General features: G+C 33.2%; 1 long non-coding RNA gene across 1 annotated transcript; it reads right to left on the bottom strand.

The window, feature by feature from the left end:
* Positions 1-53569: 53569 nt before the first annotated feature.
* Positions 53570-59902, bottom strand: LOC140449783 (uncharacterized). Its single transcript, XR_011951882.1, has 2 exons — positions 59533-59902; positions 53570-53843 (listed from the first exon to the last, which is right to left on the bottom strand). It is a non-coding gene; the product is annotated as an uncharacterized lncRNA (long non-coding RNA).
* Positions 59903-72089: the final 12187 nt, after the last annotated feature.

Here is a 72089-nt window from a genome sequence, read left to right as displayed (position 1 = left end):
AAAATGTTTATCCTCAGTTTATTTTAGAATTATATGAGATATAATCAATATATATATATATATATATATATATATATATATATATATATATATATATATATATATATATGTATATATATATATATATATAAACTTTGTGTTATAAAATTGTTAAATAAAAATGTTTAAAAACATAAAACCTGTATGTTACGATTAATTGCAAAAAGTTAAAAACAAACAAATTTAAAATATATTACAAATTAGTTGAAAATTTGTTAAAACCCTTGGAAAATTAAAACATACAAGTAAAGAATACAATTTCAAAAACTAAAACAAACCTAAAATATACTACAAAGTAAACCTACAAATACACCTAAAATATACTACTACAAAGAACAAGGTTTGTGGCACAGGCATTACAACTTTGGGTTGTATAGAACCTTTGTGGAACCTGACATAAAATTAATTAAGGTAGCATACCTTACATGGATAGAGCATTTCATCAGGCAAGAGGTAGGTGCAACAGTCGGAAAGGTTTTTAACAGAAGAGGTCTGATGGGACAATAAACCAGAAGAAGACCCAAGACTTAGGTATCAAGACAATTTAGAGGATGATTTAAAATCTATTGGAGTTAGAATCTAGAGAAGAGTTGGTAGACACAGGGGTGAATGGAGGATTGTCCCAAAGAATTATTTGCACATGCACAGGGTTTTACATTACAGCCCTGTTAAAGCTGGAAACATATATTCTTGTGATGCATTGATGTTGACTAATGATAATGGTAAAACAAACTAAAATATATTACAAAATGGTTCAAATGTGCTCATAACCCTTAGAGAATATGAAGAAGTATTATTGCTGCAAACTTCGTGTTGTAAAATAAAAACAAATTGTTAAATAAATGTGTTTATAATTAGTATATTTCTTAATGATATGTAGGTATTTATGTTACAATTAGTTACAAAATCAAAAAGAATAACACAAAGATCAAGACAAAACAAAAAATCTGAAACATATTACAAAGCGGCTAAAACATTGTTATAAAAGTTATAAAATTGTTAAATAAAAATGTTTATATTCAGTTTATTCCATAATTGAGATATAATTTTATAAAGGATATGTTTATAGAATATTAAATAAAACTATTGCCTTTTTAATTTTCACAGGTTGATTTCCTTTTCCTTCTGAAAAATATACACCATAATAAACATAATACATCAATCATTAATCTTTACCTTTAAAATTAAATGTATTTATAGTCTGGGGCTCCCCAAGATGAATCTTTGAAATGAGTTGCAAAATCTTCCACTCATTGAACACCTAAAAATTTAGCATTTATGAAATTTGATAGTAACAAAAATTAATTTTCTTACCTACATGTCTTCATTGTTCTGCTGTTTTTTTTAGGGCCACCATCTACTGTATTTACCATGATAGCAAATTCCTCTCACAATTGGGCTACTTTCTTAGCCTTCCTTGACTATTTTGCCAGTAAGCACTATTTATTTTTATAAAGTCTAACATCACTTCCAATTGTTTCCTGGTTGTCTTCTTTTTAATTGAAGCCATTAGTTTATTTTATTATAATTATAAACAAATAGTAAATTGTTTCCACAAATTACATACAATAACATAACCTAACTAAGAGCAAAAACGGACGTAATTTTAGGCAGCTTAAAAATTACATTTACATATAGATAAATTACATATCAAGATAGGCAACCCGTTATACGTAGTTCTTATATCATACCGATTTGGAAATTTTTACATAAATGTGTTAAAATCGGAGTTTACACCATGTAATTATTTCACATAAATGATACATCATAGCCCTCATTGTGCGACAGTTCTCGATCTGAACATATAATCAATCAAATGAGTTTTATAAAGCTGTCACCAAAATGCGTTGATCAGACCTGAAACATAACAATACTCACATCCAGTAATGGATTGGAAACAGCAGTTGGAAGTTATTTAAAGACTCCCGTCAGAGTCATTGAAGAGCTTATGCAGAGGCCAATCATAAAGCAGAATAACATTCCCAGACATAATATAGATATTCGGTGAGATGAGTTGCCAAATATTGTACTTGAGGCAGAGCAGTTTGACCAAGATATATCCGAACATACGTGGAAAACCATTGCTAATTATCAATGGATTCCTCATTTAACCACGGGACTAGTCACTATATTCATTGCTATGTTGATTGTCATTATGTGGAAGGTAGTCAGATATACTCGAATTTCTAAGAGATCCAGAAAACAAAGACAACAAGGTTCTTGCATCCAACCTCATCCAGCGCCTCGAAGACATACGGTATCACAACCAAATTTAAGTTAAACTTTAGAGAAAGCCCCTCCTAGATCAGTTTCACTTAATGAGCTTAGATTTAAATTAGATAGTTTAGCTGAATCATAAATTCTCGGATGAGATAATAATTCAAAAACCGAGTGAATTAGTGTTATGATTATTGTTATATTATTATTATTTTATATGTGTTTAGATATTTTCTATTGGTCGTCTGTTTCTTTTATATAGTGGCCAATATGTTCAATCACAAATTACTCCCTTAATTTGTAATCTCACATTATTTTTAACTTCTTAACCTTTTATAGTTTCACCGTGTATAATTGAAACATTGTGAAACATATCGTGTAATATTTTAATAACTAGAGTCCATTCATGTGCAAACCTGCACTTAATAAATTTCCGAATAATATATTTTCCAATTAAACTTCCTAAGTGTTGCAATAACGGCCTAAATTAAATTGTATTTTTTTTTTTTTTTTTTTTTTTATTAACATTTAAGATTTTTACAATCTGTTTTGCAGTGAAAACAATAAGTAAAATTTTTTGTCTTTACATGACAGAGAGATGTAAGGTCCAGTGACCAAATCATCACGACACAAATTGGCTTTTTACCGGTAGGATGCGCACATACACTGATACGCGAGCACTAAAAGCGGCACTGATCACAATGGCTGGGTGCTGTTGAAGGCGTAACTCCCACTGCTGTAGGCTCTGTCAGGATAGGTGAGGTAGGTCCAAGGGGTCATGTCGCTTCAATCTCTTCGCTTGTTGGTTGTTGAGAAGATTGTGTGCCAGGGTATTAGGATGCACCCGCAACCTGTTTTGATATTGTTCAGAAGTTTTTTTGCACTCTTCAGAGACTGTTAGTACCTGAAGATCTCTATGTATTGCATCATTCTGGATATACCAAGGTGCATTAGCGATTGTTCTCAGAGTTTTGGATTGGAATCTTTGTATTATCATAATATTAGATTTGCTAGCTGAACCCCAGAGCTGTGAGCCTTATGTCCAAATGGGTTTTATTATTGTATTGTATATCAGCAGCTTGTTGTCAATCGATAGGTGAGAGTTTTTTCCCAACATCCAGTAAAGTTTTCTGTATAAAATTCCCAATTGAAGCCTTTTCGTCCATATATATTTGGTCCAAGTTAGACGTTTGTCAAGGTGAATACCTAAGTATTTTACGTCATGCTTTTGGGGCAAAGGATGTTCATTGAGGTTAACTTGTGGACATGTACCTCTTCTTAGAGTGAATGTAAGTTGTGTAGATTTTGAGGGGTTTACTCTAATTCTCCAGAGTTTAAGCCATTCATTTGTTTTGTTCAGATGTAGTTGCAGTCTCTCTGATGCTATTGTTGGGTTGCTATGAGAGGACAAGAAAGCAGTATCATCTGCGAATGTTGCAAGCGTTAGATTATTGCTTATTGGCAAGTCAGCCGTATATATCAGGTACAGAATCGGTCCGAGCACACTACCCTGAGGTACACCAGATAGGATGGGGTAGAGTTTTGTATAGGCTTCACTATATTTTACCAGATATCTCCTTTCTGTAAGGTATGATTGAAGCAGTTTAAAGTAAGGGTAAGATAAATTTTTCTTTAATTTGTACAGAAGTCCTGTATGCCACACCTTGTCAAAAGCTTGAGAGGCGTCTAAAAAGGCTGCAGTACAATATTGCTTGTTCTCGAGACTACTTCTTATTGTTGTGTATAGTCTGTGAACTTGTTCTATTGTACCATGTTGGTTACGAAAACCGAATTGATGGTCAGGTATGAGACACTTTTCGTCCAATATTGGTTTGATTTTTCGTAGTAGAAGTTTTTCGAAGACCTTAAAGATGACTGGGAGTAGACTAATCGGTCGGTATGAGTTGACATCTTTTGGATCTTTACCAGTTTTTTGAATGAGTATAATCTGTGCCACTTTCCATTGCAGAGGGAAGTAATGCAGACTAAGCATAGCATTGAAGATCATAGTGATTATTCTGTAATAGTCATTGGTTAGTTCCTGGAGGATCTTACCCGTTATGAGGTCGAATCCCGGAGCCTTATTGGGTTGTATTTCATTCTTTATTATCTGTTTTACTTCTTTAATATTAAACTTGGTGATTGGTAGATCCATTTGATATGGAGCCTCAAGAAAAGAATTAAATGGTTCTTCTTGTTCTAATGGCACTACTCTGTTAAATGGACTAAATACTGTAGAAAGATGTTCAGCGAATGTTTCAGATTTTTCTGTGTCTGTTCTTGCCCATTTACCTTTGACATTTTTTAGAGGAGGTATGGCGTCTTGTGGACCTTTTACCTTTCTCGTCGCCTTCCATAGAGAATAATTGGTGTCTTTGGACGGAGTCAAATTTTTTAAGTAAGTTTGGATCCCCCTGTTTTTCTCTTCTCTTAATAGATTTTTAAGTCTTCTGGTAATTCTGTTTAAATTTTGTTTGTCAATAGGAGCGTGTGTGTTTTGCCACTTTTTCCTAAGTTTTCTTTTCTCATCGATCAGGTTTTTTGCACTTTGCGAACAGTTTATGCTTTCCTTCCATGTTGTTTGTTCAGGAGTAGAAATCCAACCTGCCTTTTGTATCGAGGTAGTAAGTTGTTGTACCGCATTTTCAATTTGTAATTCTGTTTTAAGTGGCAAGTTCGTTGGTATTTGTTCTGCTAGTGCGCTTCGGAATATTTTCCAATTTGTTTGATTATTGGTTAGGACTGGAGGCTTATTTCTGAGTATGATTTTGGAGTCTAGGTCAATTAGAATGGGAGAATGATCTGAAGAGAGGTCCCAGCATGATTCTATTGCTAAATAGTTAAGAGAGATACCTTTAATCACACAGAAGTCTAAGAGATCTGGTGTTTTATTTGGATCTGTAGGCCAATAAGTTGGTTCTCCTGTAGATATGTGTTGTAGGTTGTTTCCTGTTATTGACTTCAGCAGTTGTCTACCCCTAGTTGTAATTACCCTAGAGCCCCAGTGATGATGTTTACAGTTAAAATCTCCTCCTGCTATGAATTTGTGTCCAAGAGAACTGAAATAGGTGCTAAAGTTGTTTTCGTTGATTGGTTGACCAGGAGGACAGTAGACCGCAGATAAGGTAAGGTTGCCTAGCCAGTCTTTGATGACAATGCTAGTTGATTGCAGGTACTTTTCACTGAGCTTATTTAACTCATGGTGTTTTATATTAGATTTGATAATAATAGCTGTGCCACCGTGTGCCTTATCATTTGGATGTTTTGTGTAGTGGACAATGTACTTGGGAATTTTGATATAGTTTTTGTCTGTTAGATGAGCTTCTGATACAAGCATAACATCAATTTTCTTCTCGTCGAGGAAAATTTTTATTTCTTGGATGTGGTTCGTTAGGCCATTTGAGTTCCAGACGGCTATTTTAAGTCTGTGTTGCATTAGTGCATTTTGGAAATCATAGTCATAAGAAGGTTAAGCATAGTGTCCATTCTCTCTACTAGTTTTGTCATCAGGTTTTCAAGGTTGGCAATTTCCGTTGAATGGTTTGAGCCGACATTAGTTTGTTTATTTGTGATTTCATCCGCTTGACTATTTCCTGAAGTTTTTTGAGCGTAAGAAACACCAGGGGTTACTCTTTGACTATTGGTTTCATGGGTGTCTGTTCTGTGGGTCTCTTGATTCTTTCTGAGTTGGGGGAATTTTTCTTTTTGTATTTGTTTGTATACGCTGCAGCCCTTATAGTTGGCCGGATGGTTTCCCATACAAAGTACACATTTTACGTTATTGCTGCGTTCTTTTCGTGGACAGTGTAAAGTAAGATGATTACTTGCACACTTTACGCATCTTGGAGGCATATGGCAGAATTTTTGTGTGTGACCGTAGCGTTGACATTTGGTACATTGGGGAACCTGACGTTTGGGATATGGTGGTTCGAAGGACACAATCATGTTCTGGAGTGCTCTCACATCATATATGTCTTTATTATTTGGCTTAGTTTTTAATTCTATATAAAAGAGCGGAAGCGCTATTTTGGATCCATTCTTATATATATTAGCTATGTTGGTTACTTCGTGTCCCATTAATCCTAGCTCATGGACTAAAGCGTCTTTATCTGCTGTCTGATGCATATTACGAAGCACAACTCGGAATGTTCTTTCTTCCTTTGTTTGGTAGGTGTAATAATGTGTATTTTTCTCATTGAGTGCTTTGGTTATGTTTCGGTAATATTCAGAAGTTGAGGGCTGGATCTTTACTTGGTTGTTATAGAGACATTTGATGGAATATCCCAGAGGGTATATTGTTTCTAACAATTGTCGAAGAGGTTGTATATCACCTACATCTGAAACGAATATGGGTGGGGGTTGAATACTTTCTTTAACTGCATCAGTTCTGGTTTGGTTGGTCTCATCAGGTACTTCATCTAAGCTAGCAAATCTATTAGACGTTGGTGTGGGTGCTTTGAGCCAGTAATCGCTCATTATTGTTTGTTTTAGTTGTTTATCACCTCCAGGGCTGTCATTTCTTGCTCGTTTGTGGGCTTGAACAGTTTTCCATTCTTGATCTCTGTTTTCTTGGCTATCTTGTGGATTAGCGATGTATATTTATGACGGTAGATAAGAAGAAGAAGAAGCATGATTAGAAAGAAAAGAGTTACCTGGTTGTTCATGTTTGGATTCTCAGTTGACTCTGTCTCTTGGAGTACTATATTGGTTGAGCAATTTTCATTCCTTTGTTGTTCGCTAGACAAGGTTCTGTTGCTCGATGGTTGTTGCATGGTAGTTATTTGCAGATTAGCAATGTGTTTTTCTGAAGTTGAACTTCTCGGCGGAGATCTGCTCACTTTGTTTGAATTTAAGAACGGATTGTCTATGTCCATCCTGTATCACGATTAAATATTTTATACATCACGAACAATTATTTATGATACGCCTATGACTTTTATTTGCCGGTATTTGGCGTTTGGAAATAGCACTTGTTTTATTTTGTTTGCGTTTTTACAACACTGATAATTAATATTAGTAATTAACGATATAGTTTCCAATAAGAACTGGTTACTATAATAATAGATATTTTTGTACTAGAAAAACAAATTTATGCGACCGTCTCCAGCAAAAGTTGGAACGAGACTCATCAAATTGTATTGTAAGCTCATAGTTTAAAGTTTGTTAGTGTGATAGAAGCAATAACCTCTATGCTGAGGTATACATTATTTGTGAAATTATAAATTGGGGATTTGAGCTCATTTGAGCGAAGTCGATTGTAGAATGTTACCTAACATCTATAGTGTAATTATCAGTAGCTGTCAATAAAACTATAATTTTTACTCTACGACTTCAACATTTTATTGTATTACCATCGTCGATAGAGAAGAATCGGACAAAGGGGCATTTAAAAAAAAATCGATCCTAATATTTATATCGAATCTGTCCATTGATATATACCTCAGCACAGATTTTATTGCTTCTATCATACTAACAAACTTTGATCTATGAGCTTACAATACAATTTAATCTAGGCCATTATTGCAACACTTGGGAAGTTCAATTGGAAAATATATTATTCCGCAATTTATTAAGTGCAAGTTTTCAGGTGAATGAATTCAAATTATTAAAATATTACACGATATGTTTTACAATGTTTCAATTATACACGGTGAAACTATAAAAGGTTAATAAGTTAAGAATAATGTGAGATTACAAATTAAGGTATTAATTTGTGATTGAACACAGTAAAATTCTCCTGTTAGTGATTCCATAGTAAATTATGACGAAAAAAATTAGAAAAAAAATTATTATCCAATTTTAATTTTCATTGAATATTCTTATTCCTTTATTCAGACCCCCTTATGTTCTATAACCCAAAAAAATTTCCCAACGAATTTTAGTATCCGTTAGACTAAAATTGTTGAAATATCATTTAAACAAAAAATTTAGATATACTTTAAGCAAGTATGTAATTTACTTCCAAGTATAAAGACTTATAGCCCAAAGTCTAAATAATAATCAAAGCTAAGCAAGTATATAAAATAATATGTAAATAACCAAAATCAGGGATATATAAAAAACAGAGATTACATTTCAAATAAATGAATAGAAACTGAAAATTCTAATGAGTCAATCTCAAAATAAAATAATAAATTTTCTGGATAACTTAAAGCATGTTTACAATTTCTTTAAATTATTTCCCTTTGAAAATTACTTTCACGCCGCCTATGTCTACCTTCTTCTTCAAGTGCCATCTCCGCGGCGGAGGTCGGCAATCATCATAGCTATTCGGACTTTTGAGACGGCTGCTCTGAAAAGTTCATTTGATGTACATCCGTACCACTCTCTCAGGTTGCGCAGTCATGACATTCTACGCCTCCCTATGCTTCTCCTTCCTTGGATCTTTCCCTGCATAATCAGTTGGAGCAAGGTGTATTTCTCTCCACGTGTAATATGTCCGAGATATTCTAATTTTCTTGTTTTTATTGAAGTTAAAATTTCCATTTCTTTGTTCATCCTTCCCAGAACCTCTTTGTTTGTGACGTGTTCTGTCCATGATATTTTCAGAATTCTTCTGTACACCCACAGCTCAAATGATTCCAGTTTTTTCATTGATGTCGCATTCAAGGTCCAAGATTCCATTCCATAAAATAAAGTCGAAAAAACATAGCACCTCGCCAACCTAACTCTTAGTTCCAGTTTTAAATCCCTGGTACATAGAACTCTTCCCATTTTGTTGAAATTTGCTCTAGCCTTTTCTATTCTTATTTTTATCTCCTGATTGTACTCATTTGTGAAGTTAATCATATGTCTATATATTTTGTTAAAACCCTTAAAAATAACCCAACAGCAACAAGCGATTTGTTAAGCTTTTTTTTTAATAATGAAATATTTCGCCAAATGTTCCCTGTTCTTTTTATCTATCATTTGCTAAATAGAAACCTTTCCTAGTAACAAAGGAATCAGTGCCTATTGTAAAGTACCCGGCCTACCTTCTAGGAAAATCAGAGGAGTTGGTTTTCGGTGAAAGTATAATTCCTGTCGGGAGAGAGTGGTTAGAGTACAAAAATGACCACACTAGCCTTGCCATCTAATTATTATTTTTGCGTGGCTCTCTTCGGCCAATACTCCCACTCCTTTTTTATCCGTAGCTTGTCTAAGAACAGAATTCCAATTAATTTTCGAGTTGGTTCCTGTGGCAAGCGGTTTGTCTGCATCAAACACAGTGATTCCCATATTAACTATTTTCTCTTTTGTCAAACAGTCGTCTTTCTATTCGAAGGAACGAAGTCACTTCTGTTTGCCGATTATTCGTCTCTTCATTCGTCTCTAAGATTATTCATCTCTACGTTCTTTCGTTTCTTTATTTATCTCTACTACTTACTACTACCTGTGCTGTTCCTGTCCGGCTGCTTCTCTTTTCGTCTGCCTAAATCAATTTGAGAGATTGCGGATTGAAGATCGTAATTCATTACCGTACCTGCAGTCCCAAGTACCTGTTGTGAGGACAACGTGTCAAGTGCTTTTATTAAGAGCGTTCTATAAACGAACGTCACTACCTGTGCCTACTTGTTGCCTTTTTTATTGTGAGTACCTATGATTTTAATGTCTTTAACAAAATGAGCGCCATCTTCAAAAGTCACAACATATCCCTGGATACAAAAATGAGACATTTGAGATGCTATGTTTTCTCTGTGTTGTTGTACGGGGCGGAGGCTTGGACGCTTACAGACACCACTATTAAAAAACTTGAAGCATTTGAGATGTGGCTTTATAGAAGAATGCTGAGAATATCATGGACAGCAAGGATCACGAACAACGAAGTTCTAGAAAAAATGAAGAAGGAACCAGAGATTGTGTTTACGATCAAACGCATAAAATTGCAATATCTGGGACACGTTATGAGAAATCAGCACCGTTACTCCCTGCTGCAGTCTATATTGCAAGGTAAAGTCAAAGGTAAGCGAGGACCAGGTAGAAGGAGAATATCATGGCTGCGGAATTTAAGAACATGGTTTAAGAAAACCTCAACGGAGCTGTTTCGAGCCGCAGCGAGCAAGGTCATGATTGCCAATATGATTTCCAACATCCGAAACGGATAGGAACCAGAAGAAGAAGAAGAAGATGATTTTAATTGACTAAAGCCCATCTTCGCTATCTAAATCGTAAGAAGTCGATTTACAACATTCAGTTTAGTGACTTTGCTATTTATGGTTAACTCTAAGCGAATGAACTATCACGGGTATAAACTTACTTATATACATAATATAATATATACGTATAAATTACAAACCATTGGTTTTATATTAATGTAGGTTATATTTATGATAAATATGTTATGCAGAGATTTGAGGTGATTACGTTCAAAAAATTTATTAAATGTTTACGTATTCTCAAGGCATAATAATAACTAATTTGGCGAATATTGACAATTATAATATTCCTTGGTTTTTTTTTCTATTCTTGATATACTACATTATTCAGAATTATTTTTCCAAAAAGATATTTTTTGTTGTATTCGATAATAATTTATGCAATCATTTATCTCGTGCCATTTAACTGTGCAGTAAAAATTCTTATAGTGCAGTTTCTTTAACTACCATACCTCAATATAACTTTGTTGACGAACTATTTGCCTTTTATTTTTTTGTTATGATATAAATTTATATTTTTGTGCATAGTGTATCTCTTTCAGGCATTTTTATTGATTTATATTATTATTTGTTTTATCATATAACTAGTGTATATGTGTCGAAATATAAAGTGTGTACCGCACAATCATAATACTTTTTCTCTCACTGTTTACTTTATTCTCGCGTGATTATCTTAACTGTACCTGACCTTTCTGGTTATCTTATTCTATATGTCTTAAGGTTTCCCTGTTCCCCTAAAAATAGGGTGGTGCCCAAATATTTCCCTTCTCTTATCTTCGAACATCTTTTCTATTTATCTTCTAACTTCTCGTCCCTGTATCTTCAGTACTTCTCTAGCTGATTCTTTATATTTGAGCTGTAATAAGAGCTTCGACGAAGATACCTCTACCAGACTGAATCTGTCATTAAAGAGGGGACAAACTGAGTACCTACACTAAGATAATAAGAACAATAAATGTAAGTAAAAGCATGCAGATAATAGGCTGCAAATTCAATTAATGATAAACAGAGACAAAAATAAATACTAACTGCACTAATACGTTTATTTGATTAATCATAACACAAATCCTAAAAGAGTAAACAAGTAAGTTAATAAAGAAAGAGAGATAGGTAATGATACACAAGACAAATGCCATTTCCACCAAATGCATAAAAAATGCAAAAAAAATAATGCATAAATATAAAAGCACAAAAAACAGAAGATAACAAATGAAAGTATCTAAACTACAAAAAACTTCAAAGCGTCATAATCCTACACCAGATTTTTAAAAGTAGATATGCATAGAATTATGTTAACTTTAAATAAACATTGGATTTTTATTTTATTCCAAGAGAACTGAAGTGTTTTTCTTGGGAGTTTTTTTTTAAACCGAAATTAAAAACTTGAATTTTGACTAGAGCATGAAATTTGAAATGCGTGAATTAAAACTTTATAAGTTTTTAAATCGTTACAATGTTATTGAAAATCAAGATATTCCAAGACACAGTAGAATATTTTGCAGTCAGCTGTGCAATCTAAGAGAGTAATTTTCAATTCAAAGAAGACAAAAGCAAGATGTAACAAAAGTATAGTCAATTAAGATGATGTTTTTAAATCCGATTTCTATAAATCACCACCATTCTGATTTTGTAATGCTAATTTTATCTCTGTATGTAATTCTAAGTATGTAGTCATCTTTTTGATTCCTGGTTGTATTGCTCATCCAATGCTATGGAAAGAATCTCCATCTTCTCTTTCTCGTTCTACGCTCATGTTTTACGTGTTTTTCTACTTGCTCTGGCATCTACTATTAATTGTTATTTTCGCGAATCTGCTAACTTTTGTTGGAATCTGTTTACATAAACTGCCAAAGGGCTGTTAAAAGTCTATAACTGTATAAAAAAGTATATGGCAGTGTATAACTTAGTTGTAGTCACTATTCCATTGTGTTAATAAGTAAATTGGTTCCTTTGTTGATTTCCCTATTGTAAAGCAAATTCTAATTTACTGACGTAAATTAAAATATTAAAATAAAGTATACATGCCCAACATTTACAAACATTTAAAAACATGATGCATCCGCACCCCAACACCACTCCTTGCCCGTCCCTGTGCATACGAGGGGCGACTCATACATTAATTTAACTTGAATCTTTCTATAAATATGTAAAGCGCGTTCCTGCGAAATATAATAAAAACCGCCCTGAATTCTGCATTTAAACACAAAAAAAATCGTAAACGTGTTCTGTGCAGTACAACACAGACCGGTGAAGATAATCCCCGATCTGATACGTTCTAAATATAACAGGGGGAATCCGAAGTAACACGCTAGCAGGATGGTTGGGATTTCAACAGTTCGTCAACCCTGCAAGACAGATATTGCAGTAAAGGGATTTATGTCGAGGTGCTTGTGGAAATAATAATAAATGATTTTTTGGAATTTCGTCGATTGGGAATAGAAATGCAATTTTGTCTAAAAGGGGGATAAAACAAATTGGTAGACTGTGTTTAGTATATTTCAGCGTTACTGAAGTATATTTGTAGCAACATACAAATAATATTATACATGCTGATATTTTAGTCTTTTGTGTAGAGACGATTGTTATTAACCCTTTAAAACTTAAGTTTTTTTATTTATTGAATGTACTTCTATAAGGACACAGTTGGTCACAGTAAAACCTTAATACAAAAAAACTTACAATGAAGCAGAAACTTCTTTTTATACAATGGTATAAAATTTTATTATTAAAATTTTAAAGGTTATCCTAAATGGATTTATAAACTTTCAGAATGTTTTCGATCCTATCAGATCATCATCAGTGAAAAACGTCTATAAAGTACCACATAATGTGGTCAGATGACCCTTGAATTACATAATCTGAGTAAAGAACATCTCGAAAAAGGCAACCTTATGCCTGAGTAACAACTAACTCTGATAGGATAGAAAACGTTGTGAAAATTTATAAATCCATTTTGCATAATTTTTAAGAAATTTCAATAATAAAATTTTATACCATTTTGCAAAAAGAAAAGTTTTTACTTCATTGTAAGTTTTTTTAAACTATGGTAAACAGTCAAGCACTGGGAATTTCCCTTTTAAATTTTACTTAATACAAAAGTTATAAACTGAAATGTATTGAATTATCACAAAAAGAAAAAGAAAATTATATTATTTGTTGTCATACATATAAAAAGATATCCTTTCCTTAAACATATACAAAGATAATTGATGGATTCGACCGTTACTTGATGGAAATTCATTTTATGTAACAATAAAACACTGAAAACTTTGTTTTCAAAACTTCCACAAAATTTATTTGAAATTTTTATCACTACAGCTGTTTCGACTGATTACCTTTCTCAAGTGATCTGTTTTTGGCATGGGTTTACACTTTATAGTCTCTAATGAAATAGGTTGAGAAGGGGAGAACTGTTTGTCTCAAGCTGGTCATTCAGAATTATATCTGTGTTTTTTAATTTGTTGATTTCCATAGCTTCTAACAAAGATAGCTTAAGGCCTTTATTTTGAATGTGGAGAATTTTAAATTCGTTTTCTGTCGTCTTTCAGCCATCTGGTCTGGCTGAAAATACTAATACAAGAAGCGAGATATCATAGCTGTTTATCTTAAGGTATGTCACTCAGAATTAAATTATAGATTAAATAATATGAAATCATAATTTTTTCAATAGATTTATAAATTTAACAGATACTAAATTTAGTAATAGCGAGATACAACTTTTAGAGAAAGGGTTTAAACACAACTTGCCCCAACATAATAATCAGAAAACTTTAGAATATTTAGGTGTAGAATGTGAAGTAGCATTAAACAAAACTGCTAACAATATCGAAAAAAGTATAATTGCAAAATCTATTACAGATGTGTGTAGTGAAACCAAAAATTTCTCTTACAAAGAGAATAAAACAGCCATTTCAATTAAAAATAAATCAATAGAAAACAGCATAGTGTTTACAAAATCAGACAAAGGTAACAATACTAGTGCTATAGATAAAATAGAATATAATAACAAAACAATAGAATTTTTAAATAATCAAAACATTGAAACGGTACACAAAGATCCAACAAAAAAGTATCAAAAACAAATTAAGCTAGCGTTAGAAAATTCAAAATAAATAGTAAATCCAATAGAACAGAAATACCTCAGTATCATGAACCCACAGCCTCCTAAATTATACTCTTTTATTAAACTACACAAACCAGATCACCCAATAAGACCTGTAGTTTCTTTTTATACAGCTCCGTCATATAAACTTAAAAAAAACTGTTACAGATTATTTTAGAACACACTAAATTTTCACCTAAATTTACCATAAAAAATACAATAGAACTAGTTAATAAAATACAACATTTTCAGTTACCTGACAACTCCAGATTAATTTCATTTGACGTAAAAAATCTTTTTCCTAGTATCCCTCCTACAGAAACTTTTATTCTAGTAAAAAACCTTTTAGACAAAAATAGTACAAATCCAATCATTACATCTGAAATTTTACATCTTCTGGAAGTTTGCATAAACCAGGACTAGGACTACTTTGAATTTAACAATGAATTATATACAAATAACAGTGCAGTACTTATAATGGGCAATCCTCTAAGCCCACTGCTATCAGATATTTTTATGGATCATCTAGAGACAAAGATTTCAAAACATCCCATATTCAAACAGTTTTTATATTGGTGGAGATACGTAGACGACGTACTGGTATGTTTTACAGGAACTAACAGGCAACTCGACCAATTTTTATCGTATATTAATTCTCTTCATAGTCATATTGAATTTACAATAAAAACAGAACAAAATCAATCCATAAATTTTTTAGATTTAAAAATTAACAGACTTAAAAACAAACATGACTTCTCCATATTTCATAAACCTACCCATACTGCACAATTCATCATCCCATCCCACACAACATAAACTGGCAGCCTATCATAGTATGTTACATAGATTAACATAAATTCCGATGTCAAAATACAATTTTGAGAAAGAATTAAATATCATTAAGCAAATATCAGTAAACAATGGATACAACGAACAAACAATTAATAAAATGTTAAATCAAAAACTACACAAGACAGCCCTGAACTTAGTATTTCCACCACCAGAGAAAAAACCCAGTACCTTCTACTCGACTACATATACAGGCAAAATATCAACAAAAATAGCCAAACACATAAAAAAGAAAGGAATAACACCAGCTTTCAGAACAAATAACAACCTAGGGAAATATATTAAAAACAACAAGAGCCAACATAAAAAACACTTACACAGTGGTGTGTACAAACTTAAATGTGGCGACTGCCCAAAAACTTACATTGATCAAACGGGTAGAAATTTTAATAAACGAATAGCAGAACATAAAAGGGCTTTCAATAATAGAAAAACAGATTCGACATACGCACTTCACCTTCTAGATCATAATCATTCTTTTAATGACGAATTTAAAATTCTCCACATTCAAAATAAAGGCCTTAAGCTATCTTTGTTAGAATCTATGGAAATCAACAAATTAAAAAACACAGATATAATTATGAATGACCAGCTTGAGACAAACAGTTCTCCCCTCCTCAACCAATTTCATTAGAGACTATAAAGTGTAAACTCATGCCAAAAACAGATCACTCGAGAAAGGCAATCAGCCGAAACAGCTGTAGTGATAAGAATTTAAAATAAATTTTGTGGAAGTTTTGAAAACAAAGTTTTCAGTGTTTTATTGTTACATATACAAAGATCTACTTTACACTTTTGAGACAGTGAAATATTTTTTGGATCATTTTTTCATCTTGCATCTACTAGTATATTTGTTAATTACTATTTAAATGGGAATAAGCCACAATTGTGGCTTATTCCCATTTAAATAGTAATTACTTTAAAATGCCACAAAAAATAGCTTCAGAATTATATTATATTTGTTGTTATCAAAAATAGGTAAATGCATCATGCCTAGTGTCAGTGAAAGGATTTTATTCACGTCGAATTTAGACAGAATGATTCATTCTGTCTAAAGAATTCTCATCCGCTACATTCATTTTTCTTTGAGGGACGTCCTCGTGTTGGTGGTTCTATGCGCTGTTTCAAATATTCTGCTTTAGTTCCAGAGATTGAGAAATTTCCAGAGATTGAGAATATGCAGTTTAAGTATTCCGAACCATTCAGCTCGAACTTTATACTCTAACCAGGATTTAGCAAGTGTCATGTCAATCCTATGTGTAATCACACAGATATTCCAGTTTCTACAGGGAACGTGCGATCTATATCATCATCATCATCAGTAACCTATATGTGTCCACTGTTGGACATAGGTCTCCCTCAGCTGTTTCCATCTGTCTCTGTCTTCTTCGGCTTGCATCCAGTTATTGCTAACACGCTTTAGGTCGTCAGTACATCTAGTTGGTGGGCGTTCTCTGCTCCGTAGCACTTTTTGTCTTGGTCTTCACTCGACAATACGTTTTGTTCATCGGTTTTTTGATATCTGGCGACGTGTCCTGCCCAATTTTATTTAAGCGACGCGATTTTTTTGATGACGTCTGTTGTTTTTATTCTACAACGTATTTTTTTATTTTAGATTCGATCTCTCAGAGAGACACTCAACATCTGGCGCTCCATAGCTCCCTTAGTCACGCGAATCTTATTTACTACCTTTTTTGTGAGTGTTAATGTTTCCGCTCCATAAGTGAGTACAGGTAACACACATTGGTCAAAGATTTTCCTTTTGAGGCATATGGGTAGGTCTGATTTAAATACATACTTTAATTTACCAAACGCTGCCCAGGCTAATCCTATGGGACGTGGAAGCTCATATGTCTGGTTATCTCTACCCAACTGAAATTCATGACTCAAGTACTTATACGATGCAGTTTGCACAATATCCCTTGCATTAACAGCAATATTTCGATTTAGCACCAGATTATTCATTATTTGCATCTTATTCATAATAATCTTTAGTCCGACCTTCAAAGCAGCGTGATATAAGGTTTCAACCATTATTATTGCATCATCCATACGATCGGCTATAAGAACGATGTTATCTGCAAATCTCAAATGACTGAGCTTGTCTCCATTTATGTTGATACCATGCTTGTTCAGATGTGCCTTTTTACAAGTATTTATGTTCCAAAAGCATTGAGAGACGATGTCTTCTTGTCATACGTCTTGCTTTATACACAATTTATTTGTTTCTTGTTTAAATAGTCTTTAGCTTCTTCTTAGAGTGCCGTCTCCCTACGGAGGTTGGCAATCATAATGGCTATTTTTATTTTTGAAATTGCTGCTCTAAACAAATCAATCGATCTGCATTGATACCAATCACGTAGATTCTCCAACCATGAGTTCTGCTTTCGGGCAACAGATCTTCTTTCTTGAATCTTTCCCTGTATTATGAGTTTCAAAATTTCATATTTTGGTCCCCTTATCACGTGGCCTAGGAATTCCAGTTTTCTGGTTTGAATAGTTCTGTTTCTTTACCAACCCTCTCCAGTACTTTTTTATTTGTAATTCTATCATTTCATGATATTTTTAATATTCTGCGGTATAATCAGAGTTCGAAAACCTCGATTCTTTTTAAATTGCGTTTTTTTAATGTCCAAGTCTCAGCTCCATATAATAATATTAAAAATATATAACAGCGAATAGTACGTAGTCTGATCTCCCAATTTAGATTTTTGCACGTTAGGAGTGGCTTCATTTGTATAAATGCTGATCTGGCAATCTCTATTTGCCTGTTTATTTCTGCATTATGATCATTGGTTTCATTGATCAAAGTTCCCAAGTACTGATATCTTTCTACTTGTTCTATCACGTTACCATTGATTGTCAATAGGTGATGTATATTTTGTGGTCTTTTTATAATTAGCATGTACTTCGTTTTTTTAGCGTTTATAGTAATTCCCATCTCAGCACTATTCATACTTTCGATGCTTTCGATAAGATGTTGTAGATCTTCTATACTGTGTCGTCTGCATATCATAAAGTTGTTAATTAATTTCCCGTTCACGGTAACTCTTTGATATTATTGAGCGTGTTTTGGAAAATTTCTTCAGAATATAAGTTAAACAAGAGTGGCGATAAAACACATCCCTGTCTAACTCCTCTACAGATCTTCATTTCTTCTGAGTGTTGCTCATCAATTTGACCTATGGCACTTTGGTTCCAATATAATGTTTGCACATTTTATGATTTTACTGTCAATGCGCTTGTTCATAAGTATTGATATTAGTTTTTCATGTCTTACTTTATCAAAAGCTTTTTCGTAGTCAACAAAGCACAAGTATAGATCAACGTTTACATCCCGACATCGCTGAATCAATATGTTGATGGCAAATAGTCCTTCTCGAGTATCCATTCCATTTCGGAACCCGAACTGCGTTTCGCTAATATCCTCCTCTAGCCTTTCGTATATTCTCTTATGTATTACTTTCAGCAGTACTTTTAAAGTATGACTCATGAGGCTCAGTGTTCGATAATCAGAGCACTCTTTTGCTGCTTGTTTTTTAGGTATGGTTATAAATGCTGACTTCAGCCACTCTTGTGGTAATATTCGCGTATCGTACACCGTGTTCAATAAATCTGCCAATACTTTCAAGTTATCTTCTTCCACTGGTTTTAACAGTTCTACTGGTATTTTATCTAATCCAGCTGCCCTATAGTCTTTAGAATTTTTGATAGAATATTTGGTTTCATCTATCGTGATCTTCTGTCTCTCTAAAGGATTTAATTCTTTTATTTTCTGCATTTTACCTCTTTCATCTTGGAAATGTTCTCTAACGTACTCCTCTCATCGTCTTAATTTCTCTGGTAAATCTATTAGTAATACTCTTTTTTTTGTCTTTTATGTGTCCTTGCTGTCTATTTCTAACCATTCCAGTCACTTCTCTTATTTTTTTGTGCATATTTCCCAATATCATATTTTGTTTCTAGTTCTTCTACCCCTTTACATTGTTTCATCAAATAGATTTCCTTAGCTGTTTTGATTTCTTCCTTAATTATTCCTTATTATCCCTTAATCGTTATTATTCCTTATTATTATTAATCCCTATTATTAATCCTTATTATTCCTTATTTTCTTAAATATTTCTTAATTATTCGTTGTATTTCTTTATACTTCTATAGATCTTTTCCTTTATATTTCCTTCTTTTTTCCATCTGTAATATTATTTCTTCTGTCATCCACTGTTTTTGAGCCTCAGGCCAATGTTGTATCAAACTTTCTTGTGCTGGATTCAGCAATTTGTTTTTTTTTATATTATACCACTTTTTATTTACATCCAAAATTTGTTTGTTGTCAGTTAGTGTTTTTTGCATATTAACATTCACATTATTTTTTAATTCGTTTTTTATTTTTTCTTTTTTTAGCATTCTTACATTAATTTTTGGTTGTTTTCTGAGTTCAATTATTTTTAATTTTATTTTCACGTCAGCAACTAACGGATTGTGGTCTGAGTTAACATTTGCTCCAGGAAAAGTTTTAACTGAGGTTATAGAGTTTTTCTTTTAGATATTATAGTCTTAGGCTAGCTGTGGCATTTTGGTAGATATATATAAGTAGTTATGTTAGTGTAGCGATGGTCTGTTTGGCATTCTGTCAATGCTTTTAACATTTTCTGATGGCTTATGATATTGAATGCTTTCTTGTAGTTTACAAATATCAGTGCTAATGGTTTGTTGTATTCTGCAGACTTCTCTATCAGGTTCTTTATCACTAGTTAGTGGTCGTTAGTGCTGAATCCCGATCTATATATACTAAGCAAAAAATCAAGCTTATCAACTTCTTCCATGTTGAGTTTATATAATCTAACAGCCTCAGGTTGAAGTACATCAATATATCCATGACAATTGCCCAGTTGTCGTTTATCAACAAAGTTGGTATACGACAACATTTAGTGGTTTATTGTCAAATAATTTCATGATGACAACTCTGTTGTCATGTGACAATTTTAAGTAGTCTTCTTAATAACCACATTTCAAAGACCTCCAATCGGTTCATCACATTGGCCTTTATGGTCCAGGTTTCTACACAATATAGCAGTATGGAGTAAATGTAACATTTTACAAAGCGATATCGAAGCGTTAAGTTAAGGCTGCTGTTGCTTAGCAAGGTTCTCATATTAGTAAATGCTCTTCTGGCTTGCTCAATCCTGCTACGTATCTCTATGTCTGGATCTAGATCTTCAGTTATGCAACTACCGAGATATCTGAATTTGGGGACCTTTTGGATGTTCTGATTGTCGTCAATATTTACAAATATATACAAAGTTTACAAGGGCGCTAAATGTATGTTTAAATAAAAAATCCTAAATTATTAAGCTTTCACTTAATTAAAAAAATTGTATATATATTTAAACTTTCAATTTTACGTGTAAATCGTTCACATATTTGCATGAGTTTGGAGATTAGACATTGTCACGTTATAAACGTCACATCTTTATTAATTTATATTTAAATAATTATTTTATTTTAGTTTCTTTAATAATTTATTAATTCCTTTACCTTTAGTTTCTTTTTACTATTTTTTCTTTAAAAAGTAGTTGGCGCCCTCTGTCTTTCTTTTCTCTCTCTTTCTGTCCCGTAAAATAAATATTCGCCTTTTTTTTTGTCCGGTAGAATAAATATTCGCTATTTCCTTTCTTTCCGGTAGAATAAATATTTGCCTTCTCTCTCTCTCTCTCTCCCGTAGACTAAATATTCTATTCTATGCTGACAGAAGAGCTAATTCCATCATACGTCCTATGGCATCTGTGCAAAACTTCATTTTAGTCTCCCTACTTTCTGTCAATCAACCTTTCTAACGTAGTGGGAACATAATTTTTTGCCTATTTTTGAAATTTATAAAAGAATGCAAAAAATATTATTAGCTTTATTTTATGATATGAAGAATTCTTTTGGGGTCAGAACTTTCTTACTTTCATTGTAATCTAGATTCTATAATTCTGAATTTCATTTTCAATAATTTTTCTGCAAAAAAGCATTTTCAATATTCATAACCTTACTTCTTTCGAAGCCACGTTTTTTTTCAATTTTGTGCAGTAGGAATCGTAACAAAATTTAACAAAGTTCAATAGTAATTCTATTTCATTTTATCCTTGCCATCTGCTATTTCTTTAATTGTAATTTTGTAAAATGGCAAGGAAATTAAGCCTCGTTTGATGTGTCTCTAATAGAAGCTGTTCCTTATATTTTAGTTTATTGGCTGTATTATGAACTTATTGGCTGTATAGAAGACTTTATTGGAGAATATTGCGAATATATGAAATAACGTGCTCTGGAAAACCTAACTGCAGCTCTCAGGAGGACCTAATTACCTAATTGGGAGGCCACAGATAATTGGTAGCAAGTAGCCCATCGAAGCCATGATACCATAAGTATCGTCCAAATTTTATTTACTATAAAGCATTGACAGGGTTGTTTTTTGCCAGTTAAATAATTGTTTTATTTGCTATCAGCTAAGGGTTCATGGTGTAATTTCTAGTTTAGGACAATACGAATTAATACTTGAGATACCGAGCTAGGTGAAGCATAGACGATAAGCTCCCATGGTTGATTGAGATATTATTTTTATAATAGTATTTCAATTCTCTTTGGTAGTATTATCGTTACAACATTTCACGCGAAACTGATTTAATCAAATTTATGTCATTGGTACTTCTTTTGCTCATAGATAGTACCACCATTTATAAATGAATAAATATACTGTCCTTCTACAGGGAATAGGTTATTCAGAAAACCGGAACTAAATATTAGAGCTCAACTTTTCAATAAATGTCGATTGATATATCACATGTACTATTTCTGCGACTATAATGTGGCATTTCTGATTACAACTTTTTGACCGGAAGTGATATAAAAACTATACGTACATATTTGTTCTCATCTTGCTAATGCGCGTCGAATAATATATCGCTTGTTTAGATCAAATTTATCGCTTTAAAACAGTAATTCCGGTTGCAACTTTGGAACCGGAAGGTCGACGTCAAATTTTTGACCTGTAATACCATTTCTGGGTTATAAGCTTTCACTCAACATCTCATTTGTCATTCTGTTATAATAACGGAGAAGATTTGTTTAAGAGACACACAGACGAACGGGCGAATAGGCATTAAACCGGAAGTATATATTTGTTCTCATTTTGCTGAGGCGCGTTGGATAATATATTGTTTATACAATTTCGGAGACTTTAAAATAGTACTTTCAATTGCAACTCAGTAACCAGAAGTTCGAGGTCACACGTCTCACCAGCAATACTATATATGGGTTATAAGCTTTAAATCGACACCTTATCGGTCATTCTATATCTTTTTAATAGCTGAGGAGTTGTGTTGACGAATAAACAAACAGAAATGAAAATGGAGTCATTACATTCCTTTCATTCAGTTGCAGTAAATGCATCGCAGCCTCCGGTAATACGTTATATGGTTGTATGGTTCATATCCATGTTTAATACTATGATTTCTATTTATCCGTAATTACATATAAGAATATTTATTTCTTTTTTTGGGATTTTTTTTAAATCCAGGGATTTTAATTTATAATCTACTAGCTGACCCGCTGAATTTCGTACTGCCTTAAAATTAAATAATATATCATAGCTCAATAAGTTTCTCTTTCCACTACTACTACTAAGGATTTCCACAGTTTTCACTGTCTTCCTTCACTCAACCGTTTTCTCCAATTTTCCCTGTCATTCCAGTCTCCATCTCGCAGGGTTCTTTTCTCCATAGCCTCGTCGATTTCATCTCTGAATGACCTTCGGGGTCTTCCTCTCTTTCTTCTTCCAATCGGGCTCCATTCTGTGATTTTGTTTATCCAGCGTCCTCTGTCCGCTCTTCTGACGTGGCCGTACTAGGATAGTCTCTTCTCCTCTATATAGTCGATTATGCCTGATTGCACTCCCATTCTCCGCTTAATCTCTGCGTTTTCAATTCTGTCTCTTTTTGTAAGTCTACAGCTTCTCCTCAGGAACTCCATTTCTACTGCTCTTATTCTACCTCTATTTCTCTTGTTTATTGTCCAGTTTTCGGACCCATATGTCAGGATACTCCTTGTCAGGGTGTTATATATTCTCTTTTTTGTCTTTATCGTAATGTTCTTATCCCACAACACTGAGTTTAGTTGTCTTATACAGTTTCTTGTTTGTCTCAGTCTGTTGTTTATATCTTCTTCTGTTGTTCCCTGGTTCGATATTATGGTTCCTAAATACTTGAATTTATCTGTTCCATTTATTTGTCTTCCCTCGTCTATCTCTAGGTTTCTCATATCCTTGTTTTCTGTTGTTAGGTATTCGGTTTTTTCTAAGTTTATTTCCATTCCGTTGTTTTTATATTCTTCTTCTAGTTTTCTGAGCATAAAGCTAAGATCTTCTTCATCTTGTGCGATGACTACTTGATCGTCGGCAAAACTTAAGGTGTATAGGTATTCGTCTCTTACTGATATGCCCATTCCTTCGCACTTTCTCCTCCATGGTTTGAGTGTCTTTTCCAAGAATATTTTAAACAGAGTAGGGGACGTAGCACAGCCTTGTAGAAGTCCTTTTGTCGTCTTAAATGGATTGTAGGCTTTATTTCCACATTTAATAGCTACTTTGTTTTCTTTGTATAGTGCTTTAACTGCTTTTATTAGTGTTTGTCGGATTCCGAGATCATTCATTGCTTCCCATAATTTGACTCTAGGTATTGAGTCATATGCTTTCTTTAGATCAACAAAGGCCAGATGGACCGGTCTACCTTTTGCCATTTTCTTCTCTATCAGTTGTTCTAATGTGTACGTATGATCTAGGCATGATTTTCCTACTGTGAACCCTGCTTGGTCTTCTCCAATTTTTCCTATTATTTCAGTTTCTAGTTTTATTTTAATAATTTTCCCGTAAAGTCTACCTACCGACGATATTATACTAATTCCTCTATAGTTTTCACATTTTTTCCTGTTTCCTTTCTTATGTATGGATGTGATGTATGCTTGTGTCCATTCCGCAGGTATTTCTTCTCCATTTAGTCCTCTTTCGAACATTCTATGTAGCATGCGGAATAACTTTTCCGTCCGTTTTTAATTAGTTCGTTTGGTATTCCTCCGGGTCCTTTGGCTTTTTTGTTCTTCAATGTCTTGATTGCTCTCTTAACTTCTGCCAGGCTTATTTCTATCTGGTCGTATGCCCCATTTCCTGCATGTTCTATATTCTCTTCCTGAAATTGGGGACGGTTTTCTGTAAGTAGTTCTACGTAGTATTCTTGCCACTCGTTTTCACTAATTTTGCCGATCTGGGTTTTCTCTGTCTTATTTCGTTGAAGTGCTTTTAATATTCGCCATGATTCTGAATTTCTCGTTCCTCCGATATGTCGTTCAATCTCTGTGCATGCTTGTTCCCATCGTTCGTTCTTTTCATTTGTTACTCTTTTCTTTACCTCTCTGTTTTTCGCTCTATATGGGTCTAAGTCTTCCTGTTTTTTGGTGTTTAGGTATATTATGTGCAGTTTTTTCTTTTCTTTTATGCATTTCAATGTGTCTTCCCTTAATTTGATATTCTGATGGGTGTTCCTTTGATCGTCTTCTCCAAGAGCTTCTAAGGCCGCTGAAATCAGGCAGGTTTTTATGTGTTCATGCATTTCATCTTCTCTTTCCAGTCTGTTAAATATCAGAAATTTCTATGAAATATCAGATATTCTAGATGAAGCCAACGCTAGGGATACTGTGATCTGATCTCTGTCAATAACATTATAATTAGTTATGTTTATTTTATTTTATTTTATTCTATCTAATTCTATTTTATTTTACTTTTATTTAATATTATTTTATTTTGTTATTTTTTCATTTTATTCTATTTTATTTTATTTTAGTTTGATATGTATATATAACTTTATTTCAAATTAGTTATTAAATTAAACAGCTAAATCTTCGAGAAAGAAACTAACTAAATTACTTTCTTCACCACTTTTCCACAAAAGAACTTTAAACATTAAAGTTAAATTTAAGGACAGTAAAAACATTACATAATACTATTTTCTTTTATTTTTAAATGTGTATAGCCAGAACAAGTACATCAATTACTTACACTACTACTTACATATTAGCAGTTTTTTGAGTTTTTGCTTTTTAAACGGTCATATATTTTATTGTATAAAAGCCAGATTTTATTTCTAACAAAGAAACTATTAAAGAAAAATAAAAAAAATATGAGGCTCGCTAAAAACCCCTTAGAGCTATAAATCTCTTAGTTCTTATTGTCAACATCAGGAGAGAAGTGAGCGCCAGCAATTTGCAGTATTGCCGGTCTGGGCAATTTGATACACAGCCACCATACACACGTTTTCAATACGTTTTTCCTTCAGGGACAAATAATGCAGGGAGGCATTTATATCAATAAATGTCCATGGACAGCCGAGAAAATGGGCTACTGAATCAACTCTGAATTTGATTTAAAGTTTAAGAGCCACTTCAATATCCGTGTTCGGTGTTCAGCAGTCACTGGCTCTTCGTTTAGTTCTGATTTGAGAAAGCACGTGCGACAAACGGGCAAGGGTGACATTTTCACTGGGCCCGAGGGATGACGGACCGGCCGATGGGTCTGGACCGGTGCAGGACCGGGCGAAATATGGTTTATCAGGGAATTGTAGGATCGATTTGAAGTGTCGTCGCACTTGGTTTACTGGATCTTATGCTACGAATACAAATGAGGACTTTAGGCCAAAGTTCTAATTAAAATCTTTAGATGTAAAATTCCACATATCTCTTAGGGTCTTTTTTAATATGAAATTTTTCTAAAGGAATAAGAAAAATTAGAAAAATAAATTTGAAGGAATAATTAAAAATAAGAGAACATGCATATAAAAACTGGAAGCAAATTGAAAAGGTATCAGAATACTATTAGTCCGTCATGCGTCAGCTGGGTACTTTTTTGAATGCATGGAAGGGTGAATAGTTGAAAAATATTTTCTTATATAAAATTGTTCGCTTAATACGAATATGTTGATCTCCCATCTAAAAGCCTACCTACATGAAGCGTTGGGAGGCAGTTTGGAGATAAATGGTTTGATTATAAGACTTTTATTATATGCAGATGATGGTTTTGATTGCAATCAATCCGAAGGTGCTATACAGCGGACGATTAATGAATTGAAAAAATACTGCAGGATGTGGAATCTAAAAATAAATTTAGATAAATTCAAAATTCTTATATTCAGAAGAGGAGGTGGTGTGATGAGGGAGTCTTGGAAACTGAATGATCAGGTATTAGAGGTAGTGAATAACTATAATTATTTGGAAATCACAGTAACACCCAAGTTGTCGAATAAAGCTCATCTAAAGAATCGCCAGTGTTTGACAAAAGTGGCGAGTCACACGGCTTGGAGTAGTTTATTGTCTAAGGCTGATATATCCTTTTTGGCTAAAGTAACAGTATATAAGTTGGTCGTAAGATCAATTTTGACGTATGGCTCTCAGGTATGGGATCGTTTTGAGTACGATGAGGTGAAAATAGTCAGAAGATTTTATATATAAAAAATGTTTTCTTGTCCAAGGTATTGTATTGCTAGAGTTGGCCTATATATAATAAATTTACATAAAAAATATATTGAGAAAATTTTTGGATATTCAAATTCTAGGTTGAGCAAATTTTTTTTGGAAATAATTGATGAGAGCAAGAAGAGGCTGGTGGAAAGATTAGATGAGCACGGGAGACAAATTTTGTATTAAGGTAAGGTGAGAATGGGAATGGAGAGTTAGCTAACCCAATATGATTAAGAGTATGATAGGAAAAAAAAAGAAGGAGATACAGTGTCAAGCTGAGAATAGTGCGCTCGAATCTTTGCGGACACTACAAAAATTTGCAGGAAGAAGGAGTAAACATGCATTATCTACTGGAAATGAAAAATTTTGGGGTCATTCGATGGCTGTTTACATTAAGATGTGAAGTTCTTTATTTGAATTATCGACCTGACAAAAATGATGAAAGAAGGTTTAGGTCAATGTGCCACACGAAGAAAATAGAAGATTTGATTCATTTTTTTTTTGGAAAATGTTCGGTGTTGAGACAGATTAGGTTAAAGTGGTTGGGTAGAAATGAACTTAGTAGAGTGGAAGTAGTTATTGTGATGAGACAGGGACGGGCTGAGTTAGCAGGTTATTGCAGGGAGGCACGGCCATATAGGTATGAGTTAGTGAGCCTATTTAATTACTAAATCGATTAGCATGGTGTTAGTTCAATAGGATAAAAATATTTAAATTATCATTAATTATTTGTTGACGTATAGCTATTATCTTTTTGTCTGTGTTGTTATTATCTATTAATAATATATCTATCGACCATTTTGTCCAGATTTAGCCCAGACACTCCCTCTAAGGGGAAAATTCACTCATCCCAGATACCTGCGGTATCAAAAATATTGAGCTCTGGTGGGATTCTTCCCGTGTTATCGAGCCCTAGGTGACTTGGTATGCTGGAGTAAAAAATGACTTAGATTCCGACCATGACTTGCCATCCAGTAGTAAGAAAAGAAAAAGAAGTTCTAAAAAGAGTAGTGAGTTGGAAAAACAGTTTACTTTAGTGTTTTCAAGAAAAAAAATCGGTTGCCTGTAAAGTCGGTTTTACGGGCGAAGATTTTACGTGACAACGTCTTTTTCTCGGTAGAATATTTATTGATATGAATATTATTAAATTGCACAATAGTTGTTTGCAGTTGAAACGCGCTGTTTCTTCTCAATCGACTGAATTACGATTGATTGCAGAGTGATTTAAACTAATAATTTACTTAACACTATCAACATTTGTCAATAGTATGACATAACCTATAAACTCAGTTTCTCAACTTTTGTGTCAATCTAACAATTAATCAATCAATCATAGTTTACGATAATGAAATATTATTGTACAATTATTTACCTTTATTGTTGTAGTTGTTGTAAATGACGAATCTAAGCACTCCACATTTTCACTACAGACACAGCTGACGATACTTTAACCACACGTGTGAACTTGTATTATGACGCTTTCTCGGTTTTCCAACGCCAAGAACGCTCGAGAAAGACAGAGACACAAGCACGCACCGATTCAACGCGCCTAATTCTCTAGTGCTGCTCGCGCAGCGGACCGATCATGTTTGAGTGGGAGAGAGACGCAAGGTATTCGCCGGTCCGGCGGGCCTCTCTCTCGTTCGGTGACTCATCGTAACAGACGTGAGCGGGCGTTACACTTTTTCATGAGTGACTCCGAGCCACAACCTAATTTAAGACGTTGTCACGTCAAAAAATAATGGTTCTAAAATCGACAAGGAAAAGAAATATCCTGCTCAGAAAACTTTATTAAACGAAGAAGAATCTCCAGAAATTGCAGCTAAAGAGAAGAAAACTAGGTCGTCGAGTCTAAAAGGTAAAAATAGACACAGGTGGTCCTCTCAACCAAAGGCCGCTACTAAAACTCCAAAACGTAACTTCGTACATTTTGTTCAAGGCCCCTTTGATAAAACCAAGGAAGTACAAACTCCCTTAGATGCTTTTCATTTTTTATGAGTCCAGGGTATCTGGCAAAAATTGTAGGATATAAAGAAATTTCTGGTAGGGCACAAAAATATAAAGTTAAAAAAATTCGAAAGTGAATATTGACGAATTTCATGCACTCCTAGGACTACTTATTTTTGCTGCTGCCCAAAAAGACAATCATTTACCGAAAAGACAAATGTTTGATGACAAAATTTCTGGTGCGATATATAAAGCAACTATGGGTAGGGAAAGATTTGAATTTCTTATAGAATGTTTACGTTTTGATGAAAAAATATCTAGACCAGACAGAAAAGAAACATACCTATTAGCAGCCATTCGTGAAATATGGGATGCTATACGTCCTATAAGCCCAGATCATACCTAACAATCGTTGTTAGCTACTATCTTTTACGGGAAGATGTCCTTTTCGGATGTATATCACAAACAAGCCAGCCAAATATGGACTAAAAATAGTAATGCTGTGTGATGTAGGTACCAAATATATGTTCGATGCATAATTGTATTTAGGACAGGGAACTAAAGCCATTGTACTGCCTCTAGGAAAATATTATGTTAAACAAAAAACTCAGGGTGTGTACAGAAGTAACCGTAACCGTTGATTGGGTTATTCAATCAACGCCGTAACATAACCATGGATAATTGGTTTACGTCAGTACCGCTAGCATCAGAGCTCTTAAAACATCCTTACAATTTAACTATAGTTGGTACTCTACGGCAAAATAAAAGAGGAATACCTCTCTAGATGATAAATCTCAAAAAATTGAAACCGTAAAATTGGTCATTCCTTATTTTGCTTAGATGGTGAAAAAACAATGGTATCCTATAAAATTAAAGTAAATAAGTATGTGCTTCTTCTGTCGACAATTCACAACGGTCCAGTAGAATGCGATGCAACTTGAAAGCCAGATATCATTAAATTTTATAATGCAACCAAGTACGAAGTAGACACATTTGACCAAATGGGCGTAAACATGAATATCTCTAGAAAATAAGATGGCCTCTTTGCCTGTTCTATGGCATATTAAATATAGCTTGCATAAACTCTTGGATAATTTATAATCATAACCAACAGCAGAAAAAAACCATCAACAGAAAAAAAATTTATGGTCATTTTGTCTTAACAACTGACGAAACCTTGGCTACAGCATCATGTAAATTGGCTAACTTTGAACTACACGGTAAAGTTGTTTTTTGAAAATATTTTAAATCTGGAGTTGCAGCAAGAACGAATATGCCCTATTGTGTCAAAGTGTCAAAACGTGCCATGTGTCAATTCTGTTCGTTTAAAAAACGTCGAGTGACAACCCATTCGAGAAGAATATCTTCTCCATAGTAGGGTAACGGGTACAGTTGTTGGCCGGTCACTAGTGATTGGCCACTTTCACAAAAATCCGAAATATTAAGAATTTCAGAAAATATAAGGAAATAAATTTACTTTCATTTAAATCTGGCAACATTGCTGTATATTTGGTCTAGCTATCATCTCTCTCAGTTAAAATTATCTAGTTGTTACGGCGTTGTTTAAAGCTTAACAGGTGCATCCAGGTTTAAGAGTTTTTTAAAGAATTTGTTAAGGAAGGCTATTCACGAGGTGAGTTATATTGGCTAATAGTATTATGTATCTGGGTATATTAATATTTTATGGCGATTTAGTGGGGTACATCTTACATTATCAGTGGTTTTAATATTTAAGTTATGCATTTTTGGCGGTAAATTTGAGTGGCCAAGCACTGTATCTTAAATATGTCCGTGTTATAATGATTGGCCTGCCGGCCAATTACTGTACCTACTTCGAATTAAAATATTTATTATAATTTAGACTTTTTCAGCCTAGTTTGGTCAAAAATAAGATATTTTAAACATTTTTTCTTATTTTTTAAGGCAATAACCAGTGGATGGCCGATTGCCAATCACTAAACCACGGGGTGGCCACTAACTGTAATGTGAAATAAGAATATATTTTTTGTCCAGATTTGTATTTATAAAATTACAATCGTTTTAGTTGTTATAAAATTAATGCTAATGTGGGCATATTGAATCAAATTTGAAACGTCCGTATTGTAGCTAACATTATTACTAATAAATGATTTTTATTTTTAGAATCAAAAATGCCAAATATCCGGAAAGATAAAACGTATCACAAACAATATACAGAACAAGATCTTCAGTCTGATTTTCAGGCCATCGAAAATGGCATGAGCCAACGAAAAGCCGCTGAACAATTTAATGTGCCAAGAGCAACATTGCAGTTTAGAGCAAGTGAAAAATTTAATGAAAAAACTACCCTTGGTCCCAATCCTATTCTTAGTTTGGAGGAAGAGAATCGTTTAAAGCATTGGATCATAACATGCCAAGACAAAGGTTTTCCGGTAAGAGTGGAAGATATACAAGACTCGGTTCAAGGTTTTCTTGACGCAAATCCACGTGCAAATCCTTTTACTGACAATCGGCCCGGAAGAGGTTGGTATAGATCCTTTTTAAAGCGACACCCAGATTTAAGTGAGAGAACTCCAGAAGCAGTAACGGCAGCAAGTTCAGTTGTGTCTGAAAAAGATGTAAAAAAATGGTTCACCGGTGTTCAAGAATACTTGCATCGTAAAGGTTACATTGATATTCTTCAAGACCCTTCACGTATTTTAAATGGCGATGAAACCTGCTTCCCCTAATGTCCCAAAAATAAACGAGTGTTGGCTATAAAGGGAAGCATAAATGTATATCAAATAGAGCATCTCTCTAAAGTTAATTTGACGGTTATGTTTACCTTTACAGCATGTGGAGAAATAACAGCACCAATGATTATTTACCCTTATAAACGAATTCGTAGCAATATTTTAAATACCGTTCCACGAGAATGGGGCATAAGATGTAGCGATACGGGATGGATGAAGAATGAAAACTTCTATGAATACATAGGAAACGTCTTATATAAGTACCTAGTTGCGAAAAACACTAATTTTCCAGTTATTTTGTTCGTTGATGGACATAAAACTCACTTAACCATTCAAACTAGTGAATTATGTTCAAAGTTACAAATTATTTTAGTGACCTTATATCCCAATGCAACTAGAATTATACAACCTGCAGACATTGCTGCATTTAAACCATTAAAGGCAAATTGGAACCGGGCAGTATTATAGTTTAGATGCGAAAACCCAAATTCAGTAGTTACCAAAGAGAATTTTGCATTGGTACTAAACACAGCCATTAGTCAATTAAAATCAGATTCCATAATTAATGGCTTTAAAGCATCTGGATTGTATCCATGGAACCCTGAAGCAATAGACTACTCCAAATGTTTAGGAAGATCAAAAACCCGCATAAAGGTATTAATCACACTATTTCTATGACAAAATCAATAACATATGAAGATTTTGTAGACACAGTTGGAGCCGCAAAAATATTAGAATTTCAAAGTTTGGATAATTGCGAAGAACTAAGTGGAGATTCAAAATTGCTCTTTAATATATTTAATTTATTTCAAAATACCATAGATCTGCCGACGATTTAGACCACAGAGACAAGTGTAATCACAAATGATATACAAGATACATCTAACATCACAGAAACCCATATATCTTCAGATATTACACTTAACCCTGTAGGTGGCAATGAAATCATATACAACTTACAAGATATTCCTGTTATTACAGAAGAAAATCTACTTTCGGATTTTCGAATTCAACTTCCAGAAAACGTTGATATTACATATAATATAAAAGATGTCACACAAGATACAATGACAAAAGATATTTAATCGACATCCAATAATAATCTGCCTTTAGTTAATCAAGACAACTCATTATCTAAAGAAATTGAGACCTCAATCAAAAAAATATTTTTTTGGCCAAAAACCCCAGAAAGAAAGGGCAAAAAGCAAACAGAAAGGTTGCCTTTCGTGCTCACTTCTTCAAATCGTCAAAATGCAGAAAGGCGTAAAATTGAAGAATAAGCAGAACAAGAGAGAATAAAATTAGAACGAAAACAAAAGCGAATTGACGCAAAAGCAAACAATAAAGGTAAAAAAAAACAGGGAAATCAAGATGAAAGTAATAAAAAAAATTGCCACAGGAGTCAATTCCGGGAGCAAAAAATGTCAAAATGTTACAGTAAATACAGTTGATATTGCAGATACAAATATTTTGAAAGCAGATACACTTATTGATCATACAATTAAAAGCACTACTTTGAAAAGTGGAGTTAGAGTACATATAAAAGATGTTGTCCTCAAAGAAAAACAAGAATTGTCACGAAACCAATTTACTGATTCTGTAGAGGAAAACGTTAATCTGCCCACAATTGATAACATATTTTTTGATACCTGCAACAATATGAATTCATCAAATTTGAAGACTATATCCCAAAGCAAATGTACAAATTTGGAAACCAACCAAGAAAAACGTGCTGGTGAGTCGGCTAAAAGAAAGTTATTTTTTAAAACTGAGGGATATCTAGAACATGAAAAAATACAAATTCTCTCAGATATAACGGTGAAACAATCAGACGACACCAACCCACCTGTAAATAACCTTTTGTATACAGAATGGTGTTATTTTTGTTCCTATAATATATCTAAATCAAAAGTTGGAATAAAATGTCTATTTTGTGTTAGAGGCTACGATATTGGTACTTGTGCAAAGAAACAACAAGAAATTGAAAACTTAAATAGTTTTGTGTGCCTTACCTGCACGAACAAAAAAAGAAAATTAGGAATTTTATGAATGGCCAATGACTGTAATTCTATATGCCAATAACTATATTTGTATGGCCAATAACTGTGTAGTTCTGTAAGTTTTCAAATTTGTGTTTATTTTTAATATAAATTATTATTTCTGATTAAAATAACCTGAGTTTTTATGAAATCTGATGTTTCATTACTATTAAAAAACCGTTACAAAATATTTCACTTTAAAAGATAGAAATTTACAATTTTAATTCAATTGGCAATTCCTTAAGTGGCCAATCACTCTACCCGTTACTATAAAATTATTGTCTTTTAATTAAATTTTATTTACAAAAGATTATATAAAAAATAACACTTATTATGTATATATTTTTAAGAGTATTTATGGAAAGGGTCAAAAGTCCGCTTCTGCGTTTAGGATCTCCGCCAAAATCCGGCGTGTCTCGCACCTCTCTGGTCGTCCGAAACGTGTACCTATTATTCGGTCTTTCCATCGACCCAAACATCATAGAGTTTAGTTTATTCGATTAACATTTACGTATTCAGGTCCCCGGAATTCCGACACCACTTTACCGGATGTAGAAGTAGCCGGAATTTATGATCAGGTGCTTCTCAACTATTAGTGGAAATATTTCGTTTCCGACATGCTAGGAGTATGTACTTATTATAGAAATAATTCGAAGTTGTAAACGGCAACGAGTGGGAACCATCATGAAATACCAGAAATTGGTTTATAACACCTGTGATATGACAGTAATATTACACAATTTTAAAAACTGGAAACTATATCTAAAAATATGTTACACGTAAAAATTGTAGTGAACAAGACGGTGTCTATAAAATTGGTTTTGATCCTTGTATATTATAGATCAGACCAAAAACAAATATATATTTTTTATGAAAAATATAAAAAAAAAACTATGAGAATAATTGATCATATGAACACGCAGTAAATAAAAATCTAAATACATAAACTACAAAAGAAAATAGAGGAGGGAAAACAACAACAAAATTAAGATATAGAAAATAGCACAGACGACGAAGAACTAAGTAAACAAACCGAATGGATTCGAGTTCGAAACGCAAAAAAGGAAGGCAAGTGACTCCCCCAGGATAGTACAGCCCCACCTCTACCAACAGAGAAGTAAATAAGAAGATACTCAAATGGCACTTAAATCATTATTAGTGATTATACACAAATTGGAAAAATACATCCTAGTGAGACACCTATCAGGTAAGCAAATATCTTATCAAACTAGCATTAGAGCAATTGAAAATATGCACATTATTAAAAATGACGAAAACAACTAGCCGTTTATACGTATTTCAACCTTATTAGCTCTCCTCAGAGCGACTTAGGCAGAAGCCCTGGATTAAACATAAATCTCTCCTGTCATAAAAGAATAATTATAAAAATAATTATATATAGGACGTTACGCCATCTAATAACAATCGTAGTAGAAATCCAAATATTTCTAATTTGAATTTCTTATAATTAACCCTTTATGACGGGAGAGTTTTATTTTCAATCCAGAGCTTCTAAATAAGTAGCTCTGAGAAGACCTAATAAGGTCTAAATAAGGTCTAAAATATTTTAAGTGGATGGCAGGAGCCCTGCAGTGAAATTAAATCTCAAACGTATGTCAGCTTTATTTATATACTTATTTTCGAGTACTAGAAACCAATTCGCGAAGGATATTCGCCTTAGTGGATAGACAAGCTGTATAATGCAAAATATAGATTCCATTGTCAGTTAATTCATCAATATGTCTGCTTTGTATACTGTAGAAGGTGCAGTAGACAAATATCTGAATTTTATTTTCGCCAAGTAAGAAGTCTTTAAATTTCTTTTACAAAATAATAAAATAAATTACTAATTTGGATAAAATAGACAGATGGAAAGTGTGTATGGAGGAAATATTTAATGAAAAAAAAGGCCTGATATTGAAATTAAAGAGATATTGACAGGACCTGACGTAACTGTGGACGAAACTAAACGAGCAATAAGATTAGTAAAGATCAGTAAAAGGACGGGAATGAATGAAATAGAGGGTAACTTGATAAAGCTCTTCGTCTTCGAATGTTCAGGTGAAAGATCTCTTGTTCATCCTTTTAATAAAATTTATGAAACTGTCCATATACCAATGGAGTGGCTATTGTTTACTGTTGTGACGATATCTTAAAAAGCAAAGGCGAAAAGATGTAGTAATTACCGAACTATCATATCAGCTTACTGGGCCATGTTTTAAAAATATTAAACATAGTGACATACAGTTTAAGTTTCGCAATAACCTTGTAACTAGAGAAGCACTATTTAGTATTCAGGTTATGACAACGAGATGCAGAGTGGTCGGCCATCTAGTTCATATGTGCCTTATTGACTTTAAGAAGGTCTTTGTAGGAGTAAATATACTGAAATAATAGTCACTCTTCAGCCAATAGGAATTAATGATAAATACCTACGTATATATTTTATATTTATCAATATAAAAATATTGACTGAAATCAACGTGCAAAGATCAGGATTGGCCGATATAATTCAGAAGAGCTTAAAATATGAAGAGGAGTAACACAGGGCAGCATTTTGTCATTACTAATATTTTGCATCTATTCGGAGTTCGTTTTCAATAAAGCAATCGATATTGTTTAATGTGGTATCAAAATTAATGGCGTCGATATTGATAATTGGTACGCGGATGATACTTTTTTAATTGCAATACTTACGAAGAACTTTAACATCTGAATAATAGGGTTACCAAAACGTGTGATAAATATATACTGAAGTCAAACATTTCTTCTTTTTCTTCCTTCTTGTATGTAGACTTTAAAGCCTTGTTTACATTTCCTATCCTTTACCATTCTTCTAATGTGCTTGTTCCACTCCTGTTTCCCTTTTTTCATCCATCCATTTCTGTCTTCAATATTGCATGCTCTTCTTATGTTTTCGCTTCTCTCTGTATCCAACAGACTTTTCCCTGATATTCATCAAAGTATTTTCATCTGTGTTGTTTCTAGTAGTCGTCTTGTTTTAGATGTGTCAGGTCTTGTCTCCGCCGTGTATGTTAATGTAGGTCTAATTGCTGCTTTATAGATTCTTGTTTTTGTGTCTTGTCTTAGGTGTTTGTTCTTCCAAATTGTGTCATTAAGAAATCCCGCCGCTTTTTTTGCTTTTCAGGTTTGTTGTCGTACTTCTTCTTCAACATCACTAGTTATATCCATTCCCAGAAATCTAAACCTTGCTTCCTGCTTTATTAATTTGCATCAATTTCGATTTTACATCGTAGTGGGTATTTAGAATAGATGTATTTGGTTTTTTTTTCTTCTCATATTATTATATTGTATTTCTTGGATGTTGTATTGAAGATACAAAAACAATAATTAAAGAAAAAAAGCAACTATACTACAGAGAAAAAGATAGAGAAGTGAAAAAACAAATAACACAACAAAAGAATAAAGAATGGAAAAGAACCTAGTTAAATATTAAAACATACATAGGAGGTACAAGAACTTCGGAGTCATGGAAAGTACTAAGAGGATTGAATGGAAGAACTATTACAAGGAACTGTTAACAGAACAAAGACCACGATTCATTGGAGAAGAAAACAGGCGAAGAGGAAGCAGATCCCCACAACAAAAAATAGAAATAAGAGATAGGGAAATGAGAACGGCCATAAAAGCAATCAAAAATAAGAAAGCACCGGGACCTGGAGGCATCTCACCTGAGCTTATAAAGTACGGCTTAAAAACATTTTAAGGAATGGACGGAGGCATATATGACATCTATATTTAAAGAATGAGACAGAAGACGATGCGAAAACTACAGAGGCATAAGCGTAATATCATCAATAGGAAGATTAAATGAGAAGATACTGCGAGAAAAGGTAGAGCAAGCGATAAAAGGCAAAATCGAGGAGGATCAGCCAGGCTTCACGGCGGGAAGATCATGCATAGACCACATATACACACTGGAACAACTGTTGGAAAAGAAAAAAAGCAAAAAATGGAGATATGCATTTGGCATTTGTGGACATGAGAAAGGCGTATAACTCTGTACCAAGGTCAGAACTATGGAGGCAATGTACAAATAAGAAATACAGACAGAACTCATAGAAGCTACAAAAGCTCTATATAAAGAAAATAAAGTCTCCATTAAAATGGGAACAAGAATCATAGGAGACTTCACCACAAGGGCTCCTAAAGGGTTGTTCCACATCTCCAAACCTATTCAAAATATACTTAAAGAAAGCCTAGACTACATGGAAAAGAAAATGCGAAGACATGGGAGTACCGGTGCGAAACGAATACCTATAAACGCTAAGCTTTACAGACGATCGAGGAGTGATTGCAGAAGACCAAGAAGACCTCAGTTACATGATGAAGAAACTACAAAAAGAATATACCAAAGTTGGCCTAGATATTAACCTCGCGAAAACAGAGTACCTATCTAAAAGTGACATAGAAGATCTACAGATTGACGACAACGTAACAATCAAAGAAAAGGATAAATTCAAATACTTGGAATTTATAATCACAAAAAAGGCAAATACAGAGGAAGAAATTAAGCAAAGATTAGGACAAACAAGAACACCAATCTGACAACTTTACTCAGTATGGTGGGATAGACACCTAAATGTGAAGACAAAAACACAGATTTATAAAACATTAGTGCGAAGGATTATGACATATGGGGCTGAAAATTGGATTATAAACAAGAAAAACAGCAGTAATATAGTAGCAACAGAGATGAAGTGCCTGCGAAGATGCTGCAGAGTAACAATAATGAATAAGAGAAGTAATGACGAAATAAAGCAAAGAACATCAATAGAAACAGACATACTAATATAGAACAAAAAAGACTAAAGTAGTATGGACAGGTAAGAAGAACTAGCGACAGCAGATGGATAAAGAGAATAACCGAATGGAGCCCCATAGAAAGGAGGAAAAGAGAACAACCCCGAAGATCCTGGAGGAACGAAGTAGACGACGCTATGAGTAAGAGTGGCCTAAACGATGGAAAATTGGACAACAGAGAGAAATGGAAACGGTTGAGCGAGGGAAGACAGTAGATACTGTAGAATCCATGAATATATATGTATTGAAGATATGGGTTAATAATGTGTGTGAAGCCAAACACCACAAAAATAAAGGTGATAGTTGTCAGTAAAACGACAACAAAGAGATAGGTCAAACAAGAACGTCACGGCGTAGAAATTTGACGGAATGGAACAGACCCTCTGCATTCCTTTTCCGATATGTCGTTAACAAAACTAGTGTCGTTATTGTAATAGTAAACGTACGATAATCGAGCATGGCACATAAATAAGAAAAAGAAATAAACACTGACCCCTGACGTAATCTTACCTTCAAAAATGTTGAAATTAAACAGTTTCTTTCACACTTATCCTAACTCCAGTTGTTACTTCCTTATACATGTATCTTACAATCTTCACATGCTCACCGAGAACTCCTTTTTTTATTAAATGTTCACCATCGATATTGCCAAGGCACTCCATCATAATGTTCTCTTAAGCTCAACGAATACAATATAAGCGTTTGACTATATATATATATATATATATATATATATATATATATATATATATATATATATATATATATATATATATATATATATATATATATATATATTGTTATGATGTGTTTTTTGTTTGAATGATGAGCAATGAGTATTTTTAATAATATAGGGTTTTTATCGCGGTTCTCAAAGAATTAGTTTGTAAGTACTTTTTTAAATTATCTTTATTATAACTATTATGAAACACACATATATATCTAACCTAGCCAATGTAAATTTAAAATAAACTATCTTTAAATTGATACTCTTATAAAACTAATTAAATTCTATAGACAATGTAAAATTTAAACAAACAATCTTCAAAATTGAAATTGTTATGACATTAACTAAATTATATTAACCAAATTTTGTACCTTTCTTTCACTGAATGCCTAAATGAACTGTTTTCCACTATATAGATTCTAATCACCACTGAATGTCTTCGTACTTCGGTTATCCTTGTTTTTGTGAAGTTACTTTTTCCAATTATCAGCTTCTACCAATTTAAGATATAGTTTTCTTCACCAGCATTTATACACCACCAGCAAACACCATTTATATTTATTCTTCTTTTCAATATACCAATATCCAATTATTATAAGTTGATTTATACTAATCTCCAATCATAATATAATTTTAATTCCTTTCAATGTCCATCCAATATTCTTCTAATATACTTTTATAATCTTCAATAATTATTTGTGTATAATTATAAATGTGCATTAAATGTATGTATTTGTAATCTTCATTTAACTCACTATATTAAACAATTGGACTATCTCCAACTAACTTTCATATTTCCTATTAAACTGCTTGACTGACTTACTAAAACTGTGAACAATTGACTTCACTAACTAATCTACTAACTTTCATAATAAACTGCTTGACTTCTGACTAAAAACTCCATCTTGAATCCAAATCACGGGTATTTATATCTTTTTGGATATTCCAGAATCATCTGGCAAGAGATCATGTTCCAATTTGTTCCATTACTTCTATATAGATGTTCTCGAAAAAATATCTGTTCCATCCACCGACATAATCATTATTCCAGAATGTTCGACCGTAAACAATGGTCACACTCTGCACTCTGGAGAATTCGTTAATGTTCCATTGATAATTTTGTTGACATTTAGGCTTTTCAGATCAGAATAAACATTCAAATTAGTAACTAACACTCTAATTTAATAAAATACACATTTCAAACAATATATTATTATAACCCCACTTTATATTCCCTTATGATTAATTTCTATCTGTCAATTACTTACTGTATAGTTGGTTGCCTAGGCACATGGTTCACTTAAACATATTTACAACATTAAAATACAACTTTTTACACTTATTATATGCTAATTTATTAAAAATGCCCTCACATAAATAAATTTTTATAAAATTCTCTAGTATATAATTTATTTAAAACAACCAAATATCTAATATTATGTAGTATATAACTTATAAATTATTTTCTATAAACCCTAATCGTCACAATATATATATATATATATATATATATATATATATATATATATATATATATATATATATATATTTATATATAACTATATATATATATATATATATTTAAATCACCTTCCAGTATGACTCTCTCCGCTAATAGAATATATGTAAGTATATTTCCGAATTGACCATAGAACAATTTTTTTCATTCTCACCCAGATCGAATTAACAAAGGCAAAAAAAGAGTAATCAACACTTCTTTATAGATGCCTTAGTCACACATTTTTTTAGTGGTTTGTGCCTAATATGTCTACTTGAAAAATTTACTTACCGTATATAAATTTTTATTATGATCCATAACCTTTTGTAAACGTAAGATTGTCGCCACTTTTATAATGGTTTTTTATCGGATTTTCTTTGAAAAACGAACCGTTATAATTGAATTTCTTTAAAAAAATTTGCCGTCATATATTTTTTGTCATTATAGTTTATTTTTATGAACGAGAGAGTAATTAGCATAATTTTAACTGGTACCTCCGACCACTCCATGGGCGTGCTCAAGATTAATTGAAAAATTACTTTGAATAATTGTAAAAAATAAATGAATTATTTCAGTGTTATAAAGTGTTATGTGTATGTAAACAAAAGTGACCTCTTTTATCACACACTATATTAGAACTGACTGGCCTACATTAAAAAGGGTTTTAAAAAATTCACATTTTTTTTAATTTTTAAAAATTACAAAAGAGAAAAAGAGTTTTTAAAACCGTCTAAGGTATGTTAAATAGATGAATAAAAATATTAATATAAAACTTACAGCTACTTGTTACAAATCCAAATCAGATTCAGAAGATGAACTTTCAGAACCAAGATTTATAATAACTGGCTCGATCATTTTATCAGTAATATTGTCCAGCTTCCACATTTTTTCCTCTTCTTTAATAGTGTGATTTACTGCCTTTTCCCAGTTTTCAGGTTTTACATTATTTACGGCCTCCAAAAACAACTGTTTAACATCATGAATTTTAAAAGTGGTATTTTTTCTTGAAACTTCACTCTTTATCTGTGCCCATACCAGTTCAATCGGGTTTAATTCACAATGATATGGTGGGGATCTAAGTACTGTCATTCCACGATTTTTGGCAATTTCATCAATTTCGTATTTTTTAAATTTTTCTTTATGAAGGGCACACAACGAATAAAGTTCCTTTCTTATAGATCCGGGATGGTACGTAATATTTTTTGAACTCAGCCAATTCTGCAAGTCTTTTTTTAACCACTTGGTTGTGGGCAGTCCTTCTATAAGTCTGGAGTAATAACTTGCATTATCCATTACTATTACACAGTTCTTAGGAAGAAGATCTATCATTTGTTCGAACCATTCTTGAAAGACATCAGCGTTCATGTCTTTATGGTAGTCACTGGTACGAGTTGATTCAAAAGTTAATAAACCACCTTCAACAAAACCGTCTGAACTGCCAATGTGTACTATTATCAGCCTGCGTCTCTTTCCTGATGGTGGGTTTAAACCAGTAGATAAGTTATTTACAAAAGCGTGCCTTTGACTTGTAACAGTTTCATTCTGCCAAAATTTATTTGGTGTATGACCCTCGTTGATCCATGTTTCATCAAGATAAAATATTTTTCTTTTTTGGTTTCTCATTTCCTTTATGGTTCTTAGAAAATGTCTTCTCCATATGACAATATCGCTTCTTTCTAATAAAATAGACTTTCTGGGATTCTTTTTCCAGCGGAAGCCTATTTCTTTTAAAAGTTTCCATAACGTACTTCGACTCATTTCTGGGTAATCCTTATCATCTCGAACAGAGACAAGAACTTTATCCAATGTTGGAAATTCTTGTCTAAAGAAGAATTCATGCACTTTCCGTCGAAGTCCTTCTTTAAAATGATATTCTATTTGAAATTTTGGTTTCCCTGGAGCATTACGTGGCATTTGAAAACTACCACATTTCTCTTCTTTAATAACTCTGTAAATCGTAGATTTCCCAACACCAAGTGTACTGCTAACTAACTCAACGGTCTCATCAACACTTTCACATAAACGTTTGTCTGTAAATGATTTAAAACAATTAAATATTAATGTTTTTTCATTAACTGTTAAAGGACCAATTTTTCGGCGTTTACACGGCACTTCCAAATTTTCCATAACACTAGTATACACAATAAACTGCACCTTGCAACTGAAGTACCTACTTTTAGTGAACTGTTAAGAATTTTGAATACGCCACTTGGACCTTCCTACAAAATGGAAAAACCCACTATCACATTTTCTGTGGAATAAGTTTAGAAGGTAATTATCTAGTCAATTACTGTCGTAGATTCCTGGAATTAAAGAATTAAATGTTTGATTGTTGAAACCCTTACTTCGTGGAATGCACTCATTTCAGATAAAATAAAACGTTTTATTTTATCTAAAGAATTAAACTTTATTTTGCAAATGGGTAGGTACTTATTAAACTTTTATTGGTTATATATAACCAATAAAATAAACATCTTACATTTCTTGCAAATTCATTAGTACCTGTTAACCTCCATCACTCCGACACTGGCAACCTTATTTAGGGATTAGTAAACCTCACAACTATTGTATTCCATTCTGCTCCAACCTTTATACCTGGTGGTCATAGTCAATTTAAAATTGTTTTCCTATATACTTCTGTAAACTTGTTGACAAATATCTGTTTTTCATTGAGTCACCCGTATCAACAGTTTAGGGATTTGCATACATAATTTATTGTTTTATTACTCTCTCATACATAAAAATACACTATAGCGGGATCAAATAAATTTAATACTATCTAATTTATATAGAGAATTTCTAAAAGCCTCAAAAGAACACAATACCTCATTCTTTCAACTATAAAATAAGACATACTTTACCACTCCACCGAAATCCGTCTATCAAATCAGACTCACAATAGATTTATACACAACCGAATCAATCTTCAATTCTGTTAAGTACATTGAAAAAAGCTTCCACGGATATTTCCATTAAAACTGGAAAAATCGAATTTGGCAATGGAATAAAGATTTTCATTTATGATAAAAGAGTGCTAAGCGAAGTTTCGGATTTCATTAATGTTTGTAAATGTTTGAAAAACGCCTTTCAGCGAGTGTATCAATAAATTGTTTTTATGAAATGTAATATACAACGTTGATATAACGGTGCCTCAGTTTATTTTGATTTCATATTTTTAAAAACTGCACAAACTTGTAAGTGCGTTGTAACAAAAAAACATGAGAATTAATGTAACAAAAACAAATAAATTAAAGCTGGCTAGCAGAATGTGCCGGAGAGTGAGGACTTGACACTCAAAAGAGGATTCGGCCAATTTGCATGCCCTACCGAGACCGTAAAGTGAGAATATGAATGACAGGATACTTAAAAAAATAGAAATAACGTAAATGGAAGTGGTAAATTATGGATGTTGCTCTAAGATATGATTGGGCGCCAGGAAAGTATTAACATATACCTTCCAAGGTATCTTGTAAAGCTGTTTGCTTCAATAAACGGGAAACAGGTATTAATTAAAATATTTAGTTTTCACCACAAATTTTAATCCCTATCCAAATATATACAATATAATTTTTTTATAGCTACCCACCACCAATTATGTACAGTTAATCTAGTTACTTATATACAAAAGAAAATAAATACCCTGGTTACACACAACTGATCCTTGATAAACTTAATTAATTTACAAATAATAAAATATAACAACAAATTTAATGACTATACCTAAAAAGGTAATTTATTTGCCTACTAGAGATATAACTCTGTATTTCGGCTTTCAATTAAATGTCTTAACAAGTAATAAGGACACTATCCTGAAGGGATAGATGTCCAAAGGTTTAAATATATGATAATAATAAAATATCAATAAATAACTCTCTGATTAAATGTGTACACATAAAACCGTACCACAGAGTTGAAAGGGAGTATTTAAAAACTCAACCTGTAATTGACAATTAGTCCTTAAACGTTATTTAAAATTATTTAAAAAAAATGACGGGTCTTTATTATTAGTCTAAGTAGTAGGATTTAAAGTTAAACACAAAAAAATAGTATATAAAGATTATTAAAATTGATAACAAGACTTAACACAAATTAGCTGTGTTCCACACACTATGGTGGTATTTCCAACTGGTTCCCTGAAGTTATCCGGGAAGTCTTATATGAGACCTGGATCTCTGATGGAACAGCTCAGGAAGGCGGCAGAGGTGCCAACCCAGTAGGGAATAACTCAATTTCTTTTCTTATATAATACCCAACAATAATAAAAATGAATTCTTGATTCTGGGCAGAACTTCTGAAGTCGGCGGCTAAGAGTGGCTATAATTAGTTAACCATCTGACGTTCGGTAGAGACACTTAGGTTTAGAGGCCAGAGAAGGCCTAAAAGGGTTTTTTTATTTAGAATATTAAAGTTTTTTTAAGAAGAAGTTGCAGGAAGTTTTGGTTTGATTTTTTTTTAAGTGTCTTGTTGGTTTATAGCCACTCTGAGCCGCCTACCTCTGGGAGTCAAGCAGAAGTAAGGGGAAGAATATTTTGATTTTGTTTTTTTTTGGATAAGTTTTCTTAAGAAGAAGGTTTAAGTTAATACCTAGATGGAGTTACACCTGGTTCCAGGGTTGTTTTTTTTTTGACGTAGCTGTTCTCCAGAGGTACAGATCTGACCTTATTATTCCCCGACAATTTTGAGAAATCAGCGGGAAGTATCTCCCTCCTTCAGAGTATAAAATATAGGAGACCTGTATTAAATCATACTATTTTTACATAATAATAAAAAAAACATCATTTTTCCTAAAATAATACTTAATCATATTTATTGACTAAGTAGGTTGAGGTTTTTATAATTTTTATTGATAATTGAATCCACTTACCGGCTAAGAGTGGCTATAACTCAAATGGTATACACTAAAACAAACTAAAACTTTCTTATCTTGTTCCCAAAAAAAAAATCTTTTCTTAAAAAAAAATTTAGCTCATCTCTTGCCGCCTATTTGTTTTAGTTCAACGAACTTCCTCTGTCCAGAGTTGAGACCAGAATGCGCGCTAATTCTTACTTATTAGTGGGATAAGAAGGTCTTACAGCCGCTAGGGTCGCTGTTTAATACCAACTTAGAAATTCAAAATTAAGAAATATTAATCGGATATGGATTTAAAAATTATATTTAAAAATGTTTAAAGGATTATTGAAGTGACGGACTCATTACAGCGTACCTATTTACGCTAACGCAGAACTTACGCAGAACGTATGGACCAGATCGGAAAATACTACTTGGGTAAAACGAGTGACCCTGCTATAATTTGTTAGATGCTTCAAGTATAAACTTGGCGATACGGTGTAAATTGCAAATTTGGTTTTTATGTATCTGCAGTTTTTGGTCACGAATTGACATAGTAGTAATAATGATATCTTGGGATCTCAGAGAACTCTCAGAGACAAGTTGTACTTGTCGCCGAGACTGACACAAGTAAACATCTACTGGAGATATAATCTGTAGTCTTGTATATGTGCCAGAAGAGCTGTGACTAGTCTCAGTTATGTGTTTAGCGAAAAAGTAAATATTGCCTTACTAAAAAATGAGTGCGCGAAATTGGACGGATGATGAATTTTTAGAATTAATTTCTATTTACGAAGAAAAAGAATTTTGGTTAATGTTAACCACAAGTTATACAGAAAATACGAAAAACAAAATAAGTTTGTATGATGAGTTTGCTCATTTTTGAAAATTTATTAATTAATTTATTAATTGTAAATACATAGTTAAAAACGCAAAAAAATTTACACAATTTAAGGAATCAGATATGTACTTCATTATATTTATTATTATTTTTAAATATTAATTACATAATTTTACTTAATCTTAATCAATTAATCTTAATCTTTTAAATTTGAATGTATAATAATAACAATAATTTTTATAATTATTAAAATATACTAGTTACAGTTCGAATCATGGTATTTAAAACTTTCCATGTTTTACACTAAATACTCCAGTCACTCCGGATATTCACCTCTCAATTTTGTCGGACTGAACCAATTTACTTGAAATTTGGTGAGTTAATGAGGAAATGCTCAAATAACAAGAGTTATATAACGCCGATGTGTACTCTCGCCCCAGGGGTAGTTGCCACTCCTTCTCGAGGGTGAAAATTCTTTTGCTCAAAATAATTACGGAAATCGATAGAGGATAAAATTGTGAAGAACTTTTGTTTTATATTTTTTCTTTTTAAGTCAACATTGTTTGAGCTATTTATGGTTGAAAACAGCGAATTTTCATTTAAAAAGTCACGTTTTTAACGGTTTTTTTTTATGAATAAATTAAGAAATATGCCTTTGATCGAATAAGTATAAAAAACAAAAATGAAGCCTGTAAAAGAAGACTAAGATTCATTTTTTACAAGAAATTCTAGATATAATACAAAGTGAGATACGGCTGTGAAGGGAGACTTTTTTGTATATTTGGATCAATATATTCAACGCCAATTTGAAAAAGGGGTTGATTTTTCGGGGGTAATAATATTAAAGCTTTTTAAGGTCTATGACAAGATCTTTTAAATAAGTACTACAAAAACTCATGTGCATGTAAACGGAGTAAGCTACAACTCGTTAAACATGCGCTCTTCGAGTATTTTAAGGAAAAAAAAGCAGAGTAAAACCTAATATCCACCAGAATCAAAATTAATCATTTTCCTTTTACAAAACATTCTATTTTAGTGCTCTTAGATAATCTAGGGGGTTAATTAGTTTAAAATGCATTATTTTTTGAAAAAAAAATATGTTTTTCAAAAAACATTCTGATTTGTTATAAATGTCTGTACCGTAAAAAACAATGGAGATATCACCGATTAAAATGTATTCTTTGGTGTAAACACCCCCGGTTTGAGGGCTTCAAACCTTAGTTTTTAAAAATTGAAGGGGGGTAGTTTGTTTACCTAATGAACCTAGAAGTTACCTTTGAAATGGCTGTGTATACATTATATCAAAGCTTGAAAATTAATTGACTTATTGAAGAAAAACCATTTGTCGATATAATGTTAGTAGTCATTAAAATTGATAACGGCAGTCATTAAAGATAAAATTCAGGAAAAAGCGAACATGGCAGAGGAACAACAAGGCTTCCGGAAGAACCGCAGCACAATAGACGCACTTTTTATTATCAGACAAATAATAGATAAGTCTATTGAATATGGAAAACCAGCATACATGTGCTTTGTAGATTTAAAAAGTACTTTTGACAGGGTGAAGCGAAATGACATCTTAAATTTATTACAAGCTAAACCAATAGACCATCAGATAATAATGACAGTTAATGAAATTAACAAGAACAACAAGACCAGAGTTATAATGCCAACAGGGGAAACATAATGCATAGAACTAAAAGGAGGAATCCACCAAGGAGACTCGCTCAGCCCATTGTTAATTAATATGGTGATGAATCAAATAAATCACGAAGTAAGAAAACGACACGGATACCACATGGTCGCGCATAAAATCATGATACTATGCTATGCCAATGATGCAGTACTAATTGCTGATAACGAAGACGACCTACAAAGGCAGTTTCACACCTTCAATATCACAGCAAACAAACTTAATATGAGAATATCAGTAGAAAAAACTAAATGTATAGTGATCAGTAAAGAGCCGCGTAGATGCAAACTAGAAATAGACGGTTAAATTGTAGAACAAGTAATGAAATTCAATTACCTAGGAGTAGAGATCACTAGTGACAGGGATATAAGAACAGAGACCACAAGGCAAGCATCAAAAGAGTAAGTGGTTGCCTCCAAGCCTCCATGGAAACTAAGTGGTTCTCCAACATATGGAGAAACAAATATCTGACCACGGAAAGCAAATTGAAAGTATACAAGACAACAGTAAGACCAATCCTAGCATATGCAGCGGAGACAAGGGCCGATATAATAAAGACGAAACAACAAATGAACAATATCGAAATGAAAGTATTAAGATCAATAGCGGGCATATCATTGAGAGACAGACAAACCAACAGAAGTATACGCGAACAATGCAAAATTCAAAATATTAACAGGTGGATAAAAACAAGAAAAAAAAAACTGGAACGAACATGTAAGCCGAATGGAACCAGATAGATTAGCGAACATCTGTAAAAACAACAAGCCGTATAGCAGAAGACCCGTTGGAAGGCCGCCAAAAAGGTGGAAAGATATTGTACAGTCAACAACGACTGAAACAAAATAAGAGGCAGACAAACAGGAGTAATCCTAGTCGCGCTAAGAAGAAGAAGAAGAAAAAGAAAAACCAATGATATTTTTGGAAGATAATTTTTCAGTGTGAAAAGTATACTTATTTTGGAGATCTCACATACCTAAAGTAAGTACATATAATAATTATGCTTCGTACTGTTATTAACATAGAAGATAGTTTCTAAGGGTTAAAAAAGTTGCAACCAAATAATGTTTCATAAGCCAGGAACAAATTTTTATTAATTTAAATATAGTTTTACATAAATATAGAATTTTAATATGTACAAAATCATTTTTAAAGTGTAGTAGTATTTGGGGGTGATTTTTAGGGGTTGAAGAGTTTAAACTAAAAAAATATCGTTTCATAATCGAGGAATGAATGAATTTTTAGTTATCTAAATGAAAAATGAAAACATTTTAAAGTATAAATAGGCTTTTTAAGTATTTTATTTTTTTCTAGAGGTTGTTAATAGAGTTCGTAGAGGTAAAGGAATGTTTTATAGAGATTAAAAACTTGAAACCAATTCAACATCCAGGATCCTAAACTTTGTGTATGAATGGCTTCCTGTGTCAAATGATCGAAAATGGGAAAAAAGTTTTCCGAACATAAAAAAATTTCCCTCCTCCTGGTATCAATATTTTGCTGTACAAAAATGTTTGGCAAAAGAAACTTAAATCCTTGACTGGTAAGTTTATCCTGGTTGTAACTCACATATGACAGCATATTTTTTAAGTTCTTATTACCTATTGTAGTATTGTTTTGTATGCGATTCTTGCTGGGTCAAGTGACCCATTAAAAATCTCCCATGGTCTTGTAGACTATATATCCCGAGCTGGAATAATGATTGTTAAGAACTCTGCAATTGCTATATAGAGAATAAGTGACGCAGACTATACAGAGCTTAGCAGCAAACCGTCTTCCATCCAGAAAATCACCTTCCTTTTCTTTAAGTTCCATCTTCTATCGAAGGTTGAAAATCATTATGGCTATACGGACTCTGTTGACTGCCGCTCTAAAAAGTTCTGCACTACTGCATTCAAACCATTCCCTTAAGTTCTTAAGCCAGGATATTCTTCGTCTTTCCACATTTCGCTTTTATCGGATTTTGCCTTGCATAATAAGTTGTAATAATGCGTATTTTTGCCCTCTCATCACATGTCCTAAGTACCCAAGTTTTCGTCTTTTGATAGTTAATATTATTTCTGCCTTATTTCCTATCCTTCTAGTTACTTCCACGTTTGACATTCTTTGAATCCATGATATTCGTAGGATTCTTCTTTAACACCAAAATTCAAAGGCGGCCAACTTATTCAGATGGACTTGTTTTAGTGTCCACGCTTCCAAGCCATAAAGAAGAGTAGCAAACACGTAACATCGAAGCATTCTCAGGCGTAGTTCTAACCTTATATCCCGACAACAAAGAAACTTTTTAAGTTTAATGAATGATGCACGTGCTATTTCAATGCGTGTCATAATTTCTTTGGTTTAGTCTACATCTGATGTTATCCATGTTCCTAAGTATTTATAGTTATTAACACTCTCAATTGCAGTATCTTCAGAAAATCGCCAATAGCAGCTAAACAGCCCAAAAGCTAACAGCAGATTATTTCAATGTTATCGCCAGATAGTGCACGCTCTGGACTTAAGAAGCTCCACCTAAATTATTCAGACACGAAACCTATCTTCTTCTTTAAGTTCAATTCTATCGAAGGTTCGAAATCATCAATTCTATGCGGACCCTGTTGACTTTAGCTCTAAATAGTTCTGCACTAATGCATTCAAACCATTCCATCAAGTTCTTAACACACGATATTCTTCGTCTCTTCACATTTCGCTTTAATCGAATTTTTCTTTTTAGTTGCAAGAATGAGTATTTTTGCTCTCTCATCACATGTCCTAATTACTCAAGTTTTCTTTCTTGAGCGCAAGCCGCAGTCTTTCTGAAGACTGCGACTGTGGCACCCCAGATCAAACAATCCAACACATAGTGGAGACATGTGAACTGAGGGCATATCGAGTGGACCCAAAAAAGTTATTCACAAATACACCTTTGAGTCCTGGATGAACAGCTTAACTTGATCTAAAGATATAACCTTGCATTTGTTTGTATTATCTTGTATTTGTTATCTTAAGTGTTCATTTTTATATAAGCTTGTATTAGATACAAATTTCATTTAAAATTGATTTCGCGCGTAACTAAAATTATAAAATTAAGCATTACCGGTGGCGTCGAGCGTTGTTTCAAACGGTTCATTTCACATAAAAAGAACTAATTAAGATGTTTATTTAAAATTATCTAAGCTCACCTCTAAAATTATCTAAGCTGAAATTTTCACCTCTAAAAGCCTCACCCTACCTCTCAAAATTCGACTTCTGAAATGTTATGTATTCCCGGTTTTGTTACATGGAATGGAGGCGTGGACAATGACCGCAACATTGATGAAAAAAGTAGAGGCCTTCGAAATGTGGGCTTACCGACGTATATTACGTATATCCTGGACTGAGCACGTGACCAACGAAGAGGTACTACGCCGGATAGGTAAAGAGAGAGAGGTAGGAATAAGTATAAAGAAAAGAAAGTTGGAATACTTGGGTCACGTTATGAGACATAATAAATATAGAGTACTACAACTGATCGTTCAAGGGAAAATAGACAGCAGAAGGGGTCCAGGGAGGAGAAGACACTCGTGGCTCAAAAACTTGCGGCAATGGTTCGGATTGTCATCTGCTGAACTATTCAGATCTGCCGTAAACAAAGTCAGAATAGCCATGTTGATTGCCAACGTTCGGAACGGACAAGGCACATGAAGAAAAAAGACAGTGCAGCGACAACCGCTGATACGTATTTCGACCTCCTTAGGTCTCGTCAGAACGGTATAGTCACTGCTCTGAACCAAAACAAAAATATCTCCCGTCCTAGACAATAGTTATTAAAATAACTATATACGGACGTAACTACGCCATCTAAAAACAAAAAGAGAAATCAAACGATTTCTGCCTAGCGAAACCGAATTCAAATCTTAACCACTGTTTTTCCTAAAATTTGCGAAACAAACAGCTGGATAAATTACTCGGCAAGGGAATCTAAAATTGCATTCCACAAGCCGTTCATCCTGGTCAAAATTCGTAGTGAATTCAGTTTCTGGTACTTCAAACGAAGTAAATAATAAAACAGAATGACGGTATTAGATTTTTGTTTCGATACAGTGCAGCGACAACCGCTGATACGTATTTCGACCTCCTTAGGTCTCGTCAGAACGGTATAGTCACTGCTCTGAACCAAAACAAAAATCTCTCCCGTCCTAGACAATGGTTATTAAAATAACTATATACGGACGTAACTACGCCATCTAAAAACAAAAAGAGAAATCAAACGATTTCTGCCTAGCGAACGGCTTGACCAGGATGAACGGCTTGTGGAATGCAATTTTAGATTCCCTTGCCGAGTAATTTATCCAGCTGTTTGTTTCGCAAATTTTAGGAAACACAGTGGTTATGATTTGAATTCGGTTTCGCTAGGCAGAAATCGTTTGATTTCTCTTTTTGTTTTTAGATGGCGTCGTTACGTCCGTATATTAATAACTATTGTCTAGGACGGGAGAGATTTTTGTTTTGGTTCAGAGCAGTGACTATACCGTTCTGACGAGACCTAAGGAGGTCGAAATACGTATCAGCGGTTGTCGCTGCACTGTATCGAAACAAAAATCTAATACCGTCATTCTGTTTTATTATTTACTTCGTTTGAAGTACCAGAAACTGAATTCACTACGAATTTTGACCAGGATGAACGGCTTGTGGAATGCAATTTTAGATTCCCTTGCCGAGTAATTTATCCAGCTGTTTGTTTCGCAAATTTTACGAAACACAGTGGTTAAGATTTGAATTCTGTTTCGCTAGGCAGAAATCGTTTGATTTCTCTTTTTATCTAAGCTAAATTTTTTAATTAAAACATTTTTTCTATGACGTACAGATTCTTGGTAAATCGATTTTTTCCTCTGCCAGGGGGGTAGTTTAGGGGGAAGCCGGAGGATATAAGTAGTAAACATTTTTGCATATTTTTTGGCGTCCCAAAATTATCCTTCTATACAAAACTCAGCTTGTTTGTATGATTTTTGGAGGTCAAATCTCTGACGACTGGACAAATATCTATAAATATCCAATATCCATAAAGCTGATAAACCAACTATTCAAATTCAAGATTTACTAAAAATGAAGGTCTTCCTTCCAAACTTTCTAAATCAAAGATAATTACATAAAAATTCTTTTTAAGGATACTTATAAGCAAAAAGAAGAATAAATCACCAAAGTAGAAATGCGAAGATTTCTTGGTTGACTAACCAAAAATCAGATTTTTTGCTTTAATCTATGACTTTTATATATTGACGATGAAAACAGACGATGAAAAAGGTGTAACAAACACAAGGACAATCTAAAAATTCCATTGCATAACATATCTATTCATCTAAGCAAAAATCCTTGTGGAGGTATAATAAGGAGAAATTTCAGTACTATTAATACTTTTAAACTTTTTTTTTATATAATACTTATATAATGCCTATGAGCGAATAAAGTTCATTCAGTTGTAACTTATTTCATTGAATTTTTTTGGGACTCCACGTCACTCTCAATGTAACTAAAATTGCACCTCACCGGTTACGGGTTAAAGCTGTAAATATTAATAAACAAACACCAAACAGTATGTGAAGAGAATTAAAAAACAAAGTCACCAAGATAACATATTTACTAATATAATTTTTTTTAAATAAAAATACAAAACAGTCTTAACATACTACTATTTATTTTCCACTAGGTTTAAACCCTCTAAATTGGCTCATTTCTTCAGATGTAAGGTCAGCAAATTTATTAAGTCCCATTTGGTAGGTAACTTCGCCAGCTTCAAACTTTTTGTTGTGTTCTTCTATTTTCTGTAGGTTTTCTTTGAAGATTTCCAACCTGCGTGGTTCCTCATCTTCGGTATATTCCTTGTTGTGTGCGAACTATACGAAAGTATTAAGAAATAAGACAAAATAGATAAAATGAAATAATATAAAGCCAAACAAAATTAAGAAGGTGAAATGCAAAAAGAAAATCAAAATAAATGAGCAGAATAAAAATAATCGATTTTTATATATCTACATGGTGTTGTTTTATCGCGAAAAGTAATTTAATGCATTTTGAAACAAAGACATCAATCCAAAAAGGATTTATTTACTGAAATGTGAATGCAGATTAATTAAAGTTTAAAAACCAAATTGTTAATATGTCAGCACTTCTAAATTTTGGTAGCCAAATAGTTCCTAAAGAAACAACATTTAAATATAACATTTAAAATATTTAACCAATGATGAGCTATTCCCAGTAAAAATAGTAAACTGCATAAAAAAGAAAACAGTAAAAAATCAAGAAGTAAACATAACTTTTATTGATCTACAAAAAACCTTCGATACAGTCCCAATAACAAAACTTTGGGAAGGATTTCTAGAAAAAAATATATATCACACGTTGATAGGAGTACTACAAAACTTATATAATGACTCGACATCTCGAATTATAATGGACAACATCTTATCACCTGGATTTGCTCTGACAAAAGAGCTACGACTATTCAAATATATGTAGCAAAAGCGTTACATACTTGGAAAAGGAACTGCCATGGTATAGGAAGGTATTTGCAGACGATCAGGCTGTTATGGCAAACGATAAGGAACTTATGAAATACATGATATAGAAGTAGGCTGAAGAATATCAGAGAAATGGGAACTAATACTTAGTACCAAAAACACCAAATATCTTAGAATTGGAACAGACACAGCAAATCTCGTACTAAATAACCATAAAGAGATAAAGACTGTTGATGAACACAAATACCTATCTAAAACAGAACTCAACCTTAAAGGAACAGATAACCAAGAAATTAACAGCAAAAAAAAATACAAGCTAGAAAACAAAGTGAGAAATTAACGAAGTAGAGAACAAATGAATGTGAATGTAAACACTAAATGACGAGATAGAAAAACGAGAATCACTATGGTATTGCTATATTCGAAGGATGGACGAGACGACAAGAATACCGCTGAGAACGTGAAAATGAAAACCAAATAGAAGGAGAATAAGAGTACGTCCTAGATGGAACCGTCAAATAAAAACAGCATAAGAAAAAAGAGACCTTACTGAAGAACATAATATAAGAAAAAAAGAAATGGCGATTGGGATGCGGTAAACGGCAAACATAATATGCTGTAAAGCTACAGATAAGGAAGAAATTAGGTATAAAGAACTTAACGTGAATAGAAATAAGGCATTGTATATGTATATAATGCAAAAATACTACAAAAACAACTATACAGAAATTAAAACAGTAAATGAAATCACAATATTTTTTTAAACAAATAAAGATTTGAGTCAATATCGCTGTTTATCGTCTTTACTAAGATTTATCTATAGAATTCTCTAGAGAAATGGATAAGCAAATGTAGAAATATGGAAATAATTGCAGGAGAAGAGAAACTGTTACAACAATGAATATGGTAAAACGTGAAAATCTTTAATTGGCAAAGAGGAAACATGTGACTTAAACCTACAAATTGACAAAATCAAAGTTGCTGAAATATCGACGTATAATCTAATAAACCTGAAAATTGCAAAAATGAATTACAAAACAAACAAACAAAAGCAGACCATTTATACGAATAATTCTCTTCTCTGACAAAAGATAATTTGGGAGAAAACAACGAAACCCAACAGCGAGATGGGACTAACAGAAGCAAACTTATGACCACAGAAATGTATTTTGGACGAAGATGCTATAGATAGAAACTTAAAAGACACAGAAACAAATAAATACGAAACAAAATAAAACTGAACCATAATATAAATCTCGTAAGAGAAAAAAGACAGTTAACGTTTTTTGGACATGTATCATGCAAGGGAGTATCAAGGGTAAAAGCTATCAGCCGAAGAAGCAATTCGTAGCAGAGAAATCTTCGATTGTGGTAGAATTGCAGTAGATCTTTTCCCAGCGGCTGTCACTAAGATACGAATAGCTATGATAATATCGAAATCTCCGATAGTGGAAAAATAAGATACGAATATCTATGGTGATGCGCTCAAACTTAAAGCGTCCAATAAACGGAGAGAGACAAAGGGGGTAGAACTAAGAAAGAAGGACGACCTTTTCCAAAAAGTATAAAAAGGTATGGCCCTATCGGCAAAGGTACATCATATATGAAAATATGGGAGACTATTAAACATTGTGTAACAACACCAATTCCATCAGGAACCAGAGAAGCGGTGTTTGCTTTTTAATGTGTTAGCTCAAAGATGCATAGATATAAATGTTAATGTGCATGTTTATTACGTTGATTTTGAAAAAGCATTTGACAAAGTAAGACATGAAAAATTAGTCCAAATTCTAAAGATAAAAAACATAGCCTATGGGGACTTACGAATACTAACAAACCTCTACTGGAATCAAAGAGCACAAATCGTAATAGAAAACGAACCCAGTCCAGAAATTGAAATCAGGAGAGGAGTTAGGCAGGGATGTATTATGTCACCATACTATTTAACATATATAGTGAAGCCGTTTTTGAAAAAGTATTACTATCTCAAAGTGAAGGAATATTAATTAACGGAAGATCTATTAACAACATAAGATATGCAGATGACATCGTGATTATGGCAAGTTCTGCTGAACAACTCCGTGTACTGCTAAACAAAACATAACAGTTTCTGTGAAAAATATGGACTAAAAATGAATATAAAAATGACCAGATACATGATAATAACAAAGAAAATAAATATGCCAACAAACATACATTTGGAAAATGTACCGATAGATGGGGTTCATAAATACAAATACCTAGGAACCTGGATTTCAGACAATAATGATCAAACAACCAAAATATGAGCCACGATAGAAATTGCAAATAATGCGTTTGTAAAATAAAAACAATTCTCTGCAACAAAAACCTTAGATTAGAACTAAGAATAAGGGCACTGAGATGCTACGTGTTTTCGATACTGTAGTATGGACTTAAAAGCTAGACATTAAAACAATAACACATAAGTAACTTACAGTCCTTTGAAATGTGGTGTTATAGGAGGATGCTAAGAATAGCATGGACAGAGAAGAAAACTAACATGGAAGTATAGCGAAAAATGGGCAAAGAATGCGAAATAATAAACACAAAAAAAAATATGAAAGTTAGTGTCCTAATGAGAGGACAGCGATATGAACTGCTAAGGCTGATAATACAGGGAAAGATAAGAGAAGGAAGGAGTATAGGAAGTAGGAGAGTGTCATGGTTGAAGAATTTAAGGGACTGGTTTAAATGCAGTTTTATAGAACTCTTCAGAACAGCAGTAGATAGAGTAAAGATAGTGATGATGATATCCAACCCCCGATCGGGAGACGGCACTTAAAGAAGAAGAAGAAGAACAACACAAATTAATCACCCAAAGGTAAATAATCTAGTTAAACGAAAACACTGGATAACAGACGAAACACTTAAAATAATTGAGAATAGAAGAAATCTTTGTCAAAGTGGTGTACATAGCAAAAGGGGAAAAGCTTGTTTAAGAAACCTCATTAAAGAAATGAAACGAAGATGCAAGACTGATAACCAACAATATTATGACATTATATTCGCTACATAACACGAGACTTTAAAGCCAGAACTTAAACCGTTAAAGACCACATAGCAGCCCTGAGAACTAACAGAGAAGACATAGCAGAAACATGAAGATTTTATTGTTGGGATCTATATAAAGATGATCAACGCCAGAAACTTGTTCACTTAACCCCTGAAAAAATCAAAGAAGAACCTAATATTCTCGACAATGAAATAAAACTGGTGATCAATAAACTCAAGTGTAACCAAGCACCAGGTCCAGATAGAATAATATCAGAAATGCTCAAAGTCACAGAAGCACCGGGAGGATAATTGCTTTATTTGCTCTGTAACAAAATATGGTATTCCAAGCAATGGCTTGACGACTGGACAAAATCTACAATAACGATAATACATAAAAAAAAGGCAGCCTCAGTAAATGCGACAACTATAAAACCATCTTCTTTATTATACATGCGAGCAACATATTGCTACACATAATCAATAAGAGATTGAAAACTTTCTTACAAAGACAGATTGGACACATTGGAAATTCTAGGAAATTAAATATCCCACTACACATTTATTTTATAGATTATCGCAAAGAGTTCGACAGAGTCAAGTAGCAACCCTCATAACAGATACTACAAGAAGTAGCCGTACCACAACACTTAATTCCGCTTAAACCTAAACTATACGAACACACTGTTGGAACAGTTAAAGTGCTTGACACACTTTTAAATGAATTCCATCCAGAACAAGGTGCCAAATAAGTATTTATACTGTCTCCACAGTTATTTATTATATGGGGGCATAATATAAGGAGAGCGCTTGAAGGATGGAAAAAGGCATCTCAATAAATGGTTATAAAATAAACAACTTACGTTTTGTAGATGACACATTCCTTCTTGCAAATAGTCAGAAAGAGTTCATTGATCTCATATGTTTGGTTGAAAACGAAAGTTAAATATTTGGTATGCAGTTAAACATATTAAAGACAAAGATAACAATATTGGATAGACTACATAACAATCATCCACACATAACCACGATTGACCGACTTGAGCTTATACGTATATCATTGATCTCAAACACAGGGTCACGTCACTACATGAAGAAATAAAACGTAGATGTGATGTAGCAAAAGTTGCTGTAGGAGAGATGGCTAAAATATGAAAGAACTCTCAAATTTCACGAATTTTAAAATGAGGTGAATCAACTGCTTAATATTCCTAATAATGGCATACTTACGTATGTGAATCTTAGACCCTACGACAAGCGTAAAGAAGTAAGATTGACGCCTCTGAAATTTTCTGTTGGAGAAAAATGTTTCTGGATGCCCGAATTTCGTGGATCGACCAGAGGGCAAATAATTTAACTTTAAATGAGCTAAAGGTTAGCCGATAGCTCTCCAGCAAAGTCCATCTCCAACAATTAAAACACTTTGGACATGGTGTGAGAGCAGACACAGAAAAAATGGAAAGACATATTATTCAAGAGAAGGTAGAAGGCTGAAGATCATGCGGAAGATCTTCAACAAGATGAATCGACCAAATTACAGAAATCTCCATAACACTTAGCATTAGTTAAGAGAAATGAGCCGATCAAAGGACTGAATAGAGATCTATGATGATATTTAATCTCCAATAGAGGAAGGAATCACAAGAATAAGGACACGTATTGAAGATGGCAAAGAACGGCGGTCACGGAATATACTGAAGTAGATTTGTCTTTAGAAAAGGAAATAACCACATCTACAAGTAGTGGATATCGAAGATCCAATGATTGCAAGAAACAACCAATAGGAATATGGTATGATAGAAAAGAAATTTACAACAAAGAGGCGGTAAGAGCCGTGCAAAATCCGTAGATATATGATAAACCAAAAATTCTAAATTATGGAAGCTTGAAGCAACCAATCATTAAAACGAGTATGTCAAAACATAAAGAAGAACACAAATAATTTAATAGAAATTAAATAGAAATAACTGGTATACTATAAAAAACAGTTTACACATTATAACAACACCTATAGCAATAAAAAATATTGTGATTAAAGCGCAAAAACACTCACTTTAAAATTTTTCCATTGTTCTTCAAGAGATAACCCCGACATTATTGCTGTGCTGGTTGATTGTGACTAACACACGGATAATACAATGTACAAGGTTACTTTAGGTGGATTTATCTAAAAATACTTTTATTCCGATGTAAAATTTTAATATTTCAATAGTGAGAAGTGGGAGTGGGCGATAACGTAAACAAACAAATGTCTTGCAATTACTGATTGCTGGAATGCTGCTGTTTGTTTAACATTTTGTGGAAATTTATTTTTATATACTTTTAATCCGATAAAACAAACATGGGATGGAAAATTATTAGGTTAGAGAGCTGGGTTTACGACAGCAAATGAACAATGCTTAAGGGATTATATAAAAAATTTAAACTGAAATATTATAATTAAAATTAAGTTGTCCATCAAGAGATTTATTGATTAATAGAAATCAACTGATTAGAAGTACGTAAGAAATTATGTTAGTAGCGTTTCTAATAGTTCAGTTACTGAGGCTTAAAATATGGTAATACCTCCGAATTTTTTATAACTGTATCGATTTCTTTCAAAAATTTCAAATTAAGCTTATCTTACCCTCCACTTCAAAAGTTATATACGCTCTAGGTGCGCTTTTTGTTTTTAAGGGGTGAAAACTACCCCTTATTGAAGAAACTGGGAAAAACACGGATTTAATTATTTTGTGCACTTAAATCTTGTTTATTCGCATAAGGTAAATATTGTAATGTTTTCTCTAATATAAAAATTAATTATTCACAATTTTCAACTCTTAAAACCCTTTAAAAACCCTGAAAAGCCATTTCAATTATGTATTTAAATACAAATAAAAATTAATACCCTAGCTATACAATAATATTTTATTTATTGGAAATTTTCAACCCTTACAACCACCCTTACGACAAAAATGAATTAAAAAATATTTTTATCGGTTTGAAACATTTCTTGAGTGCATTTTATTTGACGAAAATTCATTTTTTGCATATAAAATAACTTTTTATTATAATTTCAACATTTCAACCCTTACAACCACACCCTTTGTCAAAAATAAATTAAAAAATATTTTTAACGATTTGAAACATTTTTAGTGCATTGTTTGTAGACAAAAATTAATTTTTTACTTATAAAATGAGCCTACTATTTTCAACCCTTACAAACACCCCTTTTGATGAAAATAAAATCCTTAAAACCTTAACTTAGACATGGACATAAATAGAAAAAATTTAGTTTATAATATATTACAATTTTTTTATTTTCCAAAAAACTAAAAATAAATATCGGAATCATAATTTTCACCGTCGAATTGGTCTTCGTTTACTGGAGGACAATTTTGTCAATTGTTACCACAGCATGTTCCGCATGTTGCATTTCATAATAATCCCAGCCTAAGAGAACCACAGGCTGATCCGCGACCTTTTGTACAATTGTAAAAAATCATTTTCAGCAGTTCTTCTGGTAAACTTTGCATTTTAATTGGTTCCAAAGAATCTCAACTTTAAGACCAACCCCAATCCAAAATATTTAAGCTGTTAATTCCCAACTATATCTGGATTTGTAAATAAACCCTTTTGGTATGTTCATCCAGAGCTATATTGACGAAAAAGTACATACACACATAGAAAAAAAGCCGGTTTAGTTATAGCAGATGTTCCAAATAGATAGATCCCTACCTGATTCCAAAACTTGTTTTATATATATATATATATATATATATATATATATATATATATATATATATTGATATGATTGGTGTTTAAAGAAAATAATTTATAAGTTATATACTAGATAATTTTAGATATAACAAGTATTTGGTTATTTTAAGAAGTTATATACTAGAGAATTTAATAAAAATATATTTATGTGAGGGCATTTTTAAGAAATTAGCATATAAAAAGTATTTTTTTAGTAATTATGATGTTGTAGATATATTTAAGTGAGCCATGTGACTAGGCAACCAGATATACATACTCTGAAGTGACGTTTAAGAATAATTACGAATATAAAGTGGGGTTATAATGATAATATGTTGTTTAAAATGTGTAATTTATTGAATTAAAATGTTTAATTTATATAAGTTACTGATTTAAATGTATACTCTGATCTGAAAAGCCTAAATGCCAACAAAATTCTCGATAGATAAGTAAGGAATTCTCTAGATCACCGGAGATGGCTTTGTTTGCGAAATGGTTTGTTCCAGAAAATTCAGACATGTATTTAATAGAACAAATGGAACATGATTTCTTACCAGATGGTTCTGGAACATCCAAAAAGATATAAATACCCGGTGATTTGGATTCAAAGCAGTCAGAAAGTTTAAGTCAAGCAGTCAGAAAGTTTAGTAAGAAAGTCGATTCAGTTAGTTATGAGTTTTTTTAGTATGAAAATTAGTTAGAGGCAGTCAATCAGTTACAATTGTTCAATATAGTGAGTTAAATCAATATTAAACAGTATAAAGAAAATAATATTGAAGACTAAAAATTATGTTATGTATAAATGATGATAATGGAAGAAGTATTAATTGAATATTAAAATTAAATGATATTTTGGTGATTGGATATTGATATATTGAAAAGAAGAATAAAAATAAATGCTGTTGCTGGTTTGCTTGGTGGTTTATAAATGCTGCGAAGAAAAATATCTTAAATTGGTGGAAGCTGATAATTGGAAAAAGTAATTTCACAAAAACAGGGATAACCGAAGCTGAGAAGAAGACATTTGAGTGGTGATTATAATCTATATAGTGGAAAACAGTTCATTTAGGCATTCAGTGACAGAAAGGTACAAAATTTTGTTAATATAATTTAGTTAGTGTCATAACAATTTCAATTTTGAAGATATTTTGTTTAAATTTTACATTGGCTAGGTTAGATATATATGTGTGTTTCATAATAGATATAATAAAGATAAACTAATTCTTTGAGAACCGCGATAAAAACCTTATATTATTAAAAAATACTCATTGCTCATCATTCAAACAAACAATACATCATAACAATATATATATATATATATATATATATATATATATATACATACAAACAACACAGTTTATTAAGGCCGCTGTCGGTAGGTTTGGCCGGGATGTTATAGAAACACTCTTTTGACTTTTGGTCGAGCTTTCGGAATTCTTTTATTCCTTCTTCAAGACACTGTAATTAGAAGAAAGTGTAAATATTTACAACATATCTCAAATTGTCATTACAACTTACTAGTCGTTAAGATTATTTTTGTAAAGCTACGACACTCAACATTAAAAACACACACACATATAAAATATAACATTTAAAATAATGGACAATATACATTTTAAAAAAACATTTTTAAAAAATGTGGAAGACAGAATCGAATACAAAAGAATGCAAGCGATGGTCAGAAGAAAAATTTGCCAAAAGAAAAATGAATCCTGGGAAAAAAAGTGCACCATGATAAATACATACATTGGTGGAAGCCAAAGTTCAGAAAGCTGGAAACTGTTAAAAAATTTAAGAAACAACAAAAAAAGAGATATTATCCAGTCCATATCACCGCAAACTTGGGAAGAATACTTTAAAGATTTACTAACAGAGACAAGAGAGCCCTTCAAACAGATAGAGAACTATGGTTTACAAGGCGTCAGGCTGATAGGGTCACCAATCAGAATAAATGAGAGAGAAGTCGAAACCGTATGCAGACATCTAAAGAATGGCAAATCACCTGGCCCCGGAAATGTATTTCCGGAACTCATTAAACATGGACCCAAAATACTAATTCAACGACTACGACAACTTTTCCAGGAATGCATAAATAAACATGAAATACCTGAGGAATGGAAAGAATCGCATTTGAGCACCATCCACAAAAAGGGAGATAAATCGAAACCTGAAAACTATAGAGGAATTGCAGTTACTAGTAGTATTAGCAGAATATATGGGAAAATAATAAAAAATCGAATAGAAGAAGAATACCAAGATATGGAAGCCGAAGAACAGGCTGGTTTTCGTGCAGGTCGATCTACAATAGACCATGTCTTCTCTATTACTCAGATAATTGAAAAGAAAGTTGCTCGTGGCCAAGAAGTCCATCTGACATTCGTAGACCTTAGGAAAGCATATGACAGTATCCCGCTTGATAAATTATGGGAGGCACTGGGGAAAACAAATATAAATATAGAATTGATTGAAGCAGTAAAAACGTTGTACTACCAACAAACAACAAGAATTAAAACAGGAAATCTGATAACACCGGGATTCAAAGTGACTAAAGGACTAAGACAAGGATGCTGTATATCCCCAACATTATTCAAAATATACCTCGAAGCAGCACTCAACAAATGGAAGAAAAAATGTACGAATATGGGCATACCACTAATAGACTTAACTTTGTACACTCTGTGCTTTGCAGATGACCAGGTCATCATCGCACAGGACTCTGAAGACCTTAGTTACATGATGCGAAAACTATTAGAAGAGTTTACAGAGTGGGGTTTGGAAGTGAATATGGAAAAAACTGAGTACATGAGTATCGGAGGAGATCAACATAACCTTCTCGTAGAGGAAAATCAAGAGATCAAAATATGTGATAACTACAAATACCTAGGAGTAAAAATCACTCAAGACGGAAAATTAGATGCAGCCATTAAGGAACGAAATACACAGGGAAGGAAAGGCATAGCCTTACTAAACAGCGTACTGTGGGATAAAAACATCTCCAAAGACAACAAAAGAAGAATATACAACACCATAATAAAAAGTATCACAACATATGGATGCGAAGTGTGGCCCCTAAAAGACAGATCAGAGAAAATGCTTAGAGCAACAGAAATGGACTTCTGGCGCCGCTCGGCGGGAATCTCCAGACGCGACAGAATAACAAACGAGAGAGTCCGAGAAATCATGGGGGTTACACATAATATTGTTGATGACATCAAAACGACACAACTCAGATGGTACGGACACGTAAGGAGAATGCCGGAGAATAGAATACCAAGACAAATTCTTGAATGGCAACCAAGAGGTAGGCGAAGACCAGGAAGGCCTAGAAGAAGTTGGAGAGAAGGAGTTGATAAAGAAATCAGAGAAAGAGAACTGGAAGACGATCTATGGAACGATAGAATGAGATGGAGATTGGAAATCGGAAGACGTCGAAGAACGTTGTAAACCGAAATTATATATATACATTTTAAAATTTAGTTGGAGAGTTAAAATTTTGTTAGAAACAACTTTACATGGTTTGTTTTGACTGATCCATAGAGAACAGAAAAAAAAATAATGGATCAGTCAAAACACATATTTTTATATTTTTATATTTTTAAAAGCTAAAAAAATACAATAAAAGCTCCTTATTCACGCTTTCTTCAGTCCCGTTTTCACTATTCGCGGATTGAAATAATGTGATCCAATCCCTATAGTCGCGACCTAAGATCTTCCCTTATTGTAACAATTACAATTTGTTTATAGGGGGCTAAAAGGGGAGACTTAACAATCACTGTGCTTGGAGATGGGGTAAGCAAATAAATTAAAACGTTTGCGAGAGGCCACTCGTGTTTTGGTTGGAGAGCAAGATCTTGGATAAGGAATCCTTTTTTGAAGAGACTGGAAGAAATAACTAAGAAAAGAAATCAAGATATACCTACAGAGGTTTCTTGGGCAACACTAAACAAGTAGATTTCTAAACTAGTTAAAATAAACCATTTAAAAAAATCCTCCTGCTGCTTAGAAAGAAAGGTTTGGGTTTTTTCTATATATATAACAAGCGAGTCTTCTACAGCTGGCGCCGCTTCTCGCATCCTAATTTCCAGCGTTTTCTGTCGAAGCAATCTTCAGTTGTTAAATCTCTGGCGGTCATTGCATCGTCGACATCGTCTCTCCAGGATCGTCTTGGTCTACCTCGTTTTCTTCTAGTTGGCGGAGTCCATTCTTCTATTTTTTTTGGCCAGCTATTTTCAGGCATTCTCTGAAGGTGTCCATACCAGTTAAGTCTTTTGGCTTCAATTGTGTCTATTATGTCTAGATCGATTTCCATTTCTCTCCAAATATCTTCGTTTCTCACCCTATCAAGTCTAGTGAGCTGGCAACATCATCTCCAGTAGTTTATTTCCATGGCCTTAATTTTTGATTTGTTTCTTTGGTTTATTTCCCAGAGTTCGGCGCCGTATAGCCCAATACTTTCTATTATTGTTTTATAGATTCTTCTTTTATTTTCTTTTGTTATTTTTTTATTCCATAATAGTCCGTGTAGCTGTCTGGTGGCTGATCTTGCTTGGCCAATCTTGGAGTGTATTTCTTCGCTACTTCCTGCTTTTGATGTTATTTGGACTCCCAAGTATTTAAAAGTTTGTTCTTTCTTAAAATATTTTAAGGGTGAATACATAAGGAATATTTTTTTTAAACTCAGAGTTTAAGAGAAAAATTACATATTTATGTTTATTGTACGTAAACAACAGTTATTACAAAAAAAATATCTAAATTTATCAACAAACATTACATTGAGTTGACCCTTCTAACACCATAGAATTAAAACTATGGTTAGGTACCAAATGGCAGAAAAAGATGTACTAACTGTCATATGTCGAAATGAAACTACTCAACTTTTCTGAATTATTATTTATATATCAAAGTTTAATTTTATTTAAAAGAAAACTAAAATATGACAAATAGCTAATATAAAACTTATATTTATTTATAAACTTTTTAAATTGACATGAGAGCAAATTTTATTGTAATAACGATGGATGTTTACTTAGAAAAATTTAACAAAACTACTTGCTTCACTTGCTAATTATTTCTTCTCTCTTTTAAACAAAAACCATTGTCCCACAAACTTCAATCAAAACCTGACCTTTGGAAGACACAAAATGGAAGCTAGACAAATCCTGGGAAACATCTAACACCAAAACTGGGCTTGAAGTTATCCTAAATGATAAAAATACGTAATCCTTCAAACTCGGCTGCCTATTTTCTACTTAAATCCATGTAGGCTTACTTAGCCCTTAGGACGCTCTTATCAAATCCCTTGTTACAGAGAATACAGCTTACAACAAAACGGTAATTAACTCACTTTACAAAGATTGCAACTGCATTGTTAAGCTCAAATCACCTTCTTATCACGACACATATGGAATTAAACGAAAACTTTGTCGGTTTTTCCAAAACTTCACCAAGACGAACTCAACTACTCGGTGGTCGCCATTGCTCTTATGCACCTGCACACATCGAAGTTCCGATCGCCAAATTTGGACTTCTACAATGAAAATAACTGCTCTCTCGGCTGGTCCATCGAGAAGTAACATCATCCTCAAATATCATTCTCTTGCCCCCATCAGCGTAAATATATAGGCGGAACGAAGATCAAGCGAAAAAGCAATTTATTTATTATAAACAGGGGACAAATCGAATCGGGACATCGGTACATCATCATCATTTAACCCGGATCTATCCACTGCTGGATATGAGTCTCCCTCAGTCTTTTCCATGTATTTCTGTTTTGTGTTGTTTGCATCCAATTTTTGTCGATCCGTTTTATGTCATCAGACCATCTTGTTGGTGGACGACCTCTACTTCGATGTGCTTTTTGTCTCGGTCTCCACTGTATTATTCGCTGTGTCCATCTGTTATCCGACATTCTAGGTATGTGCCCCGCCCAGTTCCACTTAAGGGTCATAATTCTTTCTATGGCATCTGACACTCCTGTTCTCCGTCTTATTTCCTTGTTCGTAATCCGATCCCTACGAGAAATGTCTAACATCGATCGTTCCATGGCTCTTTGGGTAACACAAATTTTATTTCTTACTTTCTTGGTTAGTGTTAATGTCTCTGCACCATATGTAAGTACTGGCAACACGCACTGATTAAAGACTTTTCTTTAAGACACATAGGCAGTTCTGATTTAAGAACATAGCTTAGCTTGCCGAATGCCACCCAAGTGAGTCCTATGCGGCGGCTTAGTTCGCACGTTTGATTATCTCTTCCTATACGTATCTCATGTCCTAAGTACTTATATGAGGTGGTTTCTTCAATATGCATGCCATTTAGTGAAATCTTTTCGCTTAACACAAGATTTGTCATGATTTGTGTTTTTGTGTGGTTGATTTTTAATCCTACTTGTAGGGAGGCTAGGTATAGTTTCTCCAGTTGCGATACTGCATCATCGATTCTGCTAGCAAAAAGGACTATATCGTCAGCAAACCTCAAATGACTAAGCATTTCTCCATTGACATTAATTCCTTTTTCACTCAGATTTGCGTTCTTAAACATATGCTCTAATAATGTTGTAAACAATTTTGGCGAAATTGTGTCTCCCTGTCGCACTCCCCGTTTTATTTTAAATATTTTAAATACGTTGGTCTTTTTATCTGCCAGTTTCACACTTGCTGTCCCATTTTAATAGATGTATTTTATCATGTTTATATAGCGATGATCTATACGGCACTCTGTTAAGGCTTTTAACATCGTTTGATGACTTATTGTGTCGAAAGCTTTTTCGTAGTCAACAAATATCATGACTAATGGCTTGTTATATTCAACACTCTTTTCTATTAAGTTCTTAATTACTTGTAAATGATCATTCGTGCCATATCCTGCTCTAAAACCTGCTTGCTCTATTGGCTGATAGAAATCCAACTTACTTCCTAGCCTGTTGGTAATAACTCTTGTAAATAGCTTATATACTTGTGACAACAAGCTAATGGGGCGGTAGTTTCTAAGGTCGCTGATATCTCCCTTCTTATGAAGTAAGATGATTTCCGCGTTGTTCCACTGCGTCGGTGTTATCGCTTCGCACAGACATTTATTGAACAGTTTAGCAAGTGTCAGTAAGAGCTTATTTCCTCCTAGTTTTAGGCTTTCGGTCATTACCCTGTCTTCACCTGGGGATTTATTGTTCTTCATCACCCGAAGTGCATTTTTAATTTCGTCAACAGTTATGTTCGGCATTAATTCTGAGCCTTGATTCTCTATCTTTGGTAAGGGGCGTCTTTCATCGGATTAACTTGTTTCATAGAGTTGTCTGTAGAAGTCTTCCACTGTTTTCACTATTTCTTCCTTATCAGTCACAATGTCGTCTTGTTTATTTCTTAACTTATGTATGTTCTTTTTTTCTGTGGACATGTTGTGTCTTAGAACTTTCAGACTTCTATAGACATCGGTACATACATAAACCTAAATAAAAAGCATTCGGTATCCTTTCTCAATGCGTTATTACTCATAATATAAGCTATTAAATTCTGCCACAATTATACGTTCCTTCCTTTGGTAAGAGCCGCATTGCGTATTTTATAGTTTTACTTTTTTATTCATTACAAAACTTTGATCGAGTAAGATCGAGTAAGTATACGTAGTAGTAAAAAATATAAAATGAGTTCAAAAAAAATTAGTATTGCCACTTTAAGTGAAAATAGTAATGCTTGATCGTTTATGCCTTGGATAGTTGTTTGCGTTACTATCACGTATATTCAATGCCAACGAATCAACTGTGTCATAAAAAAGATCGGAAAATAAAAGAGTTTTGATGCGAAAAAATCAGTACTACCCCTTAAAGTGAAAATAAAAAGGCTTGATCGTTTACGCCTTGGAGAGTTGTTTGCATCCGTATGACCTTCATTCAATGTCAACGAATCAACTGCATCATAAAAAAATCGAAAAATAAAATAAGGACTTCTCTATAGCTTTATCTACATTGCCAGCGAAAATTGTTTGTTATCCAGCAAAAGAAACAATGGAAGTGGCGTTGTCATTATAGATCAAAGACCTCCAAAAACGGGTACCTCTAAGTGGTCCAATGGTACGGGAAAAGGCAAACCGTCTTTATACACATTTTAAACAACCTGGTGGTAGTGGTGAATGTGAAGTTCTTCAAGTATCACAAGGTTAGTTCAATAAATTTAAGGTGCGACAATCATTGCATAGCAATAAAATCGTTGAATAGCTGCATCTACAGACACTGCTGCAGCAGAAAGATATCCAGAAGAATTTGCTAACCTGGTAGCTGGTGGAGGATATACACCTGAGCAAGTATTTAATGTAGACGAAACTGCACTGTTTTGGAAGATAATGTCAAATAAAATATTAATTTCTAAAAGCGAAAGTCTGCCACTGCATTTAAGTCAGCATGGAATAGAGTTACACTGCTGCTTTGTTTTAACGCATCTGGAGAACGTGTTAATAAACCATTGATGCTTTATAAATCTTATGCTCGTGAGTTAAAAAATCAAAACAAGAATGACTTGCCAGTGTATTGGCGAGAAAGCGTGGGTTACAAGCGCTATTTATTGTGACTGGTTTCGGAATTGTTTGGTTGGTGAAGTTAAAACTTATTTGAAATAAAAGAATTTAAACTTTAAAGTAGTTCTAGTTTTAGACAATGCACCAGTTTATCCTTGCGAATTTAAAACTATACATCCAAATATCAAAGTGACATTTTTACCTCCAATACGACGACTTTGCTTTAATCTATGGAACAAGGAATAATTCAGACCTTTAAGCTCTATTTTATTATCTTCTTCTTCATGTGCCATCTCCTCTAAGAAGGTTGGCAACCATCATGGCAATTCGCACTTTCGATACCGCTGCTCTAAAGAGGTCAGCAGAAGTGCAGTTAAACCAAGCTCTCAAATTGCTTAACCAGGAGTCGCGACTCCTTCTACCCTGTATTCTTCCTTGCATTATTAATTGCAACAACATTATGCAAACCTTCAAAATAATACTGAACAATATGGAATATGATCCTGATATATAAGTTATGGAATGCTGAAAGAAATTTGACATAGAAAAATGCATCGTAAACATAAAAGTTGCAAGAACTGAAGTTATACACGTTAAAATCATGCTGCAAAAAACTCTAGCCTGTTCTGACTATAGGAAATGAGGAAACATTTGTCCAAGTTCAAACTTTAACTACAAGTTGAGTAGGACGAGATGGGTTTGAACAGATAAAATCAAGTGACTTTCAGGAGTTCCTTAAATCCCAAGATAAAGATTTGACTGAAACCGACTTGGAGAAAATGGTAAATCTACAACCCATTGATGAAGAGGCTTCAACAAGCACTGAAAACATGAAATTTAATTTGAAAGATCTTCGTGTAGGTTTAATGATGGCAAATGAGCTTTGTGATTTCTTTATGGAAATGTATCCATATATCAAGCAAAGTCTTATTTTTAAGAGGTAAACTGCTAATGCCGCTGCTGAATATTATTTTGAATTAAAGGAGTCTTAAAAACTGCCTAACAGAAAAAATTGCTAAATTCTATAAACCATTTCCTAAACCTTAAGATAATAATTATGTAGTTTATCAATATGTATGACCAAAAACTTCAATTAAACTTATTCTTTTATACATTTCCCTTTTTTTATTTCCTTTTCTAGGAATGTATCCCCTATAACCCCATATAAATTACCATTCCATATTCATGGTTTCTCTATTCATTATTTAAAACTTTTTGTTAAGGTTAAATATGTATCATTTGAATTTAACCTATCCGTTTTTCTGCTTGCAGTATAAAGTGCTGGCACGCGCCCACTCTTGTGATTTTTAAACTCCTACTCCTACTACTGCTAACTCTCTTGCATATGTTACAAAAGTATCCAAAAGAACCTTTTACTGGTTTTAGATTTCTTCTCAATTTGCGTTTTAAAAAAAGCAGAAAAATGTAAATAATTGTGTGCTTATATCACTCTGTAGAAATGACCAGCAACATTCTAATTGTGCAACCTACTCTAATTATGATTTTTCTCGGTGGCTCGATATAATTATGTACTGAATAATTCTTCGTTATTTATTAAAACCCAAAATATCTCGCTTTATCCTTAATTTCCCGCTTTCTGTACATCCATTAGATCTAAAAACGTAAAGAGTAGACAAAGTACAAATAAAAAGGTGAATTCCAGTGCATTTGTCGGGACAGCAGCTATAATAATGGATTTAATGGGCATTCGTCGTGCAAAAGGGGGATTCTGTTTCGCAATCAGAAGTGGGATGTAGAATCGGGTTACGGATGCCAGACTAATGTTCAAGGCTGACGAGGAATTTGTTTTCGTTTCGCAATTACGGATAAAATGTCTGTATGATGACGATTTACGACTTTTTGAAAATTGTTTGCCACAACTAGTAGATCTAGCTTCCATTGTCGATAAATTTGACTTTATTTAAGGACTATTATTTTATGGTGTGTTTTATTTTATAAACGGTGTTCTAAAGTTAGCAAAACTGTAAAAAAAATAAAGATAACCTTCCACAGTCGAGTAGTATTTAACATTTGACAGTAACAACTCGTCATTTCATAATAGATATATTCTCAATAGTGATTTACAATAATTAGCCCACAGTTGTCCAATGATGAACATGAGCCTATTATAAAAACGTCCATTCAGATCTATCTTACGCTGTTCCAATCCAGTTGGTACATATACTCTTTACGTCGTCAGTCCATCTCATAAGTGGTATTCCCGGATTTTTCCTCTTGGTCTCCACTCCAAGGTTTTGTTGGCCATCTATTTTCCATCTAATATCTTTCACTCTAGCCATTTATCCTGCCCACTTTTATTAAATTTTAGCTATGTATTTTATAATGTCCTTCGTACCACTTTTACGA

This window comes from Diabrotica undecimpunctata, chromosome 9 (assembly GCF_040954645.1).
Source record: "Diabrotica undecimpunctata isolate CICGRU chromosome 9, icDiaUnde3, whole genome shotgun sequence".
Lineage (NCBI taxonomy): Eukaryota > Metazoa > Arthropoda > Insecta > Coleoptera > Chrysomelidae > Diabrotica > Diabrotica undecimpunctata.
Note: the sequence above shows the minus strand (reverse complement) of the source record. Positions and strands in the feature narration are given on the sequence as shown.